General features: G+C 34.0%; 7 protein-coding genes across 10 annotated transcripts; 4 read left to right on the forward strand and 3 right to left on the reverse strand.

The window, feature by feature from the left end:
* The first annotated feature begins 6,193 nt into the window (after nt 1-6,193).
* On the forward strand, nt 6,194-11,388 carry LOC133691031 (synaptotagmin-2-like). The gene is made up of 12 exons (XM_062111340.1): nt 6,194-6,529; nt 7,520-7,618; nt 7,724-7,774; nt 7,864-7,987; nt 8,649-8,767; nt 8,938-9,039; nt 9,146-9,220; nt 9,622-9,698; nt 9,781-10,027; nt 10,181-10,531; nt 10,730-10,861; nt 11,003-11,388. The coding sequence occupies exons 1-12, from the start codon at nt 6,419-6,421 to the stop codon at nt 11,129-11,131; spliced, it is 1,617 nt and encodes a 538-aa protein (XP_061967324.1). The 5' UTR covers nt 6,194-6,418; the 3' UTR covers nt 11,132-11,388.
* A 7,693-nt stretch (nt 11,389-19,081) lies between these two features.
* On the forward strand, nt 19,082-22,384 carry LOC133691355 (receptor protein kinase CLAVATA1-like). Its single transcript, XM_062111825.1, has 2 exons — nt 19,082-21,650; nt 22,032-22,384. Exons 1-2 carry the CDS (start codon nt 19,082-19,084, stop codon nt 22,382-22,384), a joined length of 2,922 nt encoding a protein of 973 aa, XP_061967809.1.
* Nucleotides 22,385-31,242: 8,858 nt separating this feature from the next.
* On the forward strand, nt 31,243-36,835 carry LOC133692274 (uncharacterized). Its single transcript, XM_062113090.1, has 2 exons — nt 31,243-31,501; nt 33,395-36,835. Exon 2 carries the CDS (start codon nt 33,501-33,503, stop codon nt 36,534-36,536), a length of 3,036 nt encoding a protein of 1,011 aa, XP_061969074.1. The 5' UTR covers nt 31,243-31,501; nt 33,395-33,500; the 3' UTR covers nt 36,537-36,835.
* Nucleotides 36,836-37,480: 645 nt separating this feature from the next.
* Nucleotides 37,481-43,144, reverse strand: LOC133691936 (DEAD-box ATP-dependent RNA helicase 28-like). Of its 3 annotated transcripts, none has more exons than XR_009841763.1 (8): nt 42,808-43,144; nt 42,633-42,694; nt 40,337-42,142; nt 40,206-40,248; nt 39,861-39,953; nt 39,137-39,393; nt 38,565-38,823; nt 37,481-37,963 (listed from the first exon to the last, which is right to left on the reverse strand). XR_009841763.1 is itself a non-coding variant. In XM_062112563.1 (2 exons), exons 1-2 carry the CDS (start codon nt 38,996-38,998, stop codon nt 37,948-37,950), a joined length of 450 nt encoding a protein of 149 aa, XP_061968547.1. In that variant the 5' UTR covers nt 38,999-39,126; the 3' UTR covers nt 37,481-37,947. The 3 variants fall into 3 exon arrangements, 1 of the variants encoding a protein (XP_061968547.1); XR_009841762.1 differs by having other exon boundaries at nt 39,137-39,482; XM_062112563.1 differs by lacking the exons at nt 39,137-39,393; nt 39,861-39,953; nt 40,206-40,248; ... (1 more) ...; nt 42,633-42,694; nt 42,808-43,144 and having other exon boundaries at nt 38,565-39,126.
* A 1,416-nt stretch (nt 43,145-44,560) lies between these two features.
* LOC133691481 (uncharacterized) lies at nt 44,561-45,490 on the reverse strand. The gene has a single exon (XM_062112002.1). The coding sequence runs from the start codon at nt 45,177-45,179 to the stop codon at nt 44,868-44,870; it is 312 nt and encodes a 103-aa protein (XP_061967986.1). The 5' UTR covers nt 45,180-45,490; the 3' UTR covers nt 44,561-44,867.
* Nucleotides 45,491-48,740: 3,250 nt separating this feature from the next.
* LOC133691534 (endoplasmin homolog) lies at nt 48,741-50,663 on the forward strand. 2 transcript variants are annotated; one of them, XR_009841703.1, is made up of 5 exons: nt 48,741-48,883; nt 49,006-49,086; nt 49,173-49,284; nt 49,368-49,693; nt 50,202-50,663. XR_009841703.1 is itself a non-coding variant. In XM_062112075.1 (4 exons), exons 1-4 carry the CDS (start codon nt 48,848-48,850, stop codon nt 49,496-49,498), a joined length of 360 nt encoding a protein of 119 aa, XP_061968059.1. In that variant the 5' UTR covers nt 48,741-48,847; the 3' UTR covers nt 49,499-49,891. The 2 variants fall into 2 exon arrangements, 1 of the variants encoding a protein (XP_061968059.1); XM_062112075.1 differs by lacking the exon at nt 50,202-50,663 and having other exon boundaries at nt 49,368-49,891.
* A 2,135-nt stretch (nt 50,664-52,798) lies between these two features.
* Nucleotides 52,799-54,506, reverse strand: LOC133691484 (thaumatin-like protein 1). The gene is made up of 3 exons (XM_062112009.1): nt 54,189-54,506; nt 53,404-54,076; nt 52,799-53,151 (listed from the first exon to the last, which is right to left on the reverse strand). The coding sequence occupies exons 1-3, from the start codon at nt 54,250-54,252 to the stop codon at nt 52,944-52,946; spliced, it is 945 nt and encodes a 314-aa protein (XP_061967993.1). The 5' UTR covers nt 54,253-54,506; the 3' UTR covers nt 52,799-52,943.
* Between the last annotated feature and the right edge of the window lie 7,661 nt (nt 54,507-62,167).

Below are 62,167 nucleotides of genomic sequence, written 5' to 3' on the forward strand. Positions count from 1 at the left end.
AAGTTAGGTTGTGTTTTTTTATTTAAAAATATATTAAAATATATTTTTTATTTTTTTAAAATTATTTTTGATATATTCACGTTAAAATGATTTAAAAATATCAAGATAATATTAATTTTTTTAAAAAAATAAAAATTAAGAAAATATGCGTTCCCAAATAGCCTCGTATCTTCAAATGCACCAAAAGCAGTTTGTTTGGTAGCTAAATTTAATTTTTTAAATTGAAATGATTTTTTTATAATATCAAAGTTTAGAAATAATTAAATGATAATAATAATGAATTTTATTATTTTTATTTTAATTAATAAAAATTAAATATAAAATAATGGTGAGTTTGTGTAAACTTTAAATATAATTTTTTTTATTAAAAAATAATATTTTATAACTAAAATTATTAAATCGAGAAAGTTATTTAATACAAATTCATAAGTTGATATAGGTACTTGAGTAATAGTTACAGAGAGCTTAACATCACGGGACAAATAGCTATTTCAAAAATGTATCTCTCAATCAGGTGTGAATTGCCCGTGCCAGCTGTTTAATTACAGGCAAGTCTTTTCTTGGCTTTGCTTCTTTTTTTTTCTTCTAGAAAGTTTAGAGGGAAGTTTTTAATAATAAATGACGGGGAGTAGTCTTGTTTATTTTTTATTTTAAAAATTAAATTTATTTTTGGTGTTTTTAGATTATTTTAATGTGTTGATATTAAAAATAATTTTTTTAAAAAAAATTATTTTAATACGATATAAATAAAAAGCATTTTAAATTTTTTTTTTTATTTTACACTTTAAAGAACCAAATTGGACATAATTTAAAGTGGAAAATAAAAAAAAAAGTCTAGTGCCAGATCATAAATCAATAAAAATTCCAAGGACCAAGAATGGAAAAATTGGCTATAAATGTGGACAGTGAAATATGAAGGGAGCTAAAAGTTATCAACGATAAACTCCCCATCTCTTTTGGAGTTTTTTTTCTTGTTAGTATAAAACGATAAAAATAAAATAAAAATTGAATAAACCAAGAGTGGAAAAATTAACTGAACTTAATTACCCGCTAAAGCTAACATTTGGACCGGAGAATTTGAATGAAGTAACGACAATAATTTTCACAGAAGACGTCGATGGTGCAGAGGCGGCAGTGTCCAACAATGTCGATAATTATCACGACAATAATAAATCTTTAGGATATATACAGCAAACAAATTGCTGAGAAATTTAAAGTTGACCGTGAGCTGGTGGCAGCAACAACAGTGCATCCATTACGTAGCATGCATCCATTATTTTCATGATATACACAGCAAACAACTTGTTATCCACCGGATTTTTTTTATTTTTCTTAATCGGAGTAGATCTGCATTGTCGGAGACCCACATCTTGTATACTTTCACTCTGAGTTTCTTTAAAATACTTCGAGATGGAAAAAAAAAAATCTTAGGTTTTTCTTGTTCTCAACTTGCCCGTGTGGTCACCATTTAACTTCTATTAGTGTGTTTGACGGTGTAAATTACAGTTATTTTTTAAAATGTTTTTTTATTTAAAAATATATTAAAATAATGTTTTTTAAAATTATTTTTGACATCAGTACTTCTAAATGATCTGAAAACACCTAAAAAATTTTAATTTGAAGTAAATAAAAAAAATTTAATTTTTTTAAAATATTTTTAAAATATAAAAACAAATAGAGTTAGATGTAAGGTTGTCTGAAGACAGAATAAAAAAAGAAAAAAAAGGTTTTTCTCGTTCTCAACTTGCCCGTGTGACCACCCTTTCAATTTTACGTAAGGTTGTCCTTTAGAGAAAAACAAAAAATCTTCACTTCTTTTGCTTGGCATTTTCTTTCTGGAGGATCACAAGATGACATTATACATTTACATAGAAGGCCAAAGCACGAATCAACGTGATTTCTTTTGCTTTCCAGCTTCTGCTAGGAAAAGCCACCTTGTACTTCAATTGTTTTTAGGAAAAGTAGATGCGAAAAAATCAATGCATGAATCATTAATTATGGAAAAAATCAAGTAACACATCAAATAATAAAATTAAAAATTTCAACTAATTAATTAAAGATTGTGATTTATTTTCATTACTTGATTATAAATAATTATACCAGTATATATTATCAATAAATATTATTTTTTATTTATTAATATGATATCAAAACAAGAAATCTCCCAACAACCATTCTTATCGATCTTCTATATCCAAAGCCAGAAGGGCAAATACAGAATGGAGAAGAATGGTAGCTCCCCGCGAATCTACCATTTCTTTTATATTTTACTTTCTCCCCCAGCAATCAATCTATATATATATATATATATATATATATAAACAAAGTAAATATGAATTTTTTAACCTATGTTCCATATCATACTAACTTTAGAAGAGTATGTTTGACATTACAAGTTCATGATCACGTGGAGTGGCGTCCTAGCTACAACTTGCGGCACCGTCCATTTCATTAAAAGCCCGCGTTCTGTGATATAATAAGGTAAAGGAGTCGCTATCTTGAAGATAAAGAAGCCAGCTTATGGATTAACACGTAATCAAAGTTGGATTTACACGAGTTCTATAAAAATATTTCTTTACATTAATTTTATAATTGCAGGTGACTTTTTACTTTTTAATAACAATCATTAGTCTCTTAAGGTAAAATCAGATCGGGTTTTAATTATATTTTAGTAAAAAGATTGAGTTTCTTTAACAAAGAAGAAAAAGATTGGTTTCTTTAAAGAATGGTTAGATGATAAAAGTCGGGACTGTTTTTTCTTTTTATTCTTTCTGTGATCCAATCCAAGTCATCATGTTCCCTCGAAAATTGCAATGCTTCGTTCCTAAGATAAAAATAAATTTTCCATTTTCAGTTATGGCCATGTCAAGAAGAGTTTTTCTTGGATTTTAACATAGTTTTGTTTAAAAAGGTTAACTTTTTCTAATAGCAAAATTGCTAGCCAAGATTTAATAAAGATAGACTAGGAAAAAAAAAAGGACTATAGAAGTACATCGAAATTTCGATAACAATACCACATATACTGTTGAAAAGATCTTGACAAAACAAATTCAACAATACTGAAAAAGATCATTAATGATGATCGAAAAGGGTCACCCGAGCGGCCTAAAAGTAAGTGGGCTCCAATACTTTTAGATGACTCATGTATCCCACTTCATTCACCTTTTGTTATATTCTTTGGTGTTATTGAATTTATCTTATCGGATTTTTTTCAATGATACTAGTAGTAGTATTTTTATCATAGTTTTAGTATGTTTTTGGTATCATTTTTTTTTTCCTTTCTTCTCCTTATAATTTGTTAAGAGATAGGATGGAGAAAAGGTTAAAAAAAATAACATGATTCTGGATACAGATAAAAACTCCAATTATCACACCCCGCTAGTATCATTAGAAAGAACTCAATAATATGAATTCATAACAAAAAAAAAATCATAAATAATGAACGGAAAAGGTTACATGAATAGTACAAAAATGATGTGGCTCACTTTCCGCCTGGGGACAATCACTTTATCAATATCTCACTCTCACTGCCATGCTAACTTTCTTAAATGGGCTGTTTCTTTTTCTTCATCCGGCTCAGTTGATCATGTTTTCCTTTTAACTATCTGCCCAGTATTCAGGGCCTTGAATGCTGCCCAATTACTCTGGGTGTACACATTCCAACCTATTTCATGCGGGAAGATGATTAAGATATTAAACCTGGCTGGCCTCATGATAAGTTAGACATATTTTGGAACTGATCCGAGCACGGTTGTAATCCGAGCTTTTTTCGTTGGATTAAATCTTGGACCGAATCTATAGAGGGATTTGATGGCACCTGGTTTGGTGGTATCATGATTTCTAAGTTGGATTTGATTCTCCTCTACCATGGCAAGTTGGCAACTTAATTCGGTATTTCGGCGAGGTTAATCTTTTAAGAATCAATGATATGTCGAGAGATTTTGTGTGCCTTGCTACATGGACCAATTGGGTTTAGTCTTCGGGCTTCAAAAGGGATTTCCTTTGCCTACTTTGTCTGTTCTATTGGTGCAGATTGCGCAATCCTATCATATACAAAGGTGAACGACATTTACCAGAAACGTAGCTGTGGATGGTACATGCTGACATATTTGTGCCCTCAGTTTTCATTATCATCTCTCGTTTATCATCACACATGTGGTTGCTTTCAAACTGAACGAGCTATTACGTGACTTTCTCTATCAATATACACTAAGGGTCCTCTTTTGCCTCCAATTACAGTACTACGCATGACCGAAAGAGATTTTCATTTCAATGGCCACCACAGAAATCCCACCATCCTCCTTTATCAATATCTAACCATTTTCTTTTTGGAAGTTTATACTGATTTAATGCTGCTTAACATTCTTCATGGCACCGGTAGTTCTCCTTTACAATTTGTTTTAAACAAAATTTAAAAAATGGTGCCCTGTTTATCTTGTTTGACCATATATACTCGTCGGTGGGTCACAACAAGCACATGCTTGACATGGAACTGGCAGGTAATCATGTTGCTGTTGCTTTCAGTGGAAGGGCAGGGGTAAGAATGAACTGCTATGGTGGTAACCAAGCCTGGTAAAACGACGCCCCTTCGAATATTGAGCCTAGCCTGATCTCAGTCCTGCCATGTTCACCTTGATCAGACTGTCATGCTACGTTTTCTAATTAGTCCACGCGCAATGTTTTCATAATTAATCAACCGATGCTGCTTTCAAAGGAAACAGTCGTGACAACAATCTGAAAGTAATCTAAGTCATTAGCAAAGACATAAAAATGATGTGACAACAAACTAAAGCAAGCATTACTCTCCATAATTATCTCCAACATATGGTGAGATTGATATAGAGAGAGTACCATTTCGAGTCCCTCGCCCACCATCTTCCAGAGGAACTTTTTAATTTCTACTCAAGACAGGAAGCTGATAAAAAGTAGGCTTGTCCTGTGAGGAGCCGGATTGAGTAGAGCCCTGTGTTGCTTCTACGTCCCCTTTCGACAGCTCCACTTTGTGTGGCGAGGGGCAATGCTGTTTGAAGTAATTCTGATTTACATTCCATAAAATCACATACTATTGGCTATAATATCAACCTAATTATAGAAAACTATTTGCACTATAATTACACAAATATCTACAGCTATTTTCCTGACATAAATAGGTAATATTTATATGGAAACTATTGATTCTATGCTAATAAATTAGTTCTTTGAGGAAATGAGAATTAAAGAAATAGAATTTAATAGATATTTTAAATCAGTTGCTTTGTATTTACTTTATCTATTCATATTTTTTCAATGATATTGATATTTTTAAACTATTTTTCATATATTAAGATTTAATGATTGTTATTGTTGATTATTAGACAAAGACTTCTATGCTTAAATGCGTGCTTTTATATGAATTTTCTTTCTTTTGCATTATTTCTTTATATATATTCAAACCTAAATGCAACTGTCCAAACAAGAATCCTAAAACCATTTCAATTGATGTATATATCATTGATGGACATTCTCAAAGCATAGGTAACCTAGACCTTCATAAGATATTAAAAACAAAATGCAATAATTAATCTATTCGAATATTAATTATAACTCAATCCTTGTACTCCATCAAAATTAATATATTAGTCTCTATGGTATAAAAAACAATTAAAGCCCATTGATTACTTCATGTTTACCAACCTCAATTTAGTAGTTTTACCTTTCCTTCATATGGACAATTTTCCTCATTTTACTAGATTCTCTTTTATTTAATATTTTTCTAAGAAAAATAAACATAAAATCATGAACAAATTTAAAAACACAGTAAATATTAATCAAAATATATAATTTTATTAATTTATTTTATTAAATTTCAAGGACTAAGCTATAACTTAATCCTTGGAAGTATTAGGAAAAAAAAACCCTCGGAAGTCTCCTAAAACATTTAAAAGCCAAAAAAACTAATTAAAAAAAAATAAACCCAAATAAACCCGAAACAGAAAGACCCAAATCCCAATGATAATCAATTTCTTTTTCTGGCCCAGCTCCGCAATAATTGTCACAGAGGCCACAAAAACTGACCCTACTCACTTCCCACCTGCTCTAAAACCCTAAAATAACCAGCTAATCAGAACCTCACAGCTCAGCCTTTAAGACGTTACTGACGGTACCTGAATAACACGCGGGTGAAACTCTCATTTTCAAACCGTTGTAAGAAAACAATAAGTCGTTAAACGTAAAAAGATTGGCCGCAGGAATAAATGCCACCTTTATTGCTCTTACCTGATAAGACCAACCTACAATTTAGGATCATACAGATCTTTATTTCCCACTTGTAAAGATATATTACTTGTTTCTTGAATCTCTGCTACATTTTCAACATTGGGTTGGGTTCCTTTTTTTGTTTTTGTTTTGGAGAGTGGAGAGATAGAATTTTTTTTACGAGATGGGAATTCTGAGTAGTATATTGGGATTCTGTGGATTTGGAATAGGAACATCAATTGGGATTGTAATTGGCTACTATATGTTCATCTATTTTCAGCCAACTGATGTTAAGGTTGGTGTTTTGCTGTCTCCCTTTTTGTTCTTTCAGGTGTGTTGCATTTTCTTGGTTTTGTTTGGTCTGAAATTCTAACCTTTTAAGATTCCATGTTTGGACATTTATGACTGTTTTTTGCTATTGATTAGTGGTTAAGACATGTAAATGACAGGGAAAAGAAATCATGGGACTGTTTTAAGCTTTTAGCGATGTTGAAAACGCGGATCAGGCCATGGATGGTCAATTTTTTTATTTTTTATATTTTTTGCCGTTTTATGGAACCAATTTGGAATTTACCTTATTGACTTTTTATATATGCACCTTCATGGTTTGTTTTGTGAACGTTTTGATTGAAAAGAGGACTGGTGCCAAATACCATGACAAGTTGGTCTTGTTTTATAGATTTTTGTCTATTTGGATTGACCGTTGATAGGTTGTGGTTTTGATTAGAGTAGGAGATGATCATGTTTGGGACTCCAAATACAAAATATTGCAGAATGTATTAAGTGTTAGTTGTTAGAGGGCGTGGAAATTTATAGATTTGCACATTCCAACATGTTTTCATATTGATTATACAAGGAAGATGGGTGAGAATTTCATCACTTCATCTGAGTTTAGTTTGGAAAATGGAGCAGGAAATGTTACTGTATTTTCCGTTAAAAAATCATTTTAATTTAAAAATTAAAATTATTTGATGAGATTTTAAAATATAATTTATATTATTTTATAATATTTTCTCAAATAAAAACCTTTTAAGTTTGAAATTTATATAAATTCACACTATTTTATATTTAATTTTTATTAAATAAATTTACATAGATTCTCTAATATTTTCTGTTGTGTACTGTGACAATTAACATTTTCATGTTTTGAAATTCTTGCACAATTTATGCCTAATAAACTGTCAATTGCGGGAGGAAGAAAAAGGATATGTCATGCCTTCCGCCAAGGGGTTGTTATACTTATCATGTTTTTTGAGTGATTGGTTATGAGTTCTGATTTCTCCAGGATCCTGTAGTCCGTCCTTTGATTGAACAAGACTCAAAAACTTTGCAACGTTTGCTTCCAGAAATACCCCAGTGGGTGAAGAATCCAGATTATGATCGGGTACGCTATAGCCCGCAGTTGTCTTCTGCTTTTTAATTATGGTAGAGAAATGCCAGATTCCACAGCAATCTTCTTACAGATTTGAATAAACTTTCTTTTGTGAAGGTTGACTGGCTTAACAAATTGATTGAGAACATGTGGCCTTACATAAATACGGTACGGGTGCCTAAATAGTTTTCGGTTTGTTATCCATGGCTTCATTTCTATTCGTGGGCATACTTTGCTTGATGCTTCAAGTTTTCTAGGCAATTTGCAAGACTGCAAGGAATATAGCAAAGCCCATTATTGCTGAGCAAATTCCAAAATACAAAATTGACTCTGTTGAATTTGAAACACTTACCTTGGGCTCCCTGCCACCAAATTTTCCAGGTTACGCTGCTCTCTCTGTCTCCACACGCTCTTTGGCTTCTGCATGCACCTTCTTTTTTTCTCTTTCTCTCTCTGTGTTTTTTTTTTTTTTGTCACAATGATCTAAATAACTTCGTTGCTTAAAAAACTGTGGAAGGTTTTGACATATTTCTTCTACATATCTTTCAATTGTCAGGTTTTAAGAGGAGTTGTGCAGAACTCATTTCTGCATCTCCGACCTATTTTGGAAGGGTTGATTATCTGGGGAAAACAAACCCTGAACCAATAAAATTTGTTGACATTCAAGAACATGTTCAGATTTTTTCCCGCTTAATAAAAACAGTTATCTTCTCGTTCTAAAGCCATTAAAATGATCGCAAATGACTGATTGATGAATATGGAAAATACATCGTCTTCAATCCAGTAAAACAAGCAAAATGGAATCATCTCCTTTGCTTGAACATCATGTTTTTGCCCCCCGGTAAAAGTATCATTCTATTGTATCTGATGCGTTAAGAAGGTGACTCCTCCTTCTCACTAATGTGGCGCATATATACAATTTCATTTTGGGATTACATTGTTCTATTCCTTGCATTAATAGATATCATCTCAAGGTTGTTTCGAGGGACACAGCTTGGTAAATTTCTGAAGATTGATGATTCTTGGTTCTACTATATTCCAGGAATGAAAGTTTATGTCACTGATGAGAAAGAGCTGATCATGGAACCAGTATTGAAGTGGGCTGGGAATCCAGATATAACTATTGCGGTTAAAGCATTTGGTCTGAAAGCCACAGTTCAGGTATTCTGATTTGCGACTGTTAATAAACAGAAAGACCGTTTTGTCAGTCAAAATGAAGTAATTGAGATTTGAGTATGTTACAAAAATACTTGCACATGTTCACATCCCCACCCCCTTGTCACCTGGTTCTATGTACAAGTGAAACCATTGATCTCTTTGGACCATTTCAGGTGGTTGATTTGCAAGTATTTGCTGCTCCTCGTATCACCCTAAAGCCTTTGCTTCCAGTATTTCCTTGTTTTGCCAATATATATGTGTCTCTGCTAGAGAAGGTACGTGGTGATGGTTAAAATATATACCAAATGTTGTGCAAATAAAGGATATTTTACTTGTTACAAAGGAATCTGGAATCGTTATACATTCTTTCTGATTTTGCAGCCACATGTTGACTTTGGATTGAAATTGCTTGGAGCAGATGCTATGTCCATTCCCGGCCTGTACAAATTTGTCCAGGTATTGATATTTTTTGTTTTTGTTTTTTTAGATGGTTGGGTGGACTGGAGGGGGAGGTGGTTTCCTCTCGCTATTAAGTTTCAAGATATATTTTATTTTCATCATTGTCATTTCTAGAATGCTATTTCAACAAATAATATCTGCAACTGTTTACCATAACTTGAGTCCTCGTGCATGACAATGTCTATTTGTATATTTATTTGGAGGTTAATGCACGTATTCTAAGGACAAATATTTTCCTTAGAAAAGCATTGCAGCGCAAGGTTGCGATTCCAAGGAGCATCCAATTATTTTGAACCACCCCCCATCAAAGACAGTGGAATAATAAAATATAGAGAGTTTATTTTTTCGATCCCTCATTTTTTCTTCCTTTCTTTTCCTTTCCTTTTTTTCCTGTTCAGGAGCTTATCAAAGATCAGGTTGCAAATATGTATTTATGGCCAAAATGCCTGGTAGTACCAATCATGGATCCTTCAAAGTAAGTATTCGTCAACTCCTTAAGTCCATGTTATGATGCAATATGTTTGCTAGGACCTGCTAAGCTTTCCTAAAAATGTCAGAGCCATGAAGCGACCTGTTGGGATACTCGCTGTGAAGGTTCTGAGGGCAATGAAGCTTAAAAAGAAAGATCTGTTAGGGGCATCAGACCCATATGTGAAATTAAAGCTTACCGAAGATAAGCATCATTCAAATAAAACAACTGTTAAACACAAAAACTTGAACCCTGAATGGAATGAGGAGTTCAATATCACTGTTAAAGACCCGGAATCTCAAGCCTTGGAGGTTCTTGTCTATGATTGGGAACAGGTGTGTATGTATCTCTGTGCATCTTCGTAGGATTAACCACACAGCACAAAGTGCATCGTTGCTTATGCTTAAGAAGTTTTTTCCCACCATGATTTTGTCCTTCCGTTCCCAACATTCATGATTGCAAGGGATTTTATGTTTCATTTCGCATAGGTTGGCAAACATGACAAGATGGGTATGAATGTCATTCCACTGAAAGAGCTGACTCCTGATGAACCAAAAGTTCTTACACTTGATCTGCTAAAAAATATGGACCCAAATGATGTTCAAAATGAGAAATCACGCGGACAGATTGTTGTTGAATTGGTATACAAACCTTTTAAGGAAGATGAGATACCAAAAGATATCGATGATCCAAATGCTGTGGCAAAAGCTCCTGAAGGTACACCTGCTGGTGGTGGTCTGTTTGTAGTTATTGTGCACGAAGCTCAAGATGTGGAAGGAAAACACCACACAAATCCTTACGCTCGATTACTTTTCAAAGGGGAGGAGAAAAGAACTAAGGTATGTCATAAGCGTCGTCACGATAACTCACACAAGCATAATTTAAGTTGTTTTTCACCTTTCAATGGCGAAGACTCAAATTCCGTTTGCATACTGTATTTTAGCCACATAGCCATCAAGTCGCTTCGTTTTTCAATCATGATATTAATACAATTTCACTACTTCAAAATTAATAATTTATATTTAAAATCGATACAGCAAGTGAAGAAAAGCAGAGATCCGAGATGGGAAGAAGAGTTTCAGTTCGTGCTGGAGGAAGCACCCACGAATGAAAGACTTCATGTGGAAGTTGTTAGCTCCTCCTCAAGGATGGGTCTATTGCATCCTAAGGTATATAAATTGCATTTGTTTAATTGCCTTGATACCATCACTAGTATGCCTGATCCAGCAATTTTGAGGCCAGTGTGCTGTTTCACATTTCGCCGATAGTGTCTGAGTTATGTTTCTTTGATCTCTATAATTTCCAATCAGGAAAACCTGGGTTATGTGGTGATAAACCTAGCAGATGTCGTAAACAACAAGAGAATCAACGAGAAGTACCATCTCATTGACTCCAAGAATGGCCGAATCCAAGTTGAGCTGCAATGGAGAACATCTTAAGGGGACACATAGTGTGGCTATCGGTAGGTATTTGGTCTCAAGCATAAAACATTCCCTGCGCTTTTTGTTTATAGTGATTTTAGCACTACAGTTTAAGCATGTTCAGTACATCTAAGCTTGTTGAAACGTTTTTAAGCATGTTTAGTAAAAATCTGCAGCAATTTCCAGCAAGGTTCTTGTGTCTGACAAGCATGTCTATAAGCTTGTTGAAACGTTTTTAAGCATGTTTAGTAAAAATCTGCAGCAATTTCCAGCAAGGTTCTTGTGTCTAACGAGAACTATTTTTTTTTCTTTGATAAACATGTATATTTTTCGAAATTAAAATGGTAAGTAGAACGTTACAGATAAGTACTTGAAGCATGCAGTTGGTTATTTGTGTCAAGGGAACCTGCTAGCTTGTGAAAAAGAGAGATCCCTCCATGATAAGGACATCGTTGTCAAGCTGTCCATGGTCTCTGAGTTACACTTTCTTATCTCTCATCCCTTATTACGGCAAGCTTATTACTCAGTGATATGTTACAGCTTACGGCGAGAGCCAACTTTTCTTGCCTCGGTGATTTAGATCATCATTGTAGCATGAGGAAAGAAAGGCAGTCGTTGCGAAACGTCACCTTCTTAATGAAACTCTCTAATTACAACCTCTCCTTAATCCTCCCATGCCACCCTGTATAAAGCACAATCATTGGAATAATAATAAAAAAGCGAATTAGACCCAAATTTGTTAGATTTGTTTTTTTAATGGGAGATTTAATAGATCTTCAGTTAAATACATAAGGATAGTTTTTTTTCAGTGTTTTGATATGTAGTAACTTTTGTTTTTAGATATATTTTAAAAGTATAAAAATTATATTAGTTTTTTTTTATTACTTTTCAATTGTTTTGATAAACTAATATAAAAAAAAAACCTAAAAAAATTATTATGATATATTTTCAATTTTAAAAATTCTTTTAAAAAATACAACATAAAAACACGACTTCATCAAGTTTAGCTAGCAGAAATTCTTAGAAAAATTGTTCATTAATCATTTAATATTTCTAGGTAATAATGTGTTTTTTTTAATATATTGTAAATATCTAAAAACGTTATCATATAAAATAACAATTATTTAATATATTTAATCAATATAATTGATTTTTACTTACAAATTTATTTTGTATTCTAAGAAATACATTCAGAGATTACATTAAGGGAATTTGTTAGCTTTTCCCTAGCGTAGTTATAGTTTAGAAAAACTGCAGTCATTGGGACTTAACCTTGTATCTCGATAAGAAGTAAATCCTAAAATGGATGAAGGGTCTCAAAGTTTACCGAGATCGAATAACGACATAGGCATCGATATTATTTAAATTGTATTTGATGGTTGATGGTGGATGAAATATTATAAAATATGAAAAAAATCAATATTACTCTTAATATATATTATTATTAAACTCACATATTTAGAAAATAATAATTACATATTATTTTTTACCGTTAGTTTATATTAAATATTAAAATTAATAATAATATAATATTTTTATTTATAAAACCTGGACCGGCCAACAGGTTACTTAGAACCTGGCTAACTCAAGGTCTGAACCAATCTCGATTAAAGAAAAAAGAGAATTAAAAAAAATAATTAACAATGTTACAAATAATTTGAGTGTATATGAGATTGTGAGGTTATTTTTCAAAATATTATTTTACTTAGAAATATATCAGAATAATTTTTTTAAAAAAAATAAAATTTATTTTTAATATCAGCATATCAAAACATTAAAAAAAACTTTAAAAATTAATTTAAAAACAAATCATTTAATAAAAAAAAAACAGGACAAACACAACAAAATGCTATATTTTGGTGATTGGGCCTCTCCTGTGCCGGCCCTTTGGTTTCTAGCTCCGCTAAAAGTCCTCTTAGATAGATGGATCTACCAAAACCCTCCCCATCCAATTCCTCCTTTTTGGGCGCCTCTTAGGTTTTCTTTATGGACCTGTACGAAGTCAGCAGCGCTGGATCAGACAAACTTGTCTTATCATGTTTAAAAATAAAATAGTAATTATAATTTAAATTATTTTTTATTTATAAATATTTTAAAATAATATTTTTTTATTTTTGAAAAATTAATTTTAATATCAACACATTAAAATAATATAAAATATATATATTTTTTAAAAAGTGTTATTTTAATCCCATTCCAAAAAGCTGTATATGTAAAGAAAACCAAAGTCAAAACAAGCTTAAAGTAGATTAAAATTCCGTTTTGTTAAAATAATAACAATTATTTTTTAAAAAGTATTTTTATTTTAAAAAATATTAAACCGTGGGTAGTTGAGCTGTAAGACTGTTATGATTTGGGCCAATGAGGAAAAAATCACAGAACCCAGAGGTGCTGACATCATGCTCGCAGTCGTTGATTTGATGGAAGGGTCGGAGAATCTATCACCGCAATAATTTCACGGTTGAAAAATTACAGGGTTGTGCATGGAAAAGTGGGCTTCTACTAATCTAATCTTTGATCTATCAATCTCACCCTTTTCCAGAACTAGCTCTTGGCTTTTACTAAAACGGGTAAAAGTTACCATCATTACCTATCAATAGCTTTCTTGTCAAAAATAAATAATATAATTTTTATTGTTATTATTAATTATGAAATAATTAATCCCATAAATTTTAAAATTAATAATTATATAAATTTTTAATGATTATTATATTAATATTAAAATAATACAATTTTTTCATAAATTGAGTAATTGCATAACATATTATCATTCTTTATTCACATTTTTTTAAAATATCTTTTTTCCTATATTACATTACAATAAACATGATTTAATATTTTCATAAATAATTATTTTTAAAAAATTAAAAATACAGATATAATATAAATATATTTATGAGATGATTTTAAAATAATTGTTTTATTATCAATTTAAAAACACATAAAAATATATTATGTTGTCTTTGTTGTCTTATGTTTTCTATCCTAAAATAATAATTAAATAAATAACAATTAAAAAATACATTCAGAATAAATAAAAATAAAAAATATTAAATTTATTTATTACGAGGATTATGCCATCTTGCAACATTTATAATAATCTAAACATCAATAATTCACTTTGTAGTCAGGTTAATTGTGTTTGATTACTTGATTTCTTTAATATTGTTGCTTGATTACTTGATTTCTTTTATTATTATTTTAATTATCTACATCAACCAAAAATACTAAAGGAAGGGGGTTTTGTCCTGTACCCTTCTCATGTAATACTATTTATTTAAATATTTTTTCAAAAATATGTTGTTGATTTTCTTTCTTTTTCATTTTAATATTACTATATTACATTTATTAAAAATTTAATTTTTTAATTTATTTTTTATAAAAATATCTTAAACTCATTATTCGGACCATAAGTCTAACAAGTTCACTTGATTAACTTAATTTTATTTTTTTTATTTTTTTTATTTTTATATTTTGATATTTGGTTGACTGAGGATTAGATTTTGTGATTTATTTTTATTTGTTTTTTATAAGATTATCTTCATCTCATGATTCGGGTTACAAGTTTGACCGGTTAATTTTAACTGACTCGAGTTATTTTATGTATTTTTTTAATTGATTTTTTTAATTTCATCTTTTAATACTAAATTGATTAAAAATTAAATTTTCTAATTTGTTTCAATTTATTTTTTATTATGTTATAATAGTCTCATGACATATATTACGAGTTTAACAGTTTCACGCAACCGAGTTTACTCACACATTTCTTCTTTTCTTCCCGGGCAAACATAAAACCTCATTCATGGATGCTTGCCAGTCCAGGATGTTCACATTGTTGTCTTCTTCCCGCAACTGCACAGCACATCTGGACCTTCACAATCTCATATGGGTTTTCCGTTTTGACATGGATGGAAGCTGACTCCATCATGGTGGATGAACCCGAAGAACCATAATTGTTCGATAACGAATTCGCTACGCCTACCCAATTTCTAACTGTGATTAAAAAAACAAGAGATAGGTTATTGATTAAGAAATTAGAAACCCTAATTTATTTATAATGATAGCTTATACCTTACATTAGTTGTTTAAGTTAAGTGTGTCGAATATATAAAAAAGTTAATAATCAAGTGAATTAAATAAAAAAATAGGAGAGGAACTCAACCAATTAAACAACGATAATATAAGGATAATGTATATATAACTGATCCCTTTATACTTTCTGATTTTAATTATAGATTTTTATAGTATAATGCAGATGTGTGAAATCGTATTATTTTTGAATAATTTGGTGCACAACTCTGTCTACCATTTTTAAGGAGAAAAAAAACTTGGACAGTCGGCACTTAACTATGGATTAAAAAACAAATTAATTATTCAGGTGATGACCCAGTAATAAAAAGTTTGGGATCAAAAGATTTGCTTTCTCTGTGATCTCATGTTCAAACTATGTGGTTGCTCATATGATGGTTACTAAAAATTTATATAGTCATTAGCTTTAGAGTCTATAAGATTAGACGAGGTATGCGCAAACTGACCCGGACACCTATATTACACTAAAATAAAACCAAGTTATTACGTGAATCCGCTTCAATATCTTGTTGACTTGTTTTAGTGTAGTGAATTCATATTATCACTTTAAATGGTTGTTATTGTTTATCATTATAATATGATTAGTTAATTTTTTAAAAAAAATCATCAATTTTACATTGTTATGATGAAATTTTCACCGTAATTATAGCTTTTAAATATTTAGAAATACATTAAAACTAATATTATACTTTTATTTTAAAAAAACTATAATTTATAATTTTTTAAAATCAATTCTAAGACGGTGCTTGAAAATGTAATAACGGTTATTTTTTAAATTATTTTTCACTTAAAAATATATTAAAATATATTATTTTTATATCAGTACATCAAAATAATTTAAAAACACCTAAAAATATTAATTTAATTTTTTTTAAAAAAAAACACAAATGGTCTTGCTGGAAAACATTGTTTGTGAATGTCAATGTACATCGAGAAGACGTTACACAAGTTCCTGAAAGAACCTAGCTATCAAAATTTTTGTCTAGTCTGCTTTCCACTCTTAACACTTTTGGTATGGCTCTGTGCATGCCTCTTGGGTCTTTGACCCAATGGGGCTAGCTCCTGGCTGGAAAGCTTCCAACAAGAACTTGGTGGTGTCATTGAAAAACAATCATGAATTCACTGGTTAATACACATAATAGACGAGGCTGTGTCCAGGAATGTGTTTCGTGTTCACGTTAAATCACGCAGAGATTCTCTGGAATATTAACGCAATGAACTCCAAAGTACATGTAGACCGTGTCCCATGAGGCCCTCGAGCACTTAAAGCACGGCGGAGATGGATTCTCTTCTTTTTTTCTCTCGACAATGGTGAGCTCCAATCATCACATAGTTTTGCTATTGCATGTAAAGGCAAACATCTTTATTCTCCAAATCATCCACTTACATGGATTTCTCTAACTAGCTCGGAACCCCCCCCAATCCCTTCGCTAGGAGAATATGAAGAGGTTCTCCAACAGGTGCGTTAACATTTGGGAAACAAAGAATAGATGCTCGTCTTCGCCGAGCAACTTGTGTGGTTCTCGAATTATCAGAGTAATCTACTCAGGTAGTTAAAGAATTTAATATGTGATAGTGATTCCAAGGTGATAATTATTGTTTTTTAAAATATTTTATATTTAGAAATATATTAAAATAATATTTGTTTTAAAAAATTATTTTTAATATTAAAATGATATGAAAATATAAAAAAATATTAATTTAAAAAAATAAAAATTTTAAAAATATTTTAAAAATATAAAAATATGTATCCGCCGCAAAAAGCCACTTTTCTAAAGAACTAAAAGCATAAGCATCTATCCTAGTCGACGGTTTCAGTGTCAATTTTTAAGCACGGTATCTCTAGCTGATTTTCATACATTCATCTTATTCGAGTCTTGTACAAATATATTTATTTGAATATTCAGATGTATTTTTAAAAATTGTTTTTTTGTAATCTTCAATTAAATTTAAATTTCAAGTACAAACAATTAAATTTATCCGAATACGTCATGTTGATTCAAGAAATGTATTTTTACAATCATTAAAAAAATATTGAATAATGTTTTTAAAACCATTAAAAAACTTAATATCAAATTAAAAATTCACGTGCTCTTGGAATCAGAAAAAATAAACTTGATATCAAAGTAATATATAAATATCTCAAACACATTTTTAATAAAATCATTTAAAAAAAATAGTTGTTTAGTATTGTAATAATGATTATTTTTTAAAATATTTTTTTGTTTAAAAATATATTAAAATAATTTTTTAAATTTTTTAAATTTTATATTCGACATTAATATATTAAAATAATTAAAAAATATTAAAAAATTATTTTTTTAAAAAATATATATTTAAAACACGAGATGTCAATCCCAGATCCGAAATGATAACTTTGATTCTTTGAAGGAGTCCAAATAGATGTGTTGCGTAAGAGGGTAATGAAATTTGTGCGAGGAAGCAGACAAAATGAAAGGCCAGTACAGGGCATTCAATGTAAGGGCCCACCACTGGACGGTCAAGATTAGTGTAGGACGAGAAAGGAGCAAGAAGAGTGGACTTTTTAGCTCACATCCAAAGAGAGTCAGATTAGAAAGGTGACTTGCTGAGGAAAAGACACAGACAGCCTTTGCAATGGGCCCATCAAAATTTCCCAAAGCCCACTTCATCATCAGCCCTTCTGAAAAGGACACAATCCACGTGGATACTTGTAGACCCAGGAGGCAGGAGAAACGAAAGGTTAGAAACTAGATTGTTTTTTACCTTTGAGAACGAATGCCGTTCAACACTAACGTTAGTAATGTGTTTGGAAATGTATTGTTTGATGCTTTTATAAAAATATTTTTAATTAAAAATATAATTATGTTTATTTATTTCCTTTTTAATATTAAGATTATAAAAAATACTTAAAAATTATCAATAATGTATTAAACTACTTTATCCGTAGAGCATAAGACATGAATAAATAATGTATTTGTTTTTACATTTAAAAAATGCTTTTGAAATTTTTGATTTCTTTTCTTTAAATTATTTTTAAAAAATAAAATTATTTTAATAAATTTTCAAATAAAAATAATTTTAAAAACAACTACTATCATAATTACAAATATTATTTAGAATATATTTATTTTTACGTATTAAAAATATTTTTAAAAAAGTTAATTTTTTTTTCTTTACTTCAAATAACTTCTTTTTATATTTATAAATTATTTTGATATGATGATGTAATAAATAATTTTTTTAAAATAAAAAAATAATATCTAAAAATATTTATAAGTGAAAAATAATTTAAAAGATGTAGGAAAACTTATCACGTTAACTGGCGTTGTTGACACGAGATAGAGGACACGACAGCATTATTGTGGGCCTGTTTTTCAGACCGCCACTTCACACCGTCGAACACAAACGTCAGGTTTAAAACGACAATCCCCAGCCCCATTACTCTGTTAATTTGTGTCAAGGCTTTTTCTCAGATTCCAATTCCCTCCATGGAAGAGCGTAGAAAATCTTAAAGTCTAATCCCTTTAATAAACGTACGTCCATTTGGAGACCTTGCACAAAATCCACCAATGGAAGCTAAACTACTGTTACTGTGAAACCACAACGTACAAAGTGGGACCCTAGCCATGGCAAGTCCAAGGCACAAAACCCCATGCAAGATGCAACGCCACCGCTACTCCTTTTGTGAACCCAGCACTCTTGATTTTTATTAATTCAATTTCAGGCTTGATACTGCGAGTCAGTGCACAGTCCTGCAACCAAACTATACTTCTTATAGCCTGCCATACCCCGACGTGATTGAACAGAAAGAACCAAAGAACAAGTACACTAGCATAGTATTCACTTCTACGTTATCGACTAACATTTTCTCCTCGAAGAGAAAAAACTTGGGAAAAAATGGGAACTCTTCTGTGTCTTCTTCTTCCTTTTCTTGTACTACTGTTCACTGCTTGCAGTGGATACAGTGAACTTGAAGTCCTCTTGAAGCTGAAATCTTCCATGTACGGACATAATGGCACTGGCCTTGAAGATTGGGTGGCTTCTCCTACATCTCCTTCAGCTCATTGTTTCTTCTCTGGAGTCACGTGTGATGAGAGCTCACGTGTGGTGTCACTTAATTTGTCGTTCAGACATCTTCCTGGTTCAATTCCTCCAGAGATTGGGTTGTTGAACAAGCTTGTGAATCTTACTTTGGCCAATGATAATCTCACGGGGGAACTTCCTGCGGAGATAGCCATGCTTAAATCTCTCAGGATTTTGAACATTTCTGGCAATGCTATTGGTGGGAATTTCTCTGGAAAGATCACTCCTGGCATGACACAGCTTGAGGTTCTTGATATTTACAACAATAATTGCTCGGGTCCACTGCCAATTGAAATTGCAAACCTGAAAAAACTCAAGCATCTTCACCTGGGAGGGAATTTCTTTTCTGGTAAAATACCAGAGGAGTACTCGGAGATTATGAGCTTGGAGTTCTTAGGCTTGAGTGGTAATGACCTTTCAGGCAAAGTTCCTTCTAGCTTGTCTAAGCTGAAGAATCTCAAGAGCTTGTGCATTGGGTACTATAACCATTACGAAGGAGGTATTCCACCTGAATTTGGATCATTGAGTAATCTTGAACTTCTTGACATGGGTTCTTGCAACCTTAATGGTGAGATTCCTTCTACTCTAGGCCAATTAACCCATCTGCATTCGCTGTTTCTTCAATTCAATAATCTCACTGGATATATCCCTTCGGAATTATCTGGTCTAATTAGCTTGAAATCACTTGATCTTTCAATCAACAACCTCACTGGGGAGATACCCGAGAGTTTTTCAGCTTTGAAAAACTTAACACTCATCAATCTCTTTCAAAACAAGCTGCACGGTCCAATCCCAGACTTTGTTGGTGATTTTCCAAACCTTGAGGTGCTTCAGGTTTGGGGAAACATCTTCACATTTGAGCTTCCCAAACAGCTCGGCCGGAATGGGAAGCTGATGTATCTGGACGTGTCATATAATCACTTGACAGGATTGGTTCCTCGGGACTTATGCAAGGGAGGGAAATTGAAGACGTTGATTCTCATGAATAATTTCTTCATTGGATCACTTCCTGAAGAAATTGGCCAGTGCAAGTCCTTGCTCAAAATCAGAATCATTTGTAATCTCTTTACAGGCACTATCCCTGCTGGGATCTTTAATTTACCTTTGGTGACCCAAATTGAGTTGAGCCATAACTATTTCTCCGGCGAGCTTCCACCGGAGATTTCAGGAGATGCACTAGGCTCTCTTTCGGTTTCTGACAATCGGATTACTGGTAGAATCCCCCGGGCTATTGGGAATTTGAAGAGTTTGCAGTTTCTATCTCTGGAAATGAACAGACTTTCTGGTGAAATTCCTGATGAAATCTTCAGTCTGGAGATCCTCTCCAAGATCAGCATCCGTGCCAACAACATTAGCGGTGAAATCCCAGCTTCCATGTTCCATTGCACTTCACTTACATCCGTTGATTTCAGTCAAAACAGCATCAGTGGGGAGATTCCAAAGGAGATTACTAAACTGAAGGATTTGAGTATTCTTGATCTCTCTCGAAATCAGCTTACTGGTCAACTACCGTGTGAAATTCGATACATGACAAGTCTTACAACTCTAAACCTCTCCTACAACAATTTATTTGGCCGGATCCCTTCTGTCGGCCAATTCCTGGCGTTCAATGACAGCTCATTTCTTGGAAATCCAAATCTCTGTGTAGCAAGAAATGACTCTTGCTCATTTGGTGGTCATGGCCATAGAAGGTCCTTTAATACTTCAAAGCTAATGATCACTGTCATTGCTCTTGTCACTGCGTTGCTGTTAATAGCAGTGACAGTTTACAGATTGAGAAAGAAGAATCTGCAGAAATCACGGGCCTGGAAGCTCACTGCATTCCAAAGGCTCGATTTCAAAGCAGAGGATGTGCTCGAGTGCTTGAAAGAGGAAAACATTATAGGCAAAGGTGGCGCTGGGATTGTCTACCGTGGGTCAATGCCAGAGGGTATTGATCATGTAGCTATCAAACGACTTGTTGGTAGAGGCACCGGACGAAGCGATCATGGCTTCTCAGCCGAGATTCAAACACTTGGAAGGATCAGGCACCGAAATATTGTAAGGCTGCTGGGGTACGTATCAAATAAGGATACCAACTTGCTGTTGTATGAGTACATGCCAAATGGGAGCTTAGGAGAGCTTTTGCATTGTTCAAAGGGAGGCCATTTGCATTGGGAAACCAGGTACAGAATTGCTGTGGAGGCTGCCAAGGGACTCTGTTATCTTCACCATGATTGCTCTCCTTTGATTATACATAGGGATGTGAAGTCCAATAACATATTGCTTGATTCGGATTTTGAGGCTCATGTTGCTGATTTTGGGCTGGCCAAGTTCTTGCAAGATGCAGGTGCATCAGAATGCATGTCCTCTATTGCTGGCTCCTATGGTTACATTGCTCCAGGTCTGTGATTTTCTTGACTAAATTACTAATTATCTTTCTTTATTAGCTAATTATTACAGATCGTGTCAGCAGCATGATGTGCATATATGCTCCGACACCATAGTATATAAGCTTGTATGCTCGTTCAATCCATTAACTTTATGAATTGGGTGTTATACATTAATTGGCCTCGTTTGAGGTCCATATTGAGGTAATTTGGTTACTTTACACGCTTGGTTTTATGCCTAATTTTCTGAGGTAAAAGATCTTTTTGAAATTACTTTCCGAGTAATGGCTTTCTAGTCACTACTTTTAGAGAAGCCTTTTGAATTCAATGCAGCTACCTAAAAAATTCGAGCCTTTCTAGTCATTACGTTCTCTGATTGGTTTGATGTGCTGCAGAATACGCTTACACATTGAAAGTGGACGAAAAAAGTGATGTTTACAGCTTCGGTGTTGTGCTGCTGGAGCTGATAGCAGGGAGGAAGCCAGTAGGGGAGTTTGGAGATGGGGTGGACATAGTGAGATGGGTCAGGAAGACCACGTCAGAACTATCTCAGCCATCCGAAGCAGCTTCAGTCTTGGCAGTTGTGGACCCCAGGCTTAGTGGGTACCCTCTAACAGGTGCCATTCACCTGTTTAAGATAGCTATGTTGTGTGTAAAAGATGAGAGCTCAGACCGGCCTACCATGAGGGAAGTGGTTCACATGCTCACCAATCCTCCACAGTCAGCCCCAAGCCTCCTCACCCTTTAGATTTATCTGGGCGCGCATGCACTGAAGTCTAGGCTAATAATGTTCTTGAATGAATAAAAGCAAAACCTAATTCTAATAATTTTGTGGTAACATGGACTTCACTGCTGTAAATTTTCTTCTTGTATATTGGGGTTAGCCATCTCCTCTGCTCTGTGCTATAAAAGCTGATTAGAGATCACCATATTTTCATCATCTTCGAATGTACTTAAAGCTTATTGTGCATACAGGAAACACACCAGCATCTATGATTTTTGTAACATTTCTGGGCCATTGAAATAAGCTTATCTACTGGGATCTTACTATATGGTAAGAAGCTACTACAATACCGTTATCGACCCAATGCCAGTTTAAGCATTGGGCCATTAGATATTATCTATCAAGGTTTTCCTTGATCATTTTATCCAAATCCAACGAGTGTAAATAATAATAGATCTCTTATTTTCGGATGCTCAATTGTTATTGACATCTAATGGGTTGTGTTGTCATTTTGGTCTTAGTGTGGTGGTTTTTATTTTATTTTTTTGGTATGTTTTACTTGTAAAAGATATTAAATTGATGTATTTTTTAGTATTTTTTAATGGTTTTGATATATTTATGTTAAAAAAAAAATACTTTAATATATTTAAACAAAAAATATTTTTAAATTGCATCTTCTATCGTAACACCAAACATCAAATCCGATAGCATTATTGGCTTGGCAAAGTACTTCACCAAATTGCTATCGACATGCCTTTGTCTAGAGGCAGCATTGGCCTATGTATTTTAATATAATTTTTTACATCTTCAAGTGTAATTGTAAAATTAAAATCATGTTTGTTTGCTGAAAATTTATTTATTTATTTAGAAAGTAGTTTTTATAAAAAGTGCATTCATAGTAAGTGAATTATTTTTTTTTATTGATATCAATTGAGATAATATAAATGTGTTGTCATTTTGTTTCTAGTGTTTGAGAATGTGATAGTTTTTATATTTTAGTATGTTTTACTTGAAAAAATATTAAATCGATGTTTTTTTAGTTTTTTTTATGGTTTTGATATACTGATAGATAAAGAAATTCAATTAAAAAATGATAAGAGAAAAGCAAATAACAATAAAAAGAACAAGAAACAAAATTGATATAAAAATCAAATTAAATCAAATTATAAAAAATGAAATTAAAAAAATAAATTTAAAACAATAACAATCAAAATATTGAGGATCAGATTTGATATTATCAACAAATAACAAGATGTTTTTGAATTTTTTGCAACTTCTGAAAAGTGTTTTCCGCATAAAATAAAAGGAAAATACTTTTCTATAAATCAAGTCAAATTTTCCTTTGACTTGAAAGTATTTAATGTTAACTAATTTTTCTAAAGGTAAACAAATATAAAAAATTTTGGAAAGTAATTTTTAATAAATCACTTTCCATGAAACTGATTTAGTTGGAAGATCAAATTGAGGGTCGGTAGATTAGTTTACTACTAGATATGTTACCTGTCTGTTATTGCAGACCGAACAATATTTTTTTAATGTAGAAAAAGTAATAGGTTAAAAAAAATCAAGTCACTAGTTAAATTGGTAATTTAGATATTTACAAAAACAAAAAAAAGCAACAACACTAAATAAACTGATAAAAAAATAACTAAAAAAAACACCCGAGCTTATTTGGATTATCAAACAACTCAATGCTAACCTAATTGAAGAAAAACTAGAAAAAAGAAAGTCAAACTTCAAATAAAAAAAGAAATAAAACATGAGCTTAAAAAAAAGGGGAAAAACCAAACAAACCTAGTCTAATTTAAAAGAGTTGTAACTTGTTAAATCATGAATCCAAGTTCAATTAAGAAGTTTAAATATCATTAAATTTAATTTTAAATGATAGAATCGTTTAAAAAATTAGTAATAAAAAACTTTCAAAAAAAAATGAATAATAAAAAAAAGAATTGGGCTAAAATTTGAAAGGAAAAAACCCAATGAGAATGAAATCTAAAAACAATATCGCAAACAAAAAAAAAATACAATTAAAATAATCAGGACCAAACTTGAAAGATTAAAAAATCATAAGAGATGAAGTTGAAAATCATTTGCAATATGATGGATTATTTATAGACTAAAAAATAGTAAGGGTGAAATAGAAAAAAAAATTGTTGAAAGCTAATCCAATAGAATCAAACTGGAAAAAATAAAATAAAAAGTTAAAAAATAGAATTAAACCAAAAAAATAACAGAACTAAAGTTAAAAAAAGAGATAAAAATTAAAACAACATCAATTTAGAAAAAGATAAAAAAAAAAAACAAGGCAAGCTTCTTAAACCTAGTTTAATATCTAAAAGCCATATCCCGTGAAATGTTTTACCTGTATTCAATCAAGAAACATAATTTTCCATCAATTTAATTTCAAATGATAGGATTGGTAGAAAAATATCAATAAAAAACCTGCACAAACTAAAAAAAATGAGGATGAAATTTGAGGAAAAAAAAACCCAAGAAGAATGCAATTTAATGAAAAAAATAAAAAACAATCCCAAATAAAATAAATATCAATTAAAACAAACATGACCAAATATTAAAAAAAATCATAAGGGGTGAAATTAAAAACACATATAAAAACAAAGCAAAACCAAACAAAATATCTTAAATATAGTCAAATCTTAAGAAGCTTGCAACCTATAAAACCCTGTATTCGGGTTTTATCAAGAAGGTTATTATAAGTAAATTTAAAAGTATAAAATTTTAAAACTTGTCAAAGCAAAAGAATTTTAAAAAAATAGCCTTGAGCGAACTCAGTAGCCAACCCGAGTCAACAAATCAAACACATGACCTAAGATATGAAATCGGGATGACCCTATAAACAGGAAAGAAAAAAAATACCGCAAACAAAATATTAAAAAAATATGGAAGTTGACCTAGGCTAATCCTTCAGATCCATTACCCGGGTCATGAGATTTGGATGATTCCACTAAACACAAATTCAAAAAAATAAGAAGCGAGATTCTTAATCAAACAAATATTATGGGATACTATTGAGGGAAAAAAATCAATAAAAAAATGTAGAACAAAAAAATAGCAAATACATGAATTAGGAATAAATTCAACATAAAAATTAAATGAAATCAAATTTTTAGAGAAAAATCAAATGAAATTAAATGTTTAGGGGTGAGATGGTAAAACATATATCCATTAAGAAAATGACTTAAAAAATAGCAATTAAAAGAATTATGATCAAATTTGACATAAAAATTAAATGAAAATAAATGCCTAGGGGTGGAATTGAAAAAAAAAATCAATCAATAAATATTCAAAACAAAACAAATAGAAATTAAAAGAATGAAGATTAAATTTAAAAATAAATCTAAAAAAATATTGCAAATAAGAGAAGAAAGATTAAATCAAAAGCAATTTCGAGTCAAACCACGCTGAACCACCATACATGCGCCACTTAGAAAGAAAAATAACACCGAGACGAATCAAATAATATGATGGAATCACGGTTACAACTATCAGAGTTGGCCGCACGAGCCACTAGAAGACGGCAAAACAGCTGACGCGTGTGAGGCACGCATGAACATCTTTTTTGTTTTATTATTTGTACAAAATTTAAAATGTCATTAAGACTAAATGATAATAATAATCAAACTATGATAAATTGCAATCAAGCCCCCGAAGTTAAGGCTTAAAGAATTAAATGGTAAGGGTAATGTGATAATTATGTAAAAAGTATTGAATTATTTTATTGAAGGGTGGTAATTTTATTATGTATTAAAAAATATAATTTTTAAAATAACATTGGTTAATCCTTAAAAGGATATTTATGTTTACTTGGAAGCAAAGACAAAAAATAATAATTTTGAGATAAAATAGTAATTATATTATTATAATGAATAATAATATACAATAATACAGCCAAAGATAAAATTACCAAGGCTATTAGTTTTTGTTTTTTGGATAATTCGTATCCGACTTGGAGTTGACCCACTCTTTCTCGTTTCGCAAGTGACTTCATATCAGAAATTGTTCTGTCAGTTGGGCCTGGATTAATTCAAGATTAGGCCCTTTTCAACTTCTCAGTTTTTTACAGAATGGCAATGGAGGAGGTCAATCAAGCATTAAAAACCAGAGTGGCCATAAGAATTGCTGGAAAAATAAATATAATATTGATGTGAAGTTTGGAATTGAAATCAAGTGAAATGAGAAATAATTAGGAGAATCATGCCTTTTCTCTGTTGGACTCAACAACTGACCATGATGGTCCATGGACCACATCTTTTTAATGGTCAGGTTGCTGATATAATACTTTTGGGCACCTTTTCTTTTCTCAGAGATTCATGCAGGGCATATTGGATTGGATTTGGAGTCTTAATTATTAAACATGGCTCGGATTATTAGGTTAATTTGAGATCAACAGGAAAGAGTTTTAAAAAATTATTTGGAAATCAATAAAATATAATCTAGTTAAAAATCCAAGTTGATTCATGAAGTATTTATGTAATGGAATGTATAACCGCACTAAATGTCTCAATCCCAGCCGATTAAATTAAGCTTTTAGCTCTTATCCATTGTAGATGCCATTTCAACATGAAGATGCACCATTCTTAATTTCACAAGCATTCTAGATATGGTCCGGTCCCCCTCTTGGCCTCCTTACCCTTCAAGCAAAATGGAAAGTTGACGTGAAACACGAAATTTGAACAGACAAAAAACATAGAGGAGCAGCGATTAGCAGGCTGCCTGGTTGTTGTCCACGACTAAGATGATGGAGATGGACATCTCAAGAGAGCCTCATGCAATGGGCCCAGCTTGATCGTGGCAATCTACTCGGCTGCAAGACCCTGTCGATTCGATGTTCAGGTAGATTATTTCACTCGGCCGCTCGCTCCAAGTTTATAAAATATTTTCATATACTTTTAAAAAGGTATAATAGTTTAGCGGAAGGTTTTTTTTTTTTTTTTTTTCAATTTATACACACTTTAACTAATCTTTCAAGATTTTAAAATTAATAACTATATAAATTTTTAATAATTCTAAAATTTATAGCACTTGAATTAAGAAATAAATTTAGAATCTGATAAGATAAGTTAAGGTATATTTATTAAGATTAAGTTGATTAATTTTATATATAAAAGTTGAGAATTCAAGTTTTTTTGGTTTTATAAAAGAGTAACTAAACGATTAAAAAAAATGAATTAGTTTTTTTTTTTGGACAAGGAAGAAACGGTGCTACCAAACTTGGAGTAATTGGCATCAATTTTTTCTAAGTTTTTGAGGAATCACATTTTTTTATCTTAAAAGTCAGATTTGAATTATTAGCTGATTATAGTTAATATCATTAATCTATTACAAATAAGAATGTTTACTGGACACAAAAAAAAAAAAATATGATGCATTTTTCTGTTTTCTCTCTCCTTGATTTGTCCGTGAACTTATTTTTTAGAATTCTTTTATCGATAAATATTATAGAATTTCTGATCTTATTTTCTAGATTTCCTTTGATGAAACCTAGAAATATATATATATATATATATATATATATATATATATATATATATATATATATATATATATATAGATTGATTTTGGAAATCGGCATCGAGCAATAAAGACATGGATGGTCATGAATGCATATTAATCAATCCATAAATCACCTTCTACGTGCCTGTGACCACACGATTACTCTATATAGCATATTTAACTCCCTCGACGTCAATTAATTAGGTAAGGTTGGTTACATATATTTTTCATGAAATAATTAACAATTACATAACATGGTTTCGATCTGCTTGCTCGATCTATATAAGAAACCAACTTGTTTTATGCATTTCCCGCACCTTAATTAGGATAGGAATATGTTGTCCAACTAATAATCTCAACAACTTATTTCGTCCTTAACGTCTCATCCTACACTCCACATGATAGTATGATGCAGTGTAATTGAATATATTTTTAATTACGGATCCAAACTTTAAACAATATTTATTTTTTATTATTTAAATTTGTTTTCCATCTTAAATTGTGGTAAAAATTTATATTTTTCCTAAACTTGTTCTTATAATTTATATATTTCTCTAAGCTTGTTTTTTCACGTCACAACTACCAAAAACAAATATAGTATTTCAAGCCCAGCCTAAATGGAATTTTGAAACTTGCATGCAAGTGGGGAAGGACATGGAATGGAATAGCCACGGTGCTTAATTGGCTGTCCGAAAATATATTAAACCATAGTTTAAAGTCTAGAATAAAAATGAGTAATAATTAAACCTTGCTTATTTTCGTAGCAACTCTTGTTGTCCATGTCTAGGTTTAAAATCTCTAAGCACTTGAGCGCCTAGCTGTTGTGGTCAATCGTGTGACTTGTTCCGCCCCCGTCTCGGGTTTGACTCTCTATGTGCATGCCTGTCACCCCCGCGGTGCCTAACCTGCCCCTGGGCTTACAGGATATCCAGTGGGCCGTGGGGAATAGTCGTGGTGCGCGCAAGCTGGCCCGGACACCCCACGTAAATCAAAAAAAAAAAAAATCTCCAAATTTCACCTCACTTACCTACTAATGGGAAAGTCGTCTAGTCTCTACCCTATCACAATCCTGTCTGCAAGAACTAGAACCATCTCTTGTGTGATCAGTGAATACATTTGAAACTGTATTTTTTAAAAACATTTTTTTTTAATTTTTTTTTATATTTTTAATGTGTTATATAGTATTAAAAGATATTATTTTTATATATTTTTAAATAAAAAATTACTACCATAACATTCGCAAATATTCCCAACTAGCTGACATTCATTATAGAGTTACCGCAGCAGACGAAGAAAAAGGTATCTTTTCAGAGAGTGTCCAAATATTATTATTTCTGAGAAATATATGGTTTTTCAATATTTCTTTAATTTACAGAGTACAATTTTATTTTTCTTTTATTCCTTTGTTATGGTTCACATTTTCTACAAAAAGGGACATGGATTCAGAAAACACATCTCGAAGTGAAAGAGGCATATTTCAATATCAAACATGTTAGTTAAAGCATATCGGGGCCTGAATAGATGGATTTTCATTTTCATCAGGGCTTTCAAGTTCATGAATACAATAAGCAAGTAGAGTGAGGAGTCCCTATCTCAGTTTTCATAGAATTTGCTAGTTTTTTACATGCAAAATATTTGATATGTAATATATTTTTTCAATCTTTAACTTTAAACGTATTTTTTCATATAATATTTTATTTTTAAAAGACTTTTTAATAATAATTATAGTAGCGAGACGACAACAATAATAGAAAAAATAAGAATAAAGTGGTTGTGATAAAAAAAAATGATGGTAGAAATAATGATGATAGGGTGATCATGGTGGTTATAATAGAAGTTATGGTGGTGGAGGAGGAGATGACGGCAATAACAACAATGATACTTGTGATAATAGTGAAATGATAGTGATTATGATAGTGAGACGACTATCACAGCAACAACGATGGAGGTGGAAATTGTGGTGGTAATGAAAAAAATAATGGTGGAAGAGATAGTGGTGGTAATAGCTAAAATAGCTAGATGATATTATAAGTGAATTACTATTTGTAAAATATTTTATGAAATTTTATAAATTAAAAATATTTTTTAGTGAATAAATTAAGTTTGAAAGTTTAGTGTGAAATATTATTAATCAATCAATTTACTTGTAAAATGTTTTTAAAAAATAAATATAGAAAAAAAAACCCGGTTAAAAATCCATAAAACACTTTCCTACGCAATATATTACGAAAACAAACGGACCCTATAAGTGCACAAAAATTCCACTCCAACATCATGAAACGTGTATGCCACACGTGACCCAGAGGGGAGACAATTGACAGAGACAACGATGTGCGATGTGCCTCCTCTCATTTTCTGCTGATGCAACCTATCCATCTCCTTCCGTTGAAGCTCATTACAGAAAAACAGCCCCACGTTAAAGCATTCACGAAGCTGACAGTTTTTTTCTGTCCTCGAAAAATATAAAATTAAACGACACTTGTTCTCACCACAAATCATATTTTAGTCCCTGGAAATTCGATAATTTTTAGTTTTGACTTCTATGAATTAAAACTTTTCAATACCAACCTCGTACTCTTAACATGGCATTTGTCGTTAGGGTACGGCTATATATATGATACGGACACAATAGTATAGTTAATTAATATCTAGTGATAACGAATCTTTTATATTATTACGATTGTTTGATTAATATATCAGAACAAAAATAAAATAAACATATATTTTCTAGTTAAATATATAAAAATATTAAATAAATATGTTTTTAAACAGTTTTTCAGGGCATGAAATACTAATTTTTATATTTTTTATTTTAAGACAACAATCAATTTGGAAATCCAAATATAATAATTGTTGTTAAATGGTTAAAAAACATAAATAAAAAAGTATATAGTTTTTCAGCTTTTTATATCATGCCCATATCTTTATCTTACTCCTTTTTTTAAAAAAAAAAACCACACATTTAATTATGCTTAAAAATCTATACAAATTCAAGGATAAACCAACAAAAATTTTTAAAAAGTGATCGGTTATCAGCTTCTCTTGGCTGTTGAACAACAAACAGTCAGTTTGTATTTTTTTTTTTCCAATATCTCAGACTCTATATATATATATAAAAAAAAGGCAAAACAAATCGTAAAATGTTAGCAGTCGACTTAGAAAAAGGCAACAAACGAAGGACATTCCATGTAAAACCAAGCATCCATCGTCACCGGTTGACCAGACAAGCTAAGCTACCTCGTCACTAAAACCGAACCGGCTCGAAAACAAACGGCTCGATCGCACACATCGCACGTGGATTTACCCAACTTTGAACTAAAACCGACTAGAAAATTAAATTATATATTTTTTTGAAATTAAACTAAAAAGAGAAAAAAAAAACACAAACTCGAAGAACAACAAACTCTTTTGCCCTCTGCTCTCTTTTCTCTCTCAGGTAACCTCAAAGAGAACACCAATACGAGGGTTTTATGCTCGAAACCTAAAAGTCACAGACAGAACACTTCAGTTTTAGAGAGAAAAGGTGAAAAGGAGAGATTTCTTTAGAGAGAGAACCACACAAAAGTTTTCGAGCGCTGACGCTGTTTCACTCCCCAGCTAGGGTTTTCGTATTGATTTATTATAAAGGTATGAACTTTATATTAGTTTCTTTTTGGAGATTTAGTTTTTTTATTTGTTTTTTTTTTATTTCCATTCATGGGATTTATTGTTATTTAATTACTACACATATACAAGCATTGATTAGGGTAATCTTAATTCAGTTCACAAAATTACTTGTAATTTGCACCATATCTTTTAACAATAAGCAATAAACAATACCTAGGGTTTTTCTCTTGCTTTCTTACATGGATGGTTTTTGAATTCTAGGGTTTGATTTTCTCTATTCATGTTACTGGGTTTTTGAAATGTAATTGCTGAAATTGAAGGAAAAGTAAGTTCTTCTTCATTGTTTTGAGCTGATTGTCCTTGAAATTTGTTTTGTTTATCCTTTTCAATTGATGGGTTTTCATTTTACTGTTCCTTTCTCTAATTAGGAGTCTAGTGGGATTGAAATGGTCTATAATTTGTGGGTGCTATTAAAAAGTTTTGATCTTTAGATAGTGTTAGTGTTAATTTTAGAATAGTTTTTATGTTGGTGCCTGTCATCAAATTTGTGGACTGATTACCTTTTGTTTTCTATAATTGGTATTGGTGGGTTTGTGTGATCAGTTCTTCTATGACCCGTGTTCTTATTGAAAATGTTTTTGACTTGTGTTCCTATTGAAAATGTTTTTGGTGTCTGTGTTACGAGTGTTGATGAAGGGATTTTGGTATGTGTTGAACATGGACTGATGGATTGATCCGTGCACATAAGAGAAATCTGGTACAGTGATGCTGGCTCGGAAACTGTATTTCTGTTATGCTTCACAAAATCTTTACATAACATGTGCTAGTCGAGATAATAGACACCAAGCATAATGTAAAGTATGTTATGTATTGAATTCTTGCAGCATATCATATATAGAATGAATTAACAACTTTTGTTGATGTTATTATAGTGTATCCAATCACTTTCTTGGTTAGGCATTTTAAAAGCTGGTTGTGCCAAGGACGTATGAAAGTATGTGCGCATGCTTTGGTGTCATTCATTGGTGCTTTATATGTTTGAATCTTGTTAAAATGCTTATTCCACGAATGTGTTTCTCGATATAAAAAGAAAGAGAGAAAGCTCCTCACCAGAATTCCTGCTATCTTTGGTTTTGTGCTGTTTTTGGGTGCCATGAAAAAAGATAATGGTGCCCGATCCTTACAATCGTTCTGCATTCTCTGCTTAATGCTCTGATGCTTCAAAGTAAGTTTCCTAGTGTTCGAAGAGACAAAAGCCGTAGAGTAGAAAGAGGGCCCCCGGCCCTACCTAATTCTGCATGAAAACAGTCAACTGTTCCATTCCCCTCTGAGAAAACAATATCTAACTCCCAGTTCGAGGTTCCAAATTCAAACTAATTATATGATTCACCATGCATTTTCCATTATTTGTGCCATGATTACCAGCCTACAATTTGTCAGATTCCATGCAATCTACTATCTGCAGCTCTAGTGTACCTAGCAAACTGTGTTAGAGGAGGCAAGTATTGATTATATTTGATAAAGGAAATTATACTCAACATGGAAGGTCAACTAACCTTCCCTTTTTGCATTTGTTGTTCTTAATGGGTAATTTGTTTACTGTTTCTTCTACATCTCTTCTTCTGTTCTTTTTGTAAAATAAGAGTATTCTGTGCCTAGGGATAACCTTGACACACTCTCTTAATGTTCTTCAATTTATATTATATATTTATTCTGGTTTCTACAGAGACTTTATACCCTGTAATGAATGAATTGGTCCATCTCATGCTGTTATGTGGTTTTAGTTGGTCTTTGTTTAGTTTCCGAGCACATGTTTTTTAATGACTTCTAAGCTTAGATATAATAGGTGTTTTTCAGCTAATAGATACTGTCTCAAGCTGTCCACTTAGAGATTCTATTTTGTCCCTTCCACAGGGTGTCCTGTAAATAGTTCTGAAAGCCACTGTGGTTCTTGATAGAAAAGAGCAGATTATTAAGCCACAAGGACTTCTTCAATGCTTGGAGGTACATTTAAATCAGTATGACACTTGAAGATTTCTTTACCCTGACTGAGATGAAGGATGGGCTCACAGCCCCTTCACGAGTCCATGAGTTGGTTGCTGTAATGCAGAAAGAGAAACATGGTGTTTTGAATAATGTTGGAGATTCAACCAGGCAATGGGCTGCTGTTGCAAGCACAATTGCTGCTACAGAGAATAAAGATTGTCTTGATCTTTTTGTTAACTTAAATGGACTATTGTTTATTGATAGATGGTTAACGACTGCTCAGAAGTTCAGTAATGAAACAAGTGAAGGCTCTGTAGAAGAGTCAATTACTGCCTTATTAAGGGCTCTGGAAAAGCTGCAAATAGACAAGGAGAGGTCCATTTCTTCAGGGGTCTGGGGCACTGTTAATAATCTTCTTGACCACAGTAGTTCTCGGGTTCAGGATAGGGCAAGGGCATTGTTTGATAGCTGGAAGCCTGGCGAGGTTAGTGATGCAATTCACCATGATGTTCAGAGTGTTGGGGCATTTGATGATGTTAGAATGAATGACAGCGAGACTGGAAAAACTGAATGTGTTGCTGTCAAAGTTCCTCTTTCAAATGGAAGTGCTGATGTAGAAAATAACGCTGCAGAACAAACTGGGGATGAAAGTTTGCAATCAAGAAACTCAAATTGTCTTCAAGCAGAAAGCGTGCAGGATGTACTGATTCAAACTAATGATTGTGATCATCAAATTTTAGACCATAGAAATTTGGAGGATAGAACGCAAGTTCCTCTTACTGCTGCTGTGGATAGATCATTAGATCCTGTTAACACCTCTGTTGTGTCAAAATCTGATCAAGAAAGCCTGTCACTGAAAGAAAAGTCCCCAGTAAGTAGTGCTGTGGAAGAGAATGTTTCCACTGAGCCAGATTCAGAAGCTCCAAAGATGCTCACTGACAAATCAGCCTCTTCTAGCAAAGTGGAACCTGGAGCTATTTCCTCGAGCAATGTTGCTGCAATTGCTGAGGAAATTGTGTCAGAATCTGCTTTGCAAAATAATGTTGATGCCAAAGAGGATAATTGCTGTACAAGTACAAGTGGATCCAGTGTTGTGGCAATACCCGTATCTACATCAAAAATTGGGACAGATGAAGTGGAGAATAGAGATCAATGTCAAACACCTATATTTAACTCCGGTGCTGAAGATGGTGAATTTTCTCCTGACCCTCCACAGCACTTGGCTGGCAACAAGAGCCCATTGGAAAAACCTGACAAGTTTGGGAGTCTGTTTTCACGGATGGAAGATGTTGGTGCCAGTGATGATGATAGAGAACATAGCAGTGACAGGGCTGAGGATAATTCTGATTTCTCTAAACCAACCACAGATAAATGTAGTCCGGATTTGATTGGCAGAAGAAGATCTGATATTGAGCTTGAGTATGGCATGGTTGATGCTCTTGAAGTTGCTCGACAAGTTGCTCAAGAAGTGGAGAGAGAAGTTGGAGATTACAGAGAACAATCCTGCAGCTCGTCTTCTGAGAAAATCTTGGAAAGTGGTATTAAGCAGCCAGGTAGCCCAGATTCCATAAATGGAGAGCGGGACCTATCCACTGAGATCCCTCCGGAAAATGTGCCAACTAGACTGAATCAGTCTTCTGAGACGTGTGCTGAGCAAGAGGGGCGCTTAATTGATTCAAGTAATCTGGAAAATGAAACAGAGAATGGCATGCATGACCTGGAGTCTTCTCAGGTTACTGAAGTGGCTCAAGAACCAGAAGTTAATACAGAGAAAGGCCTGTGTGATTTTGATTTGAATGAAGAAGTCTGTTCCGATGATATGGTTCTTCCTATGAATACATCCCCCGCCCTGATTTCCATTGTTTCGGCTTCAAGGCCTGCAGCAGCTTCTGGATCGCCTGCAGCTCCTTTGCAGTTTGAGGGAAATCTTGGATGGAGAGGTTCTGCAGCTACTAGTGCTTTTCGTCCAGCTTCCCCACGCAAGACTTCTGACGGGGACAAGACTGTTGAGACTGTTGAGGCTGGGGGAAGCAGCAATTGTTCAAAACAAAGGCAGGTGTGCCTTGATATTGATCTCAATGTGGCCGAGGGTGGAGAGGAGAAGGTTGTGGATTTAATTTCTTCAAGACAAATTCCAGTCTCATCAGGCTTCCATTCTGGGGAATCTTCTTTAGAAGTGGGCTCGAGAAGACCAGAGAGGCCCAACCTGGATTTAAATCGTACCAGTGATGATGGTGATGCTTCACTGACTGATCTGAGAATGGAGGGGCAGCTATTTTACCCACGGAACGGCCATCGTAGTCCATCTCCTGCTTCTTCATCTTCTTCAATGCAGCCTTCTCTGAGGAACTTTGATTTAAATGATAGACCTTTCTTTCATAATGACTCTTTGGATCACGGGCTGTATCATAGCAAGTCCTCCCAAACTGCAAGTGTTTTTGGAGGATCTAAACTAGGTGATCCTGTTATTTCTATCATGGGTACTAGAGTGGAAGTGGGCAATCGAACGGAAGTTGTCAAAAAAGATTTCATTCCGCAGGCTCCGTCCCTGCCAAACAGCAAGCCTCTGGAACCTGTAATGGGTGCTAATCTTGCAAGAATGGGAGGTGTTTTGGGTATGGTTCCCGCTCTGTCATACACTCATGCTCCTGTTTTTGGGTACAGTGCATTGCCAACAGCACCCGCCATATCCATTCCTTCAGCTATGTATGGTTCTGCTGGCTCCATCCCTTATATGATGGATTCAAGGGGAACCCCTGTCATGCCTCAAATAATGGGCTCTGCACCATCTGTTCCTCCTTACTCCCAGCAACCATTCATAATGAGTATGAGTGGTGCACCCCTGAGTTTAAATGGCGCTGGGCCCTCACGGCCTAGCTTTGACTTAAATTCTGGTTTTGCAATGGATGGAGGAAGCACGGGTGGTTTGTGCCAGCTGTTCATGCCTGGCCAAGGCAGCTCACAACCTTCTTCAAGCACTGGAGCGGGTGGGAAAAGGAAGGAACCAGATAGTGGGTGGGAACATGCCTACTCGTTACAATATAAGCATCCGCAACCCCCATGGAGATAGAAACTTCCAAAATTGTCAGTGTGCCCACTATTGGAACCAGTTTGATTAAGTCTCTGATGTAAGCTGATTAGCCTAAGTGAGGAAAGCAAAATAAAATTGGGGGCAAATGTTAATGTAAAATGATTCATGAGATTAATTGCCGAAGGAGGAAAAGTAAAGGAAGATTAGGTTTTTTATTTGTTTTTGTTTTGTTTAGTTTCTTCCGTTTCTGTGTTTCAAAGAAAGCAATTTCAATCATAGAAGCTTGGTACATGTAGCTGTAATTTATCTTCGTCATATAGCACAGAAATTTAAAGGAACTAACTTTGTCTTCGAACTTATTTTTTCAAGTTTTTCCTTTCCTGATGAACAGAAGCAAATGCTACAATTTTTGCTTGTTTTCTATTGAAGAATTGTGTTCCGCCTGAGGCCCAGATTGGTTAACGACCAAAATTCCTTTCCGGAGATCTTGAAAGCTACAAAAGGGTTGTGGAGGGGTGAATTTGCAGCGCTCTTGCATATTGGATAAAACAAAATTAGCTGCCTCTGATGACTAATCGAGCCAAGCAACATCCTGGGAGCTAAAAAACAGAAGACCGACGAGGCCAAAGGTGGTCAAGATGTCAAGGCTTGGTTACGGATAAAGGAATGTCCTCGTTCAGGTCCTACCCTTGATATTGACAGTGTTAAAGTATGATTTTGATTATTTGTTTAAAGTATTTTTTATTTGAAAATATATTAAGATGATTTAAAAATATTTAAAAAATATTAATTTAAAAAATAAATAATTTTTTTTTTAAAATACTCTCAAAACATAAAACCAAACAGGGATTTAGCAGTTACCATCCTCAGTGAAGACCGTTCCAGGACCTGTGGCGGTATGATGAAACCATTGATATCTTGTAATTCCTGAGCCCACAGAAACAACTCAGATAATACAAGACAGTTTCTGCTGACAAGAAAACTTTTTGACTTGCTGCTCGTAGTAGCTTACATATTTTTCTAACACGCAATTCCAGCATACAAGGTAAGTTGAGTTACATTTTTTCTCAGAAATAATAATCAAGAAACTAAACCCTAGTGAGGAGAGGCCAGCGAGCCTAGAGACCATTTTTTTCCACAAGGCAGCATAACAGATCAAAACTCTGTGGGCCAACTGCCAGCATATTGCAATCTATAAATCAACCCAGGAAAGCATTTGTTAATAGGGTTTGATGTCACCTAGTGATACTGGGAAAAGAAAATACAGGATGGTAAGTTGAAACATCAAGGGAGATGATGAACGCTTCATTTGTATGGATGCTTTTGCTTTCGCACCATCAACGGTTAGTATCTGCCTGCCTCTCCTCCAAAATCAGCACAGCTAAAGTATAGAACCTTCATAATTTATCGAGGTAAATGACCACATAATTTGATGGCAAACTTGATAGGGCTACCTCCGCTTATACCTGAAAAGAGAAAATGGGTATCAATGAGTATCTCATTCCAGTACTTGGAATGGTCAAAATCGGTTACTTCTGAAAAGAATATTATTTTGATATTTGTAACTAAAAAAGTCTTAGAACCTTATTCCAGAATGTCCTATCTAAACAAATCTATAGCATCTAAAGATATGCGCTAGCCTACTTTTAGAGGATTTTTGCAATACAAGCATCTCTGCCGGCATCAGGGTGTGACAAATAAAAAATCTATCACTAGGATCACTGCTGCAGTAATAATGCTCTGTATGACAATGCAGGTATCGTAGTGTATTTTATTTTTGGGAATCTAAAGATCCAGGTTACACCATCCTAAGAATACATAGGGCATTCATAACGTCAGAAACAGAAAATTTATGCAGTAATAGGACCCATGATGTGTGATAAGCTACTTGTGAGTAGGCCCGCGGTTAACTGGTAGCAATGACTTAGCCAAGACCACTGCTATTTATGTAGCCTGTGCTGATAGAGATATGCCTCTTGCAGCTTTGGTTCTATGCCATAAAACAGCACGTAAAGGATCTAGAAAGACAAGTACTGAGACAAGGAGATATATCAAGCTGATTTGTACCTTGATTTGCTCTTAGATGAATTCTTGGACTTCCTGTTTCTTGTTCCACTACTTCTCTTCTGCTTTCTCTCACTCATGTCCCTCTGGAACAGCTCCCGCATTTCTTCTGTCCTCGATTGAGTTCTTTCAGGAGGCGGCTTTGATTTCTTACCAGCCTTCTTCTGCACAATCTTGCCAGCATCCAATGCCTTCTTCACAGCCTCTGCTGCTTTCACCCGACGGTAGTCCAGTATTTTCCTTCTTATTTTTTTCCACTTCCCTGCATTGCGATACAAGCAACTCATTTCACTTTGAAAGGAGCATGAAAGAACCCTCTGCACATAACAAAACTTTAGCACTGCAATAGTTGGCCTGGTTTGATGATCTATGAAACCTGAAAAGCACAAGATACATGTACATACAATATGCCAAATCGAATCCTGCCACATATACATCTTTGAGAACTATAGCTGAAGCGTTTGTCTACTTTATGATTTGATATTAGTCTGTTCAAAATAACTAGTGCCAAAGACAACATAATAAGATTATATGCATGCACGATTTCTGCACACAGAAAAGGAGGGGACACGTACTTCTGGTTTCTCAGTTAGATCTTCATCCTCTAGCATCTCTCTGGCTGTTTGTAGTTTTCGACGCTTTTTACAGAGTAAATCTTTCTGTTCAACAGATATTAGGTTTTTTTGGGAGAGCAAATCTTTTCAATCAGAAAATGATAACATTAAATTGCAGAAAAACAATCACTTCACGCTCTCGCTTCCTCATTTCCTTCATTTTAAGGTCTTCAGCTTGCTGGGCACTCATCACCTCATTTCCAGAGCCTAACCGATGACTGCTGCATCCAAGTGTACACACCGTTTGATTGGTAGGAGAAACTAACCTTAAACTTGTATTGCTTAATATAAAGTCCTGAAAGTTGAACTGAAAGAGGAAAATCATTTAATACAAGAGAAAATAACTCAGGTTGTGAGCATTCCATTTGTAAAGAAGAAAAGCATTATTTCTTAGGAAGCATGCTTCCTCTAGCATAAAAACCATCTTCACATGATTCTTAACCCCTTCACGTGTAAAATTATAAAAGGAGATCAAGAGGATAAACTTAATGCATTACTCAGGGTTCCTTGGCACATGACAGTGGATAAATCCTAGCCTTCTTTATCAACATTTTCTAAATGGCTATGGTACTGGCACTTTTCAATGGCCAGAAAAACAAATTCAAATTCCAACGTACGACTGGGACCGATATGTCTTTGAACGTACAAGGCATAACATAAACAACCACAACAGTATAGAAATCACCTTTGCTGCTAGCATTTTCTGTCTCTCTGTTACAAACCAGGTCCTTTTGGGACTTGAAAAGATTTCATCCTTGTGCGCAATCATAATTTCTGTCTGCAATAATCACAGTAAGAGTGCATGAACTCACTTTAGAGCTTTCCCAAGTTAACATCTTCCAAAACCACAAAATAATTCTATACAGATATAGTAATGACCTTCAATGCAATGCGATGGCCAAAAAATAGAAATTAAAAACCAAAAACAGAAGACTAGTACTCAAGTTATCACTATGGACAATAGAGTAAGTGCATTATATCTCTGACAAGATCAACAGATAAGCAGTCTAGATGGAGAAGGGCTAGATACCTTGGTCGCTTCCATCTCAGCTTTTCTTAGAGCTCTCTCTTCCCTGCAGTAATTGAACATTGACAACTTCAGCTGCAAAATAAGAAATTGTTTTAGCTAAAAGAACTATGAGAACAGAATTCCATCAAGACCTCTCCTCTTGATGAATGTCAGCCACTTGATTTTCCATTTTCTCAATTATCTGAGAACACTTAGTAACCGATTGCTCTGCAACGATACAGCTAGCTCTTCAACGATACAGACAACATGACCTCTGGGTGAGTCATATTCAACAACCACATGGGTGAAACTTCTAGTTTTAACATTAGAAACTTCATGCAGAAATAATGAGTAAGACTATCTCCAAATTCTCCTTTCAAAAACACACTTCAGTGGGATCATGTAGAATATCGCCTTCAACTGATCAAAGCATCCACGCATAATGTTCATGACAAAATATTTAGCAAATACCGAGGGATCAGCTATCATAATATAACAAAATTGAACATGAAGAGCCTATAAAAGCTAGAAACAAGAACTACTCATCCATGAGTTAGTGTGTTAATTCTTTCGAGTAGATTTAAATGGTGATACTTTAGTCCAGAAGCCATAAATACATTTTAATACATTCCTTCCCATTGTTTTAGGAATACATTCAATATTCTATCAGATGCAACACAATCCACTCAGCCAAACTATTGTGATAGCTAAGAGGTAGGTTTAAATTTTAAAACCGAAGAAATTCAAGACAACCACTGTATCTGACATCTTCACGGTTTTGAAAACATTTTCTTAGGGTTTTGGTGCTGAAAATGTACATGGTTTCTCCTAGAAAGCCATCATGAATTTAAACAATAGGAAGGAATGTATTAGTATCAGTATTCCTTGAAAGAGTGGATGCAGTAGCCAAAAAATAATTAATATGCTAAATTAATGGCTCAAAATTAACAATATATAAGACAAGAGGCAGATGTAGATGGTTTATCTCTCTTTGGGGTGTCGACGTAGGCCAGGAAAGTGAGAATTATCTTAGAAGATGAAAAGAGTAATACGGTATAAATTCTAAAATTCTAACTAGAATAAACTTTTGGGTTATACTAAATAAAATAACTAATAATAATCAAAATAAATCTAATAAATAAAATATAATTAATAAACTTCAACTAAAAATTCAAATAAATTAAACCAAAATCATAATTTAAAGCTCAATTTCTCAATGAATTTTACTACCCTTTATCGATTATATATAATATCATACAAGTGCATAAATAATATCTCGGATCTAATGTCCTCACCATCTCTCCTAGGGTTTGAGAAACTTAACTACATCGAGTATAATTCAAGGCAGCTCTAATAATACTTTCAAAGATCATGATCAAGTTATTGTGACGTCTCTTTGATTATCCAAGTATAGTCTGAAAGTAGTCGTCTAGCTTTGAATGTCAATTAATTTAAACAAGCTCATAAATCATTTAATTGTAAGAATAATTAAAATATCATGCTCTAATATCAAATTTGATGCAGAACAATAGAAAAAAATAATTAAAACAAGAAAAAAAGCTTTTAGAAAAAGAAATTAAGAATTAAAAGTAAAGAAAGATAAGAAAAAAATAAGTGTTAAAAAAGTCTTGCAACTCTGTAATTTTTATTCAATTAATAAAATATTCTTTAACATTTAGAAATATAGAATATAAATACTAAAACTCTAATTAAAATAAATAAATGGACTTATAGTCCACTAAATAAAATATTTAATAATAATTAAATCAACCCAACAAATAAAAATTAATTAATAAAACTCAAGTACTAAAAATTTAAATAAATTAAACCATAACATAATCTGAAATTCAATCTCTTGTTTATAATTATGTAAGTGCATGGACAATATCTCAGTGTGGTGTACCCATCATATATCCTTCTCTACCGGCTCTTGCAGTACACCCACTCCATGAATGTAACTGCACAGAAAAACAAAGAGATATGAGACACCACAAAGCAGCGAGCACGCTCAACAACCCAGAAACAACATTCAAATGTAGCACGATGATAGAATATTCAGATGAAAAACTGATGGTGTGTCACCATCAAGAAATAGTTAATAACTGTCTGAACACCAGTATTGAAATCAAGTCCCTAAAAAGGAAAGAAAATGTCAAAAAAGTACGTAAACTATAGTATCCAGCTTCCAAATCTATAGCAGATAAAAGAAGAGGAAAAAAGGAGAGGTGAGCGAAAGAACATAAAGGTTGAATACTCCCAAGTCCCGACGAACGAAAAATATATGGAAATCATTCAGAATTCTTAGCTTCCATTTCTTGAACACCCCGGCACAAAGAAACCCTTAAATTAACAAGACAAGACTAGAAAAGGGCCAAGCAGGTGATATTGATGTGACAAAGCAAATTTACTGTATAAAAAGGATTGTGTAAGTTTTATGCTTCCACTCACTCGGGCAGCTACATTAGCTGCAATCAAAAATCAACTCGCTGCTTCCTGAAAAGTTCCAAAGCCTGCAGAATATAACCATTAATCAGTCCGAGAGGCAACTTAAAATCTAAAAATACCAAGCTAGCAGGCGGTAGGCACTGTACTATCCCCAGAGTTATAACATTATAGTAGTTACTTGTTTCTGGTTCGGAATCCGAGGGACTAGCGTCGTCGGTGTGGTTAGTTATAGGAGTGGAGAGTTGTTAGCGAGCTTGGAGATTTTCTCATCGATGGAAGTGGTGCTTCGACGAGCGTGTTCTTCGGCGACGGATTAGGAGTAGGAAGCAAAATCCCATGGCGACTGCTTCTGCCGCTGATTTAAAGGCTTATCTTCTCCTCCTCCTTCGTCTTCTGATGCTTCCTTTTCTTCCTCTTCTTGCCCTTCTGCTTCTGATAGCTCAACTTCTTCTTCTCTGGGAGGCTCAAAGATGAAGCTTGGAGCCATTGAGTTGGAGTGAGAAGAGGCAGGGAGGTTTGTGCTGGCTGCTTTGAAAATTTGTTCAGAGAGGCAATAGAGCTCAATTTCTTGCGTGGACAGTCTATTGAGGCCCAAATTGAAGATGATGGGCTTTTTGAAGTGGCTTAAGCATTGTTATTATAACTATCAGACAAGGAGGAGCTTATGCCCGGGTCAATGTTACTATTAAGGGGCCCATTTAAGATTTTCTTGGACTAAGAGGCCCATGTTGCCGGCCTTCTCGGGTGAGCCCAGATGTATAGGACATTGAGAATGAGATTTCGTGCCTTCTCTCCGGAATAAGATTATGCGTGCTTTTTTAAAACCAGAAATAGTTTAGGCAGACATCGTTTTTGCTTTGCAAATCCTTTGGACGGTAACAGCGAGGTTTGGAGTTAGAGCCTAATTGTCACTCGTTTTCTGAATTAAATCAACTAATTGTACGACGAGGCTTTAACCAAACCTTATTAGTTTTGAGCTTTTTGATGCCTGATAATTGAGTTGTCTGGACGAGGAAGAGAGATGGAGATACTGAGAACAAAGAGAACACACGTTTTTTTTCAATAACAAAGAAATTCACTCCAAAACCCTTTGAAAAACAAATTTACTTTAGAAAATATCTGGAATATTGTTCATACTACATGTATACAAATAGAGAAACTTGCTTGCGAGTTCGAAGAAATGACTCGACTTGAAAATATCTGATTACTCATGAGATTTTAAATTTAATTAACATATTATTTATATTGCATATATTTAGATAGAAAAATCTGTTTGAAATTCAAAGAAACGATCCCATATGTGACATTCATAGATCAAATTATATAATTTTCATTTGTAATTATACGGTGCATCTAATTAAATTAGAGAATGATTAATTTTACACACAAAAAACATCTGATGATACTTCCATAGCTGTAGTGAGTTTTATTTTTGGTTCTTTCAAGAGTAAAATGAAAATGTTTGGTGAATTTTTTAGAAAGATAATGAGAACGTCTATCGGTTTGAGAGAGACTGCATGGCGTCCATGTTTGTTTTTCGATTTAAATTTAAATTTTATTTAATACTGCAATCCTAAAACATAGCATTTATTAAATATCTCCGGGTGCTAATTTTTTTTATTTAAAAAAAACCAAAATTGAGATGCCAAAGAAAATCCAGCAAAGCTCTGTTCTTCGAAACTCACTCCAAACCTGCCCACTGTTTGACAGCTGGACAATTCCCTTGGTTTTGCTGTTGTCTAGTAGCAGCCTCCATTTCATTTCAGCCGTAGATCCAATTTTGGACTGGAATTTGAAGCAGTTAAAGTTCAAACGTACTATCACTGCCCTTTCCCCTGTTTTTGCAGCGTTCAATCTATCAACCTCCATCTCAGGCTTTCCAGCTATATTCAACAGCTAAAAGATAGCTGACGTAGCAAAGCTTGAAACAGTTACAAGAGAAGAAGAGTACGAGACATTTTTATTTATACACAAAAATAAAAATACTCATCACTTGTTTAAATTATCCATGCACATTCTTGTATTCCCCTTCCCCCTCAGGCAAACAAACAAACACCTTGTGGCTCACGCCTTTTCATGGAAAAAGCTCCACAATCCCCAACTAAACACACCAAAAACCAAGAAAAAAAAGTCTCTTTCTAACCTTTTTCAAACCCCCTCCTTTATTCTCCTCCTCCTTATTTGTCTTTTACTGTTTTTGCCCTTTTACAGAAAAGCCCGTATTGCTTGACATAGCTGCTAGCGCTGAGGGAGTCTAAACCTAACCTGAGAAGCGGGCGACCGGACAGCGACACCGTGCCAGCAAATACCGCCTTTGCACATCTCATGAACATTATTGACACGATCCTGGGAAATCGCATACATGGCTTTACGAGAAATATCCCACGTCAGCGTCCCAATCAAGATTAAACTCACAACAGCAGTAGACACAATCAGCACGAATACACCACTGAAGCTCCTTCCACAGACCAGCCCGTAAGCCTTAATTCCCGCTATCACCGCCACGTAGATCGTCGTAAGATTCCCTATCACCGCATCAGACAGCGCCATAAAAAGACTCTGCACACTTGCTCGTAAATCTATCAGGGAAAGGAGGGTGTGTAGACAAGGTGGAAACCGCAAATGGAAACGGAGGTGGGTTTTTAACGTTGGGAATGTCGGTCGAGCGGTAGATGATACCACGGAAAAGAGAGGGACTGAGGAATGGACTGGTTTATGTTGAGCTTATCTTCTGGCTCCTGGAAGGGAAAGTTGGGAGGTATCAGATTTTTGTCATGCATACGATACGCCGATTCGAAAGTAACCAAAGAGATAGTACCACGTGCATTTCCTTGCTTCGAGATAGAGAAACCTTTGCGACTATTTTATTTTAGTGTCTTTAATAGTAATAGCAGTGGATTCAAGGCTTTGATTATTCTTTTTGATAACGACGTCGTGGTAGATGAGGGTACTGCCAGGACAGGGACGTTCTGTCTAACTGGTAATGGACCGAGTAAATACGACCAATGGCCATTTCAAAGGAGTTATGTTGTTATCTAACAAGAGGGCGCAGAGAATTTCAATTTAATACACAAGCGGTGTCAATTATTATTTGGTATCTGACAAGCAAAAACATAATATTACCTGAAAAAACATATTTTTTTTAAAATAAAAAAAACTCAAATAACATTGTTTTGGATAAAAAATTTTAAGAATAAAATTGATTCGGTGGTCATGGACTAATATGCAAGGTTAATTCAAATTTAATTAGGTTAAATTTCAAACACTATTAAAAAAACAACCATCCAAACTAAGCTCGAGTCATAAATCACCAAGTCAACCCATAAAAAGAGGTCTAGCTTAAGATTATAGATGAAATGGTAATTGCCTTTTAATTGCAACGTATGTCGTTTGACTTTAAGCTCTTAGCTCCATTAATCCAAGATTATTAAGAGGAAAAGAAAGAGCATTCAATGTACTCTGGCCCAATACGCTACCGTATTGTTGCAGAAAAGAGTACATTATCTGCAAGAATCTTAGCTCCGCCAGTAGCCACTCGGCCCACTCTTTAAACTGCCAAAGATTGATGTGATTAGCATCGATGATGCAAGAAAACAAAAGAGAAGAAAGTTTTTTTTCTAACTTGTGTTTCCTGCCAAAGTTTCACTGGTGACGCCCCCGGTCCCATCAGCATGCTCTTCTAATATACATTTCTTCGAGTTTCCATGAGCCACTCAGAGCCGAGAGTCGCCGTGCCTAACCAGACCAAAATTCTCAACCAATAACACAGTCTCTTCTTGCAAATGTAGCCGCTGGTCACCCATGAATGTGAGGTGATGGGAGCCAGCTATAATATTGCCATCAACACAACTAGAGAATAGTTTTTAGCAATAAAAAATAGCTGGAGGCCATGAAAACCAACCAAAAACCAACAGTTTCTTTTTTTTACTGACCGACCAATGAAAACTGTAATTCATATGTGAAGTTTCTTTACGACTTTTATCAAGCATTATTGGGCAGTCTGAACGAGTGTGCCGTCTAGAGGACGTGTAAACTGTAAGGATGGCAATCTCGTAAAACTTGTGTGATTGGATTGGTGATTAAAGAGGGCATCCCCAATATTCTTCTGGTGTAGTTAGAGACGTGTTTGATGGTTTAACATGTATTCCAAATTGGCAAAAACCTAACCACCAATTATTGCTGTCTTTGTCTCCACCTAATTCTAATAACCGAATCCAATATGAATGCTGGAATTGTACTGCCTTGTTAGCATTACATTTGTAAAATTCAGTCCCGGAGTTTGCGGGGTTGTCTGAGGTTGCAGTGTAATATACTTTTTACAATAGTTATCGTTTGAAAATATATTAAAATTATTTTTTTATATGTTTTAATTATCACAAAACATTAAAAAAATATTGATTTAATATATTTTCAAGTATAAAAATAATTTTAAAAAGGATCTAAAAACAAAAACAAAAATACCTTGCAAGACTTATACTTATAGGTTAATTCGAGCCGATTCTAATATTCACCTAGATTAACAAATTGAAGATCAAGTTTTATTAGGGTAAGTGACTGAATCACTTGTTTTTTTTTTTTAATATGTAGTAATCTAAACTTTAACCCATTCAAAATGAGTTATAATTACAATTATCATGAAAGAAACGGATCCTTTTTTTTGTTTTACTCTGCTTTCCTTTTGGGGGTTTTGGACGTCTTTTCCATTTTAAATGGATGCGCAGATAATTGTTTCTTTGAAAACAAAATGTAAAGGAAAGGGCCGGGCCTAGATAACTTGGACTCCGATCAGTCTCGGTTATGCATTGTTGAACTTTCGGGTCATCGAGATTCTCGTTGAAAGCTTGTCACGTGATGCCCGGCTCATTTTTGCCCTGGCATCATTAGCTCTGTGGGCCTCTCCTGGAGATCATTGAATCACCCTTGGATTTCGTTTGTTTACTATAAAGAAATTTTTTTAAAAAAAGTGAATTTTAAAAAAATAAATTTTAAAAAAGTAAATTATTTTTGATATTTAATAATGTTATGAAAAATGCGCTGAAAAATAACTTATTAATATTTTATTTTCTCAAGTTTATTAAAATAATTAGGAACAAATACTACAAATTTAAAAGTTAAATGAAAATGAAATTGAAAAAAAATATAATTTTATAAATTATCTCAAATAAAATAAATAATAATCAAAATAATAGAAATTAAATGTATAAAATAAAATAAAAATGAAAGATGAAGAAATTAAAATAATAATAATTAACATTTCATAAATTATTTCAAATAAAATAAGTAACAATCAAAAGAATAAGGATCAAATTTGATAGATAAAAAATTTCAATAAGAAAATGATAAAGGAAAAGCAAATAACAATTATAAAAATGAGGACCAAAGTTAATATAAAAATTAAATTTTAAGAGATAAAATTAAAAAAATAAATATTCAAAATAAAATATATATAGCAATTAAAAGTTTGAGGACCAAATTTGATATAATCAATAAATAATATGACATTTCTAAATTTTTCATAATTTCAACAAAGTGTTTTCCACCCAAATATTTCAAGAAAAAACTTTTCTAAAAATCTAGCTAAATTTTTTTTAACTGGAAAATATTTTTTATTAACTAAATTTTTTAATAACAAATAAATATAAAAAAATTTTAAAAATAATTTTTTAGAAATCACTTGTTTTTTTTAAGAATCAAGCATGAACTTAATTGACAGCACTCATGTTATTTCCTTCTTTGGTCGTCCATAAAGTTATCCGCGATTGAACTGTCATTATCCTGCCAACCAAACATGTCTACAGAGCAAACTAGGCTCTCGTGCTCCACTCTCCACGTCGAGTCAAGAATAATACCCACTAACATTCTACCACGTTAAAACATCCAATTGACACGTCACATCCCGTCCAATCACCCACCATTGTAATTCTGAGCCAATCCGAGCGGTCAGCCACGCTCATTTTTCAATTCATCAAGTGGGTCCGACCTGGCATTTTCTTCCCCCCACGTCAACTTACGACTCAATCACCAATAAATCAAAGCCACGTGTATATACAGATATTTCTAACGTATCTAAAAGTAGAGGATGATTCTGATTTCCTCGTTGACCCTCCCAATGTAGAGGAGAAACTCGGCGCCCTATCCTTCTCTTTTTTTTGCCTTCCGTTCTTTCTTAAATAACGTATTTGCCACCGAACTGGTTCAGGGAATCGGTGTCTCGGCTTATGGATATTATTATCAACTCTCTTTACAGCAACAAAGTATTTTCCTCATAGAGTTGATTTCAATGCATCTGATGTCAGCATTCATTAATTTTTTTTACCTAATTATATTGTTTTTGCGAAGAATTGGATTTAAATTTAAAAAATTGTGTGAATTTCAGGCGCTTGATAAAATAAGGTTTCTGTCGCTAACGGACGAAGACGTTTTGGGTGAAGGAGACAATGCCAGGCTTGAAATTCAGGTTAGTGATTAATTAATTTTGTAGAATTGTTGAAATTGTGATTAATTTGAAGTTTTAATTATGTGTTTTTGTGTGGTAAAATGCAGATTAAGTTGGATATAGAAAAGAAAATTCTTTCGATTCGCGACAGAGGTATAGGTATGATGAAGGAGGATTTGATCAAGAATTTGGGTACCATAGCCAAGTCAGGAACTTCAGGCATATACGCTGAACAGAAGGTGGAAATGTAAATTTTGGGTGTTTGGGGTTTAAATATGTAAATTGCTGTGATGTTGATGCAGCATTTGTGGAGAAAATGCAGTCAAGTGAGGACCTTAATTTGATTGGACAGTTTGGGGTTGGGTTCTACTCTGTATATCTTGCTGCTGACTATGTTGAAGTCCCTAGCAAGCATAATGAAGACAAGCAGTAAGTGTTCTTGAATGTTGGGGCCGGAAAGATTGGATACATGTTGTTTGTGGATTTCAGGCATGTGTGGGAATCGAAGGCTGATGGAGCGTTATCGATATCTGAGGATACCTGGAATGAACCTCTGGGACGTGGAACTGAGATAAGATTGCAAATCAGAGACGAAGCTGGAGAGTACTTGGAGGACAAGAATTTGAAAGTGAGTGTCTTTAATATGCTGGATGGATAATGTTTTAGTTAACCATTTTGTGCTATTTCCCGCGTTTGTTTCTGGTGTCTAGAGGCTAAGCAAACCTTCCAGAATTTCAAAGCTGTAATGGTAGTGGTAGTTAATGACATGAAAATAAATCGTGGAACTTGTCTGATTATTGATTGCAACAGGGAACTGATTACCAAATTCACTAGAATATTTAGCTTCATGTTTAAAAGGTTGGTTTGAATCCTTATGGATTGATTTGGGAAAACTGGACCGTGCATTTTCAATTACCAGTAACATTTTCAGTATTTTCCCCTGTATTCAAGGAATCGACTGGGTCCGTCATCATCTTCACACTCACCTTCATCTCTAGTTTGCTAATGGGAGCATGTCCTGAATGATTTATGAAAGTCTTTATTGCACATCTCAGTTAAAAAATTTCAGTCGATGAGCAATATTTCTGTTTCTTTCATTAATAATTAATGTGTAATTTCTTTCCCCGGGACGATAGTGTGATGCGAACTGCCCAACTGATGTACCAGGCAGCACTCATGGAGAGTGGCTTCATGCTCAACGATCCCAAAGATTTTGCCTCTCGTATCTACAGCTCTGTGAAATCTAGCCTAAGCATCAGTCCGGATGCAATCATTGAAGAGGAAGATGATGTAGAAGAAGTTGAAACTTAAAACAAAAGAAGCCACTTCCAACACTGAAGCTGAACCCACAAGAGATGATGAGGATACAGAACCTTCTGCTGTCAAGGATGAGTTGTAGATTGCCCAAAGAATGTGCTATTTCCATCCTTTTTCAGGCATTCTTTTTTCCTGTAATGCTGTTTATTAGAGAAGCTGAACTGCTTCATGTATTTTTCACAGTCGAACTTTATAGTAGGTCGTAGAGCTAATGTATACACACAGATTTTACCTTTTCAGCACATAGTTATTGATGAGCTGCAAAAATGGAATTTTGGTCCCCTCCTGTTTCATAGTCCGTGCACGGGTACCGGGTCTGAAGTTTTTGGTCGATTAAGGCCCATAAATGAACGTCGCAAGAATTTGTTACCTTCAGCTTTTACCTGCAAATTCAATTTACCAGGAAATCTGAATCCAAACTGGCCGTAAGTAAAATTGACCCACAAGAGATAGGGAAAAGGTTTAGACTTGAACTAGGATGTTGGATCCTTTTAGATTCAGTTCTAATTTTGATAGCTTTTAAGCTTCAAATCTGAGAGATATTAGACTTGGGTGTCTCTCCAAAAACAAGTAATCTCGTGCGTCTAGCTCGAAGCACTGAAGATACTTGAACGTAGGTCAGCAGGGTATTATCTGATCTTATGCTAATCAGACACCAACCTCAATTTTCGCTTTCTCCTAACCTTTGAGGTAGATCACAAACTCGCCTAAACTATGGTTAAGATTTTCATATAAAGAATTTTTAACATGAGGGTAAAGATTCTTGTGGTAATATTTCAAGTCATTGAAAATTGTGGGAAAAAAGGCTGGTATTGATCATGAACCCACTTCCAAAAGGGATGATGATTCAAGAGAGTACTGATCAGAGAAGAAGATTTGATTCTCCTGAAATTACATTTTATACTAACTCTCAAGTCTTCAGTTATATTTGTCTTCAACATTAATTATGGAGTCTAGATAATGTTCTCGCACTTCATCACTATGCAAAAGGCCTCAAGTCTTCGTTATGGTTGTCAGAGTAAAAAAGAATTTCCTGGTGAGGTTTCCTGCCATGGTCCTTGAGAAAGTAGATACAAACTTTAATTCCACATTTCTTTCTTTGCCGATGATTACAAGAGGCTCCGAATTCTAGATGATGCCTTCGATGATTTCCCACTGACAGAAAATCTTGATCAGTAATGTGTTCTTGAGAACTAAGAAATTCCAAAGCAGAATTGGTTAGTACTAAAGCCGCTAATGCCTCCACAAACTTGGCAGTGGGTAAATTGGACCATATGGCCAACTGCACCATCTTTGCAACATATTATTCCTGATCATGGAGGGACCGAATCCTAAAATTTTCTAGCCATTGGACTTGGATTTGGGACCCTTGTCCTTTCTGATGGATTAAAATGTACATTCGATTGAAAAAGAGCATATCCTATTTGGGGAAAAAGACTTCTATAGGCAGAACAGGTTTCTTCTTTTCCTAGTGCTTGGGGAGGTCAAAGTTGCACTCATGCAGGTTTTCCTATCCCCATCATTCAAAGCCTATCGAATAGCATAGAGGTCTTCAAGCTAATGTAAGAGTAACCTATCAAGTGCACGAATTTGAGTTCTTAAGCTTTCCCGAGCCTCTGAACCACAAAAATCCAATTTCACAGGGAAGATCACTATATTTGCATGAAGTTTGTCGTTCAAGAAAAACTGTTTATGTTACTAGCTATCACATCTCACATCATCTATCTCATCGTTCAAGAAAAACTCTTACAAGAATGGAATCATTTTAAGCAGTTTGGGTTGTGGCTGTAATGCATGCATATGGTAATTGATTTGACAGTGCACTAGTCATTTCCTTCAAAGCAAGATGTAAGTGTCTGCCATCTACATCTTATGGCCCAAATCTTAATCTTAGGACAGGTATTGATGTTCCTTCTACCCACTCCGGAGAAAGCTGAGGGGGCTTTTTAGAATGGAAACTAGATTTGCAAGGCTAACAACTTAACATGCATAAATTTCGAAAGTTCATCTAATTTTGTTGTTGATCACCTGATTTGTGGTCACTGTCGACAAAGAAACAAAGGTTAGTCTCATGGATTTAAGGAAATGATAGGTGCATAGCCCTTTTGTAGACAGCATCATTACACTTCTCATATCGTAGCCAAAATCATGAAAAATCTACCAAGCTTGCAATTCCAGCAAAGTGGGCTTCCTTTAGGTGGTTCTCACCAAACATGTTCTCAAGATTCACAGTAAAGCAAACAACTTTCTTTCGAATGCCATCAAAATCAATTAGAATAATGATTTTGCCGATTTCGAAAGTGTCTTCCTTTCTAATTCATTGCTTTAGATCACAAATGGTTCTTACTCTAAAGTAAACGGTGAAAAAAATACAACATATATGTGTGTGTGTGTGTGTGTTATTCTTCCTTGCAAAGAAAAAGGAAATATTTAAACTTTCTATACATGCAGTCTGGAAAATTGACTTTACAATCTGGATTTAATCAGCCCTTTCATCCAATGCAAAACGAGTTTCGAGCGACCACTTAAGTTCTATGTGCTTTTGTCCAAAATTGAGGCTATTAATGAACCAAAGAGAGGAAAAGACAGGAAATTGTAGAAAGAATCAAGGTAAATTGCCAAACAGAACAAGATAGGGCATTTGGCGAGTCCCCACTGAGAAAGTTTGGCAGCCATGAAGTGTCCATTCCTACTGGCCCATCGCCCGATACTGTCTCAGACCCATTTGTTGTGCTTGCTGGTGGAGAATTGCCTCTTGCAGATTTTTGACTGTGGAATGAAAATAAAAAAACTAATCAGAATTTAACTCCAAGATTAAAGCTTGAAAACATATTATATAAATAGTGTTTTCCTCTCACAGAACCTCAAAAAATAGAGACTTTTCCCTTTTCAATTTACAGATCATGTGCCAATTAATCTAATGCCTGCCTGCCACGGCAATTTCCTATCCGTATGCCACAAGCTAATATAAAATAGATACAGAATAAAGTGAAAAATAAAACAGGAGCATACAATCCTTACCTTGTTAATGAAGGGCAGAATGTGATAACATAATCTGCTCCTGTACATGTAAATGTGCTAGTGGCATCATCATAAGCATAGCTATATGATCTCGGACACGCGGCCTTAAACATCTCTGAGTAAACCGACGGCTTACATGTGTCCGGTGATCCATACGCGCCGCTGCAACAGTACTCCGGACTCCCAAAGGCTTCACATGCACTCTTACAGGCCTGCCCTGAATCGGCCCGTAATTCAGTTGGGCATTGCTGGTTCATATCTGTTACACACCCGGTCGACAAGCAACTACCTGACCCGCCATTCGGTTCGACGATCATGGGTAGATTGTATCCATCAACTAAACTAACATCGTAAAAATCCAGTACACCTGATCCGACTGTGAATTCTGCTAGAGTGGCTGGTGGGTTTGCATTTTTACCATTGCATTCAATTTGGTTTGAGCTGCAATCACCTGTTAGGCAGGTACCCTGACCGGTATTTGGGTCAAATGTGCAACCCGTTCTGCCCCAGAACCGACCTGACCAATTTGGAGGTGCCTGGAAGGATCGTGATCCACCTTGTGGAAGTTCAAATCCCGTGCTTTCCAATGGAGTGCTGCCTGCATTGGATAGAATGCCTGGCCACACTGTGTAGCCACATCTGTTTATGAATGTAAATGTAGCCCCTGATAGCCCTGTAACAAATGCGCATGCCCATATTATTTAAAACACATTTTCAAGCTACAAAAATCCAAGGAAAGAAGAAGAAAATCAGAATTAGCATGATCAGTAGTTTTCAAATAGTACCTTTGCAGATTGTGAGCAAAATGAGAGTGATGTGAAGAGCAGAACTGGTGAAGATGCGATCCATTTAGAGAAGTTTAGGTGCAACAAAGGATAAGTGAAAAAAAACCCTCCCTCTGGTGACTAAAATGCTAAGCTTTCTGTTGATAGGAGGAGGAGGAGGAGGAGTGAAAAGAGGACTTTGGTTGATAGACGACTCTGGGAAAAGATGAACAGAGAAATGATAGAGATTTTCTGCCCATAAAACTATAAGGTTGCAAAGTAATGCTTTGCGTATGAGAGAGATCAGAAATGGGAATGGTGGGAGATAAGAAACTTATGACACTCAGTCCATGCCTCTATTTATAATGGTGGAAGACTGGAAGTTGAATAAAATATAATCTTCTGTAAAGACGAAAGATAAGTTCCCTTGGAGAAATTTCAATAGATGATTTTCTTTAATTGGAAATACACTCTTTATTATTAAAAAAAAGAAAAAAAAAAGAAAATGAAATACGTAGTAGCTTATAAATTTCATCTTATATACGCACAAATTTTAATAATAGAATACATGTCTCAAAATATTTGAATTGAAATTAATTTATAGGTTTATTAAAATGAAATCATTTTAATTGTCAATAATTAAATTTATAATATAATTCAATATCTAAAAAATATATAAAAATAAATTAGAAATCAGTCCCTTTGATTTATAATTCCAAATAAAAAAAATAATAGTATTAAAACTAGCTCTCCTAGATACCCATCTATCCTTTTTTCAGAGACCTTTAAGGAAATAAATTAAAAGTGATGAAAGTAATATAAAAAACAAAACAAATTGAATTATATCTCTTCCAAATATATGAATTCAATTTATTTATTAATTAAATTCAAATTAAATATTAATAATAATCTAATTCAATCACTGTGTCAACTAATCAATTTGCAATTCAATGCAGGGAATACGTACGTACACACGCAAGGTTAATCAAGATATTATTCTTCATGGAGATGACTCCTTAAGATTCATTGTAAAATCAATTGATTTTAGAAGCAGAAACTATTAATTCTTGATATTGAAGTTCATGTCTTCAAGAGGATCTGCGCATTGCTTTCTTGACGCATCTTTAAATTTGATCTTCATCAACTTATTCTGCCCTAAATATATATATATATATATATATATATATATATATATATATATATATATATATATATGTGAGTTCAAAGAAAAATGTTGAAGAAAATTATCTAGGTGGTGGCTTAGTAATAAGAGTTTAGGATCGAGATGTTTGTTTCCTCTGTAATCTTAGATTCGAGTCATGTAGTTGTTCGTATGATAATCATTGGAGACTTACATGGTCGTTAACTTCAAGGCCTGTGAAATTAATCGAGGTACGCGCAAACTGACCCGAACACCTATGTTAAATTAAAAAAAAAATTGTTGAAGAATCTTAGTCCTTTAATTTGTTTTCAATTATAACTGATGAATGTAGCGATGTATCTATCACGCATTTTCCTTGATCTTGCCATCCTTTAAAATAGAATTAGATTCTTCGATAAATGAGAATTAATTCTTAATTGAATTTTATGTACCCATTTTCTGCGTATCACGCAATAGGGTTTGTTTCACATTAATGTGGGATAGTTCTTCAAGAAAGTGCTTATTCCGTCCAATGATAATTAATCAATAAAGAGCATCCCAAAGCTTGTTTCCTCACGACACCCGTCGCAAACTTGCGATTGAGAATATGAACAATAATTACTCTCTTTTTTTCAAATTAATTAGAGAAATTATTAAATATATACATTTGAAGTTTCACTACATTAGTCTTTAATTATTCAATATATATATATATATATATATATATATATATATTAGAGTTAGAGAGAGCGAGGGAAATGGAATGATTTGCATGGATCAAGAATTTGGCTCGTGGGACGGCGGAGCAGCGGTGTTAATTTCTATTATATAGTTTGCCATGGATATACTGAACACCGAAGCTGGCCAATGAGACACGGTCTCCCGCCACAGCTGGCACAGACAGTGAAGATCCGCGTGCTTTGCTGACGAATCAGACTCGGCTTAACTTGAGCTCACCTAAACTAGGGTTAAGCTTTATTTTCATTTAAAAAAAAAAACGATATATTAATTTAAAAAATGCATATGAATGGTTGGATTCTAATACTAAAAAAAAGAATCAATTGTTTTTTAAATTCACTTATAAGTTCCACTAGTCTAACAATCTTTTTTCTTATTATATTTCTTTAATATGTAATATTATTCATAAACTAGCACACCCAATTGACAAAATAGTAATTTATTATATATTTATATCATTTAATTGGTATAAACTTTACTTCATGCATTGATATTTCACATCTGGGGTCAGGAAAAATACAAAAAGAAATTATTTATAAACACATCAATTTAAGGTATAGATGACAAAGATCTTAATTATGTCATTGCGAAAAAGTTGAATTGAAATTAAAATACTTCCGATATCCTTATAGAGTACAAAGAATCATGCTTCAGGTGACTCATGCAAGATCCATTTCATCATTGAATGGTACTCTACCAGACCGAATTTGAGTATTATGCCTTGATTAAAAACTGGATTAGAAAAGAAAACTCGAGAGTCTATTGGGCTGAGCCCGATCACCGAAACATGGGGCCTGGTGTGGAACCTTTAAAGCAAAAGGAAGGATTCAGGAACCGCCTTTGCTTTTGAAATTAGCAAAAAAAAAAGATGCCTCGGTTTTGAAAATGTGGATGCATTCCACGTCAGTGAGTCCATGGTGCCTTGGAAGTCACTTGTTCGTGGGACCCGTCCGCTCATCTTTCTTGGCTGTGCTGACCGATCATCTTGATCAAATTCCGCGTTACTTACAGGCACTGCACCCCCGGTTTATCTTTCTTGGCCATGCTTACCGATCATTTCTTGAATTTACTTACAGGCACTGCAGCCATCAAGTCAGGATGACCGAGTGGTTTAAGGCGCCAGACTCAAGTTCTGGTCCTCGAAAGAGGGCACCAAATAAAAGTTGCCATCCTCACAACATGGTACAAAATGGAATTTGTACTGTGGCAACCAAGATGTTACCCAATGATACAAAAGCTTTGGACAATCCACGTCCGGAATATTCATAGAGCACATGCTAATTTGATGAAAGAAAGGTGACAGTCCATGTTGAATATAAAAAAGTTGAATGCTTTTCATTCAGAGCTTCTTACACGGCACAAAAGTTTGATTCAGACATTCTTTATGTAACCATGCTGGCTATGATTTGTAAAGGTTTTGTGTGTTTCCCATCCAGTTCAATTTCGAATGAACCCCGGAGAGCATCCACAACGAGCACACTAAGCTACAAGGAAAATAATGTGATGGCAACATATAATTTTTTGCTAATCTTTCTACATTGTACTAGTACGAGCAAAAAGATCAGGATACGTTTCCTGTAGATATAATTGCTGAAGTTTACTGATCATATTCTGTCTACAAGTCATCGAGATGATTTCTTCTCTCTGCTAAGCATGAAAAGCTGCTTCTACTTTAAAAGATCGTGCTGATAATTAGTCAAACAAAGCAAAAGGAAAGACTAATTAACTAACTTATAAGTGACCAATATATTGCAATTAAGTTGCAATTACGTGGTAATCGATTATGACACAAGGGTGTCAAAAAAGCTAGCCAGTATTCACAAAAGTGGAGCAGTTGTTTGTTAATATAAGGATAAGGATTAGATCATAGGCCACGAGATCAACAGGATTATTTTGTTTTGCGGATGATGTTTGTTGAAAATCTTTAGCTGCCAAAGTAAGTGCTTTGACCATGCAAGACTTGTTCACAGGCATTTTATGGGGTATTAATATACGTGCTGACAAGCAAAAGTGGAATGTCTACTCTGAAAGTGTTTGGGGTTTGCTGCCAAAGTCGTTACCATGTGCTAAATTACAAGAAATTTCCCGAGGCATTTCCATACTAGGCCCTGTATCTTTTAGACAAGAAAACATGTCCAGTCAGATTAATTAGTAGTGCTTGGTACACTCCTTGCTGCGTATACATGAGGCGAAAGCTAGCTATTGAGAAATATGGCACATCTGACAGCATAGGGTTCTTAATTATATTTAAAGATAAGCGTGTGCGCGTGAGTAGATGATCAAATGAATGTCATGCATGCATGCATACTTACAAGCCTTAATTAGCAAGTGTGAGCAGAACAGTATATCTTGCAATGAGTTTTGAATTCTAAACAGTGTGCATGGATTGTACGTACACCAAGTTGCGTAGACCACTAATTACCATAACCAGGCTGATAGTTTTCTTACTTGGCGATCCTAAGAACGAATTTATTGCATAATTTTTTGTCCAAACGTGCCTGAAATCTTGAAAAAAGCAGAATGAGAGGGGTGTCAGCAACATATCCAATAAGAAAAGGAAACTGATAATCTCCATCTATTTCCTTTTAGCCATATGCATATACTTCTTTCGACATATCAGAATGTCCTTTGCCATGTTTTCTGTCGTGTAAAGTACGTCTAGATAATTGTCATCATCACAAACTAATCTTCCCAACTTCCTTTAACCATTTCCTTTTGCTATCTTTATAAAAGAATTGCGTCACGCTAACAATAGCTATGTCTGCGATTTGAAGACCTAGAAAGGAGTGTTTGCCTTTTAAAATTTTGTAATGTCAGTTTTTAGCAATCCTTGCTACTTTACTTCATCTCTTGTTAATTTGGGTTCGGCTAAATTCTGAAATCTCTGATAAGTAAATTGAAGATGACCAAAGAACCAATAAGAAAATACAACTTTTGGGGTCAATTCAACTAACTAGAGCACCATACGTGCATACATGATCTCATACATGTTGGATTGAATGGTATGTCGACAAAAAAAGGATCAGTGGACATGCTTTTATCTGTCATCTTTAAATCGGATGTAGCTTCTTTGGAACATTCACTTAGCTTACATGAAGTAATTCGAGAGAAGGACAAAAGGGACGTGTCTGAGTACTCAAGTGGATATAAATGCAAGATAAAAAGGGAATGCATGTGTATAAAGTGCTTGAAGGATGTGTTATTTTGTCATTTGAGCATGTCATTCCATCTTTTTTCATTATCTCTGGGAACAGTACTGAGATGTTCAACACTATCTTCCAAGTTAAGATTTTGCCCCTTTATAAGTAGAAAAATCAAAGGGAGGAGTGTGGCTGCTTCTACGATAATTAAAGATATTTGCTTGACTTGCTATTCAATGCAAACCAATATTATTATATTTAGACACAAGCAGCAGCTTCCATAAATTTTGGCTTTCAATATTATTACATTTACAAAGAAGCTGATCAACACATGTGATTCGTTCATGGTTTTATTCAACTCTCATTAGATTTAATTCGAAGATGCCGTGTAAAAGAATATTGGAAAGTAGATTCAACCGTTTCGGAGAATCAATGGGGACTCGAGCAGGAAGCTTGAAGGTGCCCAATATTTTCTAAAATTATTTGGACACCATAGCCCGTACAGGGGTGGGCCTCATTTCAATGGAACAAAGTTTTGCAATGGGCCAAGTTGATGAAGATTAACTCTGCACTTCCTTGAAGTTAAAAACCTGTTCGATGCAGTTGTTATTAATTTTGATTTTTAAAGTATTTTTTATTCAAAGATATATTAAAATAATTTTTTTAAATTTATTTTTAATATCAACATATTAAAATATCTAAAAACACTAAAAAAAATTAAAACACTAAATTGTTTTATAAAAATGTTTTCCAACCATAAAAAAAAAACAAACAAGGCTAAGAAAAACGTACAAAAGGGTCAATCATCCATGAACCTAATAAGGGATGGGCGAATATAATAGATCAACCCAAGTTTTATGTTTTTCGGATCAAGTAATGATATCATTTGTATGGATCCCAATCATTTCCCCTTAATAATTCGTAATTTGTGAAAGAACTTTTTGGCATCCATTTCAAAATTGTTCAAAAGGTCCCCAAAGTTATCTAAAGTTACTAAACTTGGCTTGGTATATGACTTAATCTAAGAGACGGATTAGAAATTTAATGAGTTAACTTAAGTGGGATAAAAAAACATTGTTTTAATATATATTTTTTTTAAAAGTTCAAAATATGAGTTAATTTTTCATGTTGATTTAATCAATTTTATATTGATTTTGTTTTTACTCGGTCTGGACTAAGGGTGAATCATACCAAGGTTAATAACTATTATGCCGTCCTTGTAATTTGACAAATATGCAATTAAGGTTCTGCCTCAGGTAGCTACTCTTGACTATATGGTTTAATTATTTATCACCAATTGATTGCTTAAGTTTTTTTTTTTTTTTTATGAGACGCCATCGGTCTTTTTTCAATGTTCAAAGCGTGATTATGAATGATTTTCATGTTTGAAAATTTGACGCATAAAAGTAAGAAACATAAAAAATCTTTCTTGGGGCAGCAAACAGGTAGTGTTCATGCAAGCACACAAAAAAATGTCTTTTTCAAGTAACAAACACGAAGATAGTTGTAAACCTCTTTTGTTTGCACACAGAAACTTAATTCTCTTCAAGTTCACGGTCTCACAATGCCCTTTTATTCATAATTTATTCCTTATCCTTGTGGCGGCCATATTTTAACAATATCATTATTTTACTTTCATGATTTTTTACAGATTTGACAAGAATTTAATCAAACAACAAAGGATTCATTAGAAATAAAAAGGTTAAGGAAGGGAATTATTCAAAGTCAATTTTTGTGGGTTCTTGTCAAACGAATGTGAGTTATCTTTGACTTTCAGTCCTCTTTGCAACCTGGTCTGCCCATTGTCCTAATGCGACGGCTAAGCATGCCGCAATGCTTGTTTTCCTTTCTTCAACAACGAGAGAGACGCAATAATGGTGCACAACGATTTAGCCGAGGAAATTAATTAGCATGCGTGACTATGGTGACTCAACAACATTTGTTTTTTCCATGCATGGTGCTGACCGGGCTGGTTCAGGTCTGGGGTTGACTCGTCGGGTTGATCAAAATTTTACAATTGTGCCTTGGACTCAACAATTACCCGCCTTGTCTCTTACAACTGGGGCACATACGTGCATGGTAATCCACTGAAACAGGAAATTATACAAGGAAGCGTGATGGTCGAATGTCTTGTCTAACAAGTTCAGATTCAAGCTAAATCGTAGGTTATAGAAAGCCAAGGCTATAAAAGAAAGAAAGAGATGCTATCAATTTAAAGCAAAGATATGTCCAAAAATATGAATATTAGGCTGCGAGTCTTGTGAATATGCAATTAATCAATCAGTGGATGACAGTACCCGGTGTGAACTTGGCGTTAGCCGGTGGCATCGGGCACTTATCGTTGAATTCTAATGTGCATGATTGCTAAGCTACATGTGATGTTCCAGGCCTGGAAGAAACATATCAAACTACAGAACATGGCCGATCGTGATGCTCGTGCCCTCAATATCGAACTGACGAGCAGGTATGAGATGTGACAGTACCCTATTGATCAAAATTTTCAATTCCAATTACCTTCTCAATCGACACCAAACTAGACAGAATTTTCTCCCACTCCTAATTTGACCAGGCTATTAATTTCCCACCCTCGGGCATGAAAAAATTGCCCTTCGAGATTAGCTAACACATCTGTTTATGGATTGATTGAGTCCTTGTCAGCCATTGCTTGGATTTTAGAAATTTTCGTTTTTCAGGGAGAAAAATCATGATCATAGCTATTAAATTTGATTTGGGAATGGCCCCCGAAAAGAAACTGGGTTATTGAATGATTAGATCAACTTGAAAAATATTAGTTGGTTAAGTTGTTAAATCACTTTAATTAATGTTGCTTTTTTTATGGTGTTGATGTTAACTATCATGCCTGAACTATTTTAATCGGATCATTAAAAATTTAATAGAACTAATTAAATTTTATTAAATCAATATCTTGTCGAATTAAATTGAAGATCAGCCTTGATTAAGTCCTAGATCCTGAGATGTTC

The sequence above is a fragment of the Populus nigra genome, chromosome 4, assembly GCF_951802175.1.
Source record: "Populus nigra chromosome 4, ddPopNigr1.1, whole genome shotgun sequence".
Taxonomy (NCBI): Eukaryota; Viridiplantae; Streptophyta; class Magnoliopsida; order Malpighiales; family Salicaceae; genus Populus; species Populus nigra.

Coding starts and splice junctions, on each gene's coding strand:
- LOC133691031 (XM_062111340.1), top strand. CDS start 6,419: ATGGGAATTCTGAGTAGTATATTGGGATTCTGTGGATTTGGAATAGGA. Junction 6,530..7,519: donor TTCAGCCAACTGATGTTAAG/GTTGGTGTTTTG, acceptor TGATTTCTCCAG/GATCCTGTAGTCCGTCCTTT. Junction 10,028..10,180: donor TTGTCTATGATTGGGAACAG/GTGTGTATGTAT, acceptor CATTTCGCATAG/GTTGGCAAACATGACAAGAT.
- LOC133691355 (XM_062111825.1), top strand. CDS start 19,082: ATGGGAACTCTTCTGTGTCTTCTTCTTCCTTTTCTTGTACTACTGTTC. Junction 21,651..22,031: donor CTATGGTTACATTGCTCCAG/GTCTGTGATTTT, acceptor GATGTGCTGCAG/AATACGCTTACACATTGAAA.
- LOC133692274 (XM_062113090.1), top strand. CDS start 33,501: ATGACACTTGAAGATTTCTTTACCCTGACTGAGATGAAGGATGGGCTC.
- LOC133691936 (XM_062112563.1), bottom strand. CDS start 38,998: ATGTATATGTGGCAGGATTCGATTTGGCATATTGTATGTACATGTATC.
- LOC133691481 (XM_062112002.1), bottom strand. CDS start 45,179: ATGGCGCTGTCTGATGCGGTGATAGGGAATCTTACGACGATCTACGTG.
- LOC133691534 (XM_062112075.1), top strand. CDS start 48,848: ATGGATATTATTATCAACTCTCTTTACAGCAACAAA. Junction 49,087..49,172: donor ATGCCAGGCTTGAAATTCAG/GTTAGTGATTAA, acceptor GGTAAAATGCAG/ATTAAGTTGGATATAGAAAA. Junction 49,285..49,367: donor AGCCAAGTCAGGAACTTCAG/GCATATACGCTG, acceptor ATGTTGATGCAG/CATTTGTGGAGAAAATGCAG.
- LOC133691484 (XM_062112009.1), bottom strand. CDS start 54,252: ATGGATCGCATCTTCACCAGTTCTGCTCTTCACATCACTCTCATTTTG. Junction 54,077..54,188: donor TTTGCTCACAATCTGCAAAG/GTACTATTTGAA, acceptor CATTTGTTACAG/GGCTATCAGGGGCTACATTT. Junction 53,152..53,403: donor TTCTGCCCTTCATTAACAAG/GTAAGGATTGTA, acceptor TTCATTCCACAG/TCAAAAATCTGCAAGAGGCA.